Below are 72,089 nucleotides of genomic sequence, written 5' to 3'. Positions count from 1 at the left end.
GCCCCTTACTCTAATAATTGTTCCCAAATTTGGGGAGGTTAACTCTCCAAATTAGTAACCTATCGTTGGTTGTTAGGTTGAATTAGTGTCCCCAACAAAGATATGTTGAAGTCCTAACTCCCAGTATTTGCAAACGCAGTCTCACTTAGAAATAGGGTCTGTGCAGACGTAATCAGTTTACAATGAGGGGGGTCCTAATCCAATCTGACTTGTACCCTTATAAGGAAAGGGCAATTTGGACACAGACACGAACGGACGAAGGAAAGATAATGTGAAGAGACACGGGGGGATGGCCATCTATAAGCCAAGGGCTGCCTGAGGCGACCAGAAGCTAGGACATAGGCTAGGGCCGGATCTTTCTCAAGAGCCTTCAGAGGGAGGATGGACATGCTGACATCTTAATTTTGGACTTCTGGCTTCTGGCACCAGGAGAAAATACTTCCTGATGTGCAGAACCACCCAGTCTATAGTATTCTGCTATGGTCACCCTAGGAAACTCATATCCCAGAAAACAACAAACATGTATGATCTCACAATTTCAGGGGCACAGGAATCCAGGCATGACTTAGCTGGGTCCTCTGGCTCAGGGTCTGTCACAGACAGCCACCAAAATATCAGCCAGAGTCCTGGTCTCCTCTCAAAGTTGAGATGGGGAAGGATCCACTTCCAGGTCAACTCAGTAGAGGGGGCAGGATTTGCTCCTCATAAGCTATGGCCCTGAGGGCCTCGGCTCCTCACTGGCTCTTGGCTGGAGGTCTCTGTCAGTTCATTGCCACCTGTGATGGTCTTTAGTGTGGCTCACATGTGACAGCTGTTTCACCAGAGCAAGCATCAAGGAAACAAGAGATTGCAACGAGACAGAAGCCAGGCTTCTACAACAAAAACGAAAGGGATATCCTCTCACTTTTGCCTCATTCTCTTCTTCAGAAACAAGCCATTAAGTCCAGCCAGACTCAAGGGTAGGGGATCACAAAAATACTTGAACACACGAACGTAGGGGTCAATGGGGCCATCTCTGAGGCTGCTGACCATACCCTTCCAGACCGTGCCAAGGGACAAGCAGGGGTACAGGCCTCTCACACTCTTTCTCATCCAGGTGAGACTCAATTTACTCCTACTCCCTGAGATCCCAGAGCTTGACCTATTTCCTGTCCTCTCCCAACCCAGTCCTTCAGCTGGTCACTTGTCAGCTACTCTCTGTATTTCAAAATTGAAGAGTCTATTTTGTTTCTTGCTTTCCATCAAACTCTGATAAAGGGTAGGACAAATTTGTCTACTTAGAAAAGTAATAATTTATAAAGCTTGATGCCAAGTATTATAAAGCAAATGCCCACCTGCTCAAAAAGATGGACGGAGGGATGGACGGACAGATGGATGGATGGATGGATGGATGGATGGATGGACTGATGATTAAAATCTCTGTGCGACATGCTCACCAGTCCTACTCTTTTTCATCTACCCAAGAACTTTTGAAATCAAGGTCATGATAACATCAAGCTTTCTATTTCAACAATATTTCTTGGTTTTTCTCTATTTAAAGGGGAGTAGCAAAAACAGTGGATGTGTATTTGTGAGAGCATGTGTGTGTGTCCGCTTTCACATTTATTGGCTTTCTTAGGTATATGAAATTAACCGGGCCTGCTAAGGGACATTAGTAAATATTTGGTCATAAAGTATCTTCTGCAAACCATTTTCTGAGTTAACCACACCTGATAAAATCCCCTTGCATCACTGAAAGTCTTGTCTAGCTGTCAGGCAATGAGATCGTTTTATTGAAAAGACTCATGATGTAGTGAACAAAAGCTTAGGAAATAAACTCTAATCCCCAAAGGAACAGTCGATACAACTCTACTCACACTAAAATATTCAATTTATGGCCTATATTGAATCCTATGTCTATAATTTACTGCCCTAACGACAAAAGAGTTCTTTTAATACAAACCAATTTCAATGTATTTTACTATTTTCCTTGCCTCTGTTAAAGCAGAAATAACAAATTTTGCTGAAAGATTAGGAGACAAATGCAGTAAAGATTCCTAGGGATGCATTTTACAATTCTCCAGTTTTCATCAGACTCTCACTGGGTACCTAAGATTGTGTTTGGGCATCCTTATTTGTAATTGGCTTCCCAGGAAGTTCTCCAAGGACAACAGCTCTTAGGAAACAATGTGTTTGTTTAGTAACTATGGAGAGAGTACCTACTATGTGCAGGAGTCATTCTGGGTTCTGGGGACACAACAGACAACAAAGTCCCTGTCTTTGAGGAGACATCGTTCTAGAAGGGAAAGAGAAAATAAAAAAGTAAAATATACACTATGGGGAATGTTTGGTAGTCAGGAATGTCCTCACTAAGAAGGTGATAGTTGGGCAAAGATCCAAAGGAAGTGAAAAAAAGGGAGTAGCTCATAGATCTGGAGGAAGAATAACCATGAGGCATTTGGAGCAGAGGAACTAGCCACCCATGTCATATTTTTAAAGAATCCTTCTGGCTACTGTATTTGGAATTGATGATAGGAGTTCCACGGAAAAGGGGATATTAAGTAGATGGTAATTGCAGCCAACCTAGTGAGAGGTCATTGGGATGGACCAGTGCGGTAACTGAGGACATGGGAAGACATGATTGGATTTTTTAATACATTTTCAAGTTTCAACAATGAGTTGCTCTTCCATTTGACTTGGGTTGTGAAATTAAGACGGGCTTTAAGGCTGTCTTCAAGGTTTTACCATGAAGGGACAAGAATCATGGCACTGTTGTTTTCTGAAATAGAAGACAGAGGGAAAATTAGATTTGCAGAAGGAAGGTTAAGAGTTCAGCTCTTGACATGGCACATTCAAGATGCTGTATTAATCTGTTTCCATATAATCAATTTCCCCAAAACTTTATATCTTAAAACAGCAAATATTTATTATCTTGTTGATTCTGTGAGTCAGGAACTTGGGAGCAGCATAAGTGGATGGTTCTGGCTCAGGGTCTCTCATAAGGTGGCCATCAGGATATCAGCTGGGGCTGCAGTCTTATGTGAAGGCTTGCTTGGGCTGGAAGGCCCGCTTTCCAAGATGGCACCCTCACATTACTGATGGTCAGAGGCCTCAATTCCTCCCCATGTGGCTCTCCCCAGAGGACTCATTGAGTGTCCTCCATCATGACATCTGACTTTCCCCACAGTGAGAGATCCAAAAGAGTAAGGCAGAAGTCACAATGCCTTTTATGACTTAGTCTTGGAAATCACACAGTGTCATCCCCATAATATTCTATTAGAAGCAAGTCATTAATTCAATTTACACTCAAGGGGAGGAAAATTAATCTTCCATCTTTGGACGATGTTGTGTCAAAGAATCTGTGAACCTTTCTTTAAACCCTTGCACATGTCTATAAGACATTCAAGTGAAGTTATTACATATCGATTGAATATACAAATTTGGAGCTCAATGGAGCTCAATGGAGAGTCTGGAAGGGAGACAGAGATCGTGGGGCAGTCTGGGGGAGTCCACAAAACCATGCTCAGAAGAACATCAAAAAGCACATAAAATCCAGAGGATCACAAGCAAAATCACTGATTTTGAAATAAAGTTTCTGATACTTTTACAAAAGCCAATTTGAGATATTGTAACACAGGTGCTTCTTGATGAACGAATGAGTAGCAAGACCCAGAGTGGAGTTTAAAAACTCCCTTAACTCCAGGGTCACAATGAGCAAATGGTATTCCCGGAGAGCCACAGCCACTACGACGGAAGAGGAAGGTATCCGTGGCCCCTGTTTGTGGCAGAGTTGTGTTGCTCTACTAGAAGTAAACTTGATGAAAGTCAATGTTTGTGACTTTTTCCTAGGAGAGTTCTCATACCTGCTATGTTTAACAGGGAAACTGCTTCTCCCCCACCCCACACCGCCTGTCTCTCTGCCTGCTTGTGATCTCTGTCTGTCAAATAAATAAATAAAATATTTTTTTAAAAAAGAGAGAGAGAGAGTCTGAGCTATGCAGGCTCCCCATATCTGAACACTGTTAATGAAATATTTCAGATTTATAAAAAGGTAGTGATGAGTAACAAAGCCAACACCTGTGTTCCTACTACCCCATTAAAAAAAAAAAAAAAAAAGGAAAAACTTTAGTTAACAAACCTTGAAGAGCGATTTCATTCTTTTAACCATGGGTGTGCATGGTTGTGATAAACACAGAAAAAATGAAAGCAAGGGATTAAAAACTAAAACTAACTGCAGACAGAGCAATAGAGGGATATTTAACAATAAAATTACGATGGCAATATCTCATGTGCTCATAACAGACTACGGTTTTGAGGACCTTTTTTCTTTAATGAGTAAATAAATGCATCCAACATATTCTTACAGAAGAGCCCTGTGAGCCCTCCCCTCTCTGATCATATTTTGTTCCTTCTTTCCTGGGAGAACCACTATCCTGAATTTGATGTCATTCATTCCCATGCATATATTTATGTTTTTTTATATTGTTATTCCTATATGATATATAGTGTTGTTTTGTGGGTTTTTTTATACTTGCTACCAGCAGTATCACTCTGCATTTATCTCTGTGCAACTTGCCTTCCACTCAACATTAATTTTCGAGCTGTGTCTGTGCTGCAAAGCCCAGCCCCAGCTTCCTGGGACAGCATGTTCTACAGGCACAAGAAGACTGAGTTACTCAGTCCTCCCGGTGTGGGACCTTTTGTTAGTTATACTGTTTGGCAACACAGACAGTCTTGCAGTTGACTTATGTCCAGGCGTGTGAGTTTTTCTAGGTATCTGCCTGGGTGAGAAATTGCAGTCATGCCCCTGAGACTCACCTTTACCCCCAGCCTTACCAAGTCTTGCTAAAAAAAAAATTGAAATTTTTGCCTGAGTTTTGTTTCACCCTTGGAACAAAAGTCTCCTCAGATTTTCGAGCAAGAGAAGCCCAAGCCCCAAAGTCTCCCCATTCTCTGCTCCAGTCAGTAATGCTATCCCTTTCTGGGCACCACTGACATGCTGCTCCTTCTAGAAAATTCTGGCATCCATATTTCTCCTCAGTCTTCCTCTCTTTTGATTTCTCTGCAATGTTTGACCCTGTTGACTGGGGTCCAGTAGAGATAAAAACTCAACAATTGAAGACCCTTTTTCTTACTCTTGGGCAGCCAACACTCTAACCGGCATTATCCAAAAGAAATATAATGTGAGCCACATACATAGATTCAAATTGCTAGTAGCCACATTCAAAGAAACAAGAACAAGGTTTTAATAATATACATATTGTTTTATTCAATGTATCCAAAATATAATTTCAACCTATATTATAAACATAAAATGCAGTCTACAAGGTCTTTTTAAATAAAGCTTAAAGTCCAGTGTGCATTTTGTGCTTACAGGACATCTCAGTTTGGATTAGCCAAGTTTCAAATGCTCGACAGCCTTATGTGGCAAGTGATTGTCACAGGGACACATAGCCACCCTGACTTTATTTCTCAAAGTGTGGTTTTGAAACAACAGCATCAGCATTGCCTAGAAACTTACCAGAAATCCAGAATCTCAGGCCCTCTCGGAGCCATTGAATCTGAATCTGCATTTTAAGGAGTTCCCAGCCGATTTGTATGCACATCCGAGTCTAAAAAGTGGGTCTGGTAATCCTTGGAGACCTAAAGAGGCATGACCCCCCACCACCCCTGGCAATTCCTCTTCACTCTCATTCATTCACCAGTAGTTAGTTGACCCCCAACTCTGCCAAACACCAGGCTGGGTCACGTGGATGAATTGGAGAAGGGGCCATAGATGGCTCATGCCCTCAAGGACATCTTATCTGTTGAAGGTCATACCCTCCCCCCAAAAAGCAAAATAAACTGGTTCAAGTCAAAATGCAAATTATTGGGTTCTGATTAAGATCCTGGGGTCTAGGGATGCCTGGGTGGCTCAGTGGTTAAGCAGCTGCCTTCGGCTCAGGTCATGATCCCAGCGTCCTGGGATCGATTCCCACATCGGACTCCTTGCTCAGCAGGGAGCCTGCTTCTCCCTCTGCCTCTGCCTGCCATTCTGTCTGCCTGTGCTCGCTCTCTCCCCCTCTCTCTCTCTGATAAATAAATAAAATCTTTAAAAAAAAAAAAAAAAAAAGATCCTGGGGTCTGGAATCACTTGGCTATTTTGGGGCAAGTTTTTGCATCTCTCTGCTCCCTGGGCTCTAAAAGGGAGAGAGTTGTTGTGTTAGGCACTGTGGGTTATCTACCCAGAACCCATGCTCCTTTCTTCCCCAGGAACTACTTTGTTTCAGTGTTCATTTCTCTCCTTGATGGACTAGCTGACCCAGGAAAGACCTGGGGACCAATCCCAGCTGTTCAGTGTGTGTGATTTCCCTGGCCATTGTTTCCATTGTGTCACATGCTTATCTCCAAACCAGAAGGCCAGAGGGATAGAAGGTTCCAACCTCCAAGCCCAGAGTTCCAGACCCATTCCCAGATTCAGAGGTAGAGTGGATTCTACCAAAAGCCCATGGAGATAGACTGAGGGAAGCATTCAGAAGAAAATAATTGAGAGATTATTCCCGAAAAGAAACATGATAGCCTGACAATCAAAACACACGTTCTAATGCACAACACTTCCTTCTTGGCAAGGAACAGAAAGACCCTGCAGAGGGACTAGATTTTCCTCAGAACCTGTTGTGTGCCGGGCCCCATGCTTTACCACTTACATTATCACAAGGTATCCCCCTGTCATGCAGGACGAACAAATTTTATCTTCATATCACAGAAAACTGAGGCAGGAGAAGTGAAGTCACCCCCTTGAAGTCATGTCTGTAGGAAGGACACCCCCCGAGGGACAAGGCCACCAAGCCTGTGACCGCTGTTGAGCGAAATGCCATTTCCTTCTCTCCCCTCCCCCAGCGCCCATCCCTCCGCCCTGCTCTCCTGGGCTCCACATGGAGGAGAAGCCATGAAGGGAAGGGGCCAGCTCAGACACGGGGGTAGCCTCTGTTTTCATGGGTCATTCTCTTGCAGAATGAACACCAGCAGGGGCCTGATCTCACTGACGGCTAGAGCCTTGTCTCTCGCACATCACTGTCCGATCACCCACACTAGCTGTATCAACTTCAATCCAGAAAATTCTATCAGCTGCGGGGAGGAACATGAGTCATGGGCCTAAGAGATTCAGTGCCCAGCTCCGCCCGATTACCAGAGGAGGGATCTCAGGACAGTGACTCGACCGCTCACTGCCTCAGTTTCCCCATCTGCCAAATGGATGAAATCACTGGGCCTTTCTCATAGGGCTGGGTAAAATGAGGGCACGGGTCACTTGGCAGATTCAGTGAGGTTGGTCATTCTGGCTGTGATCTGTTTAAGATTATTCTACTGAAGGATGAGATTGAACCTTAAATATCTGAGCCTCTCCAGGGAGGGTCTGAAGGAGGGAAGAGCAGCTTTGATTGACAAGACTGACATAGTCAGCGTCTGTCCCTCTACAGAGGCTACACTGTAACACTTTGGACACAATAATACAAACTGTTGACAATAATTGGAAGCTTAGTATATTCCAGACATTGCAACAGTACCTTCCATGCAACCTGATGGAAGAACCATTATAGCTTTAAGGGGTGCACTTACAGGGCCCATTTAACGAGAGGCGCTGGGTAGCCTGGGTGGCTCAGTCGGTTGAGTGTCTGCCTTCAGCTCAGGTCATGATCTCAGGGTCCCGGGATCGAGTCCCACATGGGGGGGGGGTCCCTGCTCAGCGGGGAGTCTGCTTCTCGCGCTCCCTCTGTGCGCTTCACACACCCTCCCTCAAATGAACAAATAAAATCTTCCCCCAAAAGTGAAAATACACAAAATTTTAAAAACATATATAGAGAATGAGGCTATTTACATTTTGAAAAACTTCCCACATCTGCGTAATGCATGGGGAGCATCACGAAAGCTTCACACCACACTGGCCGAAGGGTTCTCTCTAAGGAGGGGAATGGATGGAGGGGGGCGGAGGAAAGAAGCCCCCCCCCCTTCCTGCGTTATCTGAACAACTTCCACGACCCTGCTCATGTTTTCTTGGGAAAATTTCGTAAGCCGTGAGATGAGAGGCGGCTCAGTATAAAGGAAGACCCCCGTGCAGGGGTGAGTCTTAATCTTCCTGACAGCCCATCTCCCTGGGAAAAAAATGCACATTTTGCACATCCACACCAAACACATTCAGGGCGCTCCCAGATTCACAGAAGCTGTCCGTGAGACCCGATGACCCCTGGTTTAAAACACTTGCAAGAGAGAGGCGCCTGGATGGCCTAGCCCGTTGAGCATCTGACTCTCAGTTTTGGCTCAGGTCATGATCTCATGAGCTGCTGGATGGAGCCCCGGGTCCAGCTCGTTGCTCTGCAGGGGGTCTGCCTGAGATTCCCTCCCTCGGTTCCACACATCACTTGCTCTCTCGCTCTCAAAATAAATAAATAAATCTTTAAAATAGGTAAATAAAACACTTGCAAGAGAGAGAAGGAGAGTAGTAGATGAACAGTGCCACCAACTCTTTGTCCGTTGTCCCGCGGAGCTGGAGGCTCTGATTCTATTCCCCCTGAATCCGGGAGACTGTAATGATTTGCTTGGCCCAGGAGAATGCAGCAAGAAGGGCTGTTCTGGGACTTTCTGGGCTAGGCATAAGAGACCCGGCCTGCAGCTCTACCCCAGCCCCTTGGGACCCTCCTCTGGGGAAATCCAGCCTCCACATAAGGACTCTGACTCCCTGATGTCACCCTACTGCAGAGACCACATGTACTAGACAGTCCCCGCTGAGTCCCGCCGAGCAGCCATCCTTGCCAAGGAACCAGACCTTGAGTGAAGCCACACTGTTCCTCCCAGACCAGCCCATCCACCAGCCTTCAATGGATCTCGGTCAACACCTTGAGAAGCAGGAAAACTGCCCAGGGGTCCTCTGCCTAAACTCCTCACCCATAGCAAACATGATTGTTTTATGACAATAATAATAAAATCCTTTGCATCAATTGACTTTATTTGGATGAACTCTTTTCATTCCCTAAGATGGGTCTCACTGTTATTTCCATGCATCAAACAAAGAAACTAAAGCCCGAGAACGTTGTGAGAAGCATCCGAAATCATGGGAATAAGAAGCAAGAGAGTCCAAAGTTGAACCCAAGCTGTCTGGTTCCAAAGCCACCAGAGAGGTCAGGGGGAAAACCAAATTGTGGGGACTACTCAGGTCCAGATCAAGGTGTGTTGCCCGAAGACTGAAACGGTAGAGATAGGACGAAGTGACCGGGTTTGAGATGGATGAGGAAAGTCAACTGGGCAGGGCTGGCTGATGGCTGCCTCGGGGGTAAGAGAAGACAGATGTCAAATATGGAGTGAGACCTGCTGGGAAAATCAAGGGTTTGGAGTGGGTCGTGTTCATCTGGAACGTGGCTACATTCTGGTGGCCTGTAGGGAAGGACCCTGCTTGTTCAAAGGATAAGAGTTCACTTTTTACAAATATTGTGCTCAAATTCATAGAGACAGAAGGTAAAACAGTGGTTTCCAGGGGTTGGGGGGAAGGGCTGGAGGGAGTTGGTCTAATGACCGCAGAGTTTCAATTTGGGAAAGTAGACGTTCTAGAGAGGGAGGCCGGTGAAGGGTGAACAGTGTGCACGGACTTCATGGCCTGGAATTTAAATGGCTAAAAGGGTCAATTTTAGATTATGTATATTTAATCACAAAAAAAAACACGTAAGCTGGAGTTTGGGATTCTCTTGAGAAGCTAGAGGGGCACCTGGGTGGCTCAATCGGTTAAGCTGTCCGACTCTTGATTTCAGCTCAGATCATGATCTCAGGGTCATGATCTCAAGGTCATGAGATCAAGCGCTCTGTGGGGCTCCACGCTGAGCTCAGAGTCTGCTCAAGATTTTCTCTCCCTCTGTCTCTGCCTCTTCCCTCTCTCTCTCTCAAAACAAATGTTTTCAAAAAAAAGGAAACAGAAAAAGTTGGAAGATCTGGCACGTTCTCCAGGCCCCACGCCCCCACTCAGGTGTTCAGCTCCCCAGAAGTCCTCGTCCGGCTTCGCAGAGAACATTCCTCTCCCTGAAATTCCCTCTGCTCCCTCCAGAGCCCAGGAAAGGTTGGAGCTGCATCAGGTCCTGCCGGCTGAGAAGGACTAGGGCTGGGACCTCACCCCGCTAGCCCAGCACTAATTACGATGATTGGTGTTGCCCAGTGATTAGCCGGCTCAGCTGCCAGCATTAAACAGTCATTTATCAAAGCCCGAAACTCCTTCTTCGATGGAAAAGCACGGCCCTCACCCTGCACTTGGGCAGACGGAGGCCACTCACGGCGCCCTTGTCAGCATGGAGGCCAGGGTTCGGGCCTGCTCCGCCGCCACGTGCAGAGAGGGGTGAGGGCGAGGCCACGGTCACGACCAGGGGACAAGTCAGCATAGTGCAGACGTGTGTGTGTATATTTGCGAGTGTGTTTGCATGTGTTTATGTGTGTGTGCGTGTGCATTTGTGCACACATGTGTGCAAGCAAATCTGCATTAAAGAGGCTTAGAGCTCAGAGACCCCGCATGTTCCTCTCAAAAACAGACCCAGCGGCCCCGGTCTCCCTCCGAAGACTAAGGGAAGAAATAGCAGCTTTGTTTCTCCTTCTTTTTATTCTTACTTATTTATTTGTTTGAGACTCTCTCTGTCCGAGCATCCTAGGGCTGCGGCAACAAATTACCACAAACTAAGTGGCTCAAAACAGCAAACCCGTCCTCTCCCAGCGCTGGAGGCTGCCATTCCGAAAGGCAGGCCTCCTCCAGGCCGAGCTCCCTCCTGGGGCTTCCGAGGAGGACTCTGGCTGCCTCTCCCAGCTCCCGGCCCCTTGGCACCCCTTGGCTCATGGCCTTGACCCTCCAGTGTTGGCCTCCGTGTGCACGCGGCTTTCACCCTGTGTCTGGTGTGTGTCATCTTTCCTTCTCCCTGGCCTCTGGGGTCCACCCTGGTCTCAGATGACCTCATCTTGGGGTCCTTACCTGAATCCCATCAGCAAAGGCTCTTATTCCAGAAAAGGTCATATGTTGGGGTTCCAGATGGACACATCTTTTCAGGGGACACAATTCAACCCGTACCTCCTCTAACCTCAGACCTTGACCCTGCAGGCCACTGGTCCCCTGGAATTTTTCACCCGAGCCCCCTGGGATCTCCAGCTTCTCTCAGGGTTTGCACGGTCTGGGGTCCGAGACTCAGGTGTGGGGTGACGGCGGAGCAGCTGGTCCTCAGTCCTCAGTCAACCCAGAAAATGGCCCTTGTCTCTCTGGGGCCCCCGGAGTCACCGTGCCAGAGGGCGCCGTGCTTCCTGCACCCCCAAGTCATACGCCGTCAGGGGCACCTACCCCCTGCTCAGGGGCTGCCTCTGAGGACAGGTAGCTTGGGTTCAAGTCCTCACATACACGCTTTCTTGCTGTACCACTTTGTGTACTTCCTTAACCTCTCTGCACACAGTTTCCTCACCTGAAAATAGGAATAATAGTAGTAGCAACTTCACAAAAGCTTCTTAAGCGCTGAGTGCACGGCTGTGTGCCAGGCCCAGAGCAGGTGCCCGTGTGTGCGTCAGTCACCATCATCTCCATCATTAGCCGAGCTGTGTAGACCAGAGCACATCAGTCGGAAGCTTGCAAAGGTGTTTCATCTATCCCGCATACCTCTTTCAAATTTCGAACCAATATTTTTTAAAGATTTTATTATTTATTTGTTAGAGAGAGAGAAAGCACAAGCAGGGGGAGCAGCAGGCAGAGGGAGAAGCAGGCTCACCGTGAACAAGGAGCCCGATGTGGGACTCGATCCCAGGACCCCGAGATCATGACCTGAGCCAAAGGCAGACGCTTAACTGGCTGAGCCAACCAGCTACCCCTTGAACCAATATTTTTAAGAAGGCGAGTTCACATAAAAATCCAGATTTCTGGCCATTCTAAGAAAAAAAAAAAATGTGAAGAGATGGGAACATCGGACCTGCACTCCCACCATGGGACCTGTGCTCCTTTGAAATGGGTGGAGGTCCCCAGGCCCCCTTCCCAGCACATAGGCACACATGACCACTCACACTCCTGAGTCTCCCTGAGGCCGTGATGGCTTTGGAGCTTGCCACGCTGCTCCAGCCCCATCCCCACAGGTCCCCAAGGAGAAGCTGACGCCCACAGAGCTTCTGCAGCAAACCGGGGCCATCCAGGAAATTGCTGCCGTGGGACTGGAACTGGACCCCAGGCTTCCAGGCCGCCAGCTGCCAGGACGACCACGCTCATGGCTTTCAGATGATTGAAATAGAAAAGTTGTTGCTTTCTCTTCCTGCCTCACGTGCAGCCTGGGTGTTTCCAAACGATGGCAGCTGGCCGGAAGGAGGGGCTTGGGAACTTTTTTGTGCCCAAGACCCCTGGGGTAGTCTGGGGGAGTCCACAAAACCATGCTCAGAAGAACATCAAAAAGCACATAAAATCCAGAGGATCACAAGCAAAATCACTGATTTTGAGATAAAGTCTCTGACATTTTACAAAACCCAATTTGACATATTGTAACACAGGTGCTTCTTGATGAACGAATGAGTAGCAAGACCCAGAGTGGAGCTTAAGAACTCCCTTAAGTCCAGGGTCACGATGAGCAAATAGTATTCCCGGAGAGCCACAGCCACTACGACGGAAGAGGAAGGTATCCGTGGCCCCTGTTTGTGGCCGAGTTGTGTTGCTCTACTAGAAGTAAACTTGGTGAAAGTAAATGTTTGTGACTTTTTCCTAGGCGAGTTCTCAGACCTGCTAATTCCTGTCCCCGCAACGCCCGGACGGAGCGTCCTGCAGGAGATCGAGGAGATGATGGTTCGGGTGACGAAGGGCTGCGGGCCCACGAGCGGTACGCAGGACGGAGCTACCCTGCCTTCAAAATGGGTCTGCACATTTGTGATGCTCTGTCCGCTCGTCGAGGGGCAGAAGCTGACAGCCAATGGCAGGAAGGGAGAAGAGGAAATACAAGCCGAGAAAAGCAATGCCCTTCCCCAAAACTCTCAGACGGGATATACAGCAGACCTTGCACCAGACGGAGACTGGGGTGCCCACCCCCACACACAGTTGAAACCCACATAGAACTTTTCAATCCCTCAGACCTTAACTAAGAACAGCCTACTGGCGGCTGGGAGCCTCATTGATAGCATAGAGTCGATTAAAACATATTTTGTATGTTATGTGAATTCTATACTAGGTCCTTGCAACAGAGGAAGCTAGAGAAAATAAAATGTTATCAAGAAATTTGTAAGGGAGAGAAAATGCTTTCACAATGCTGTATTGTATTTACTGAGAAATATCTATGTGCAGGACCTGTGTAGCTCAGTCGTGTTGTTCAAGGACCAACAATCGTTAACTCAGAGAGGAAAAATACATGATCAAAACCTAGAAGGATAGGGGCACCTGGGTGGCTCAAGCATTAAGCATCTGCCTTTGGCTCAGGTCATGATCTTAGGGGTCCTGGGATTGAGCCCCACATGGGGTTCCCTACTCAGCAGTGATCCTGCTTCTCCCTCTCCCACTGTCCCTCGCGGTGCTTGTGTCCTCTCTCTCTCTCTCGCTCTCAAATAAATAAAAACTTAAAAAAAAAATAGAAGGACCATCTGGAAAAGCAAGAGTCAATCTCTAATGCTTTTCCACCTTAACAAATAACAAAATAATTTACATAAGAGTTTGCTTTTATTGAGTGCTTACTGTGTGCCAGCCCTCTTTCAACTGTAATTCATGAACCCATGAAATCCTCCCAGCAGGGCAGCCGTTCTCCCGGAGGACGACCACCTTCGTGGGCAGCCACCCCCTGGCAGGGCTGGCCCAGGATCTCTGAAAGGCTCGCCCTGGAACACAACGGGGCCCTCTGGGGCCCAGCAGCCTTCCAGGGGCCCCTCCGGCTTCCTCCCCTTTGACTCGGCTTACCATTTCAACTTCTGCTAGCACATCTCTGGGATGCCTCAAATTGTTCTCTGATGTTAAAACCTCTCTGTAGATGAGTGTTTGGAGTATGGGTGTTAGCTGTCTTCCAGAGATGCCCATTCTGTCTTTGGAGTGTGGGATATTTCCAAGTTGAACCGCCTTCTCTTTAAGGAAGAAAACTCCTCCCTCTCCAGCGGGAAAAGTTTGGCCAGCCCAGCCAGACTCAGAGCTCAGCTGTTTGCAGAGCTAACTAGCAGTCCGGTGACCTCCAGACGTCTCCCTGCCCATGTTGATGGGTCTGAAAGCCTTTGATTTAGATGAAGGAGGGGACAGCATTTGGGGGAGGGGGATCTGTTTGTGCGTGTGCACGTGGGTGTGTGTTCAATGCGTTTGCTTTGGAGGAAGGATGGCCCGGGGCATGAGCTGGAAGGGAGGGGGACAGTCTAGGATGGCGTAGCTGTCACCCTCCGGACTGCTTTGAGGGAGGTGACACGAACAAAAGGCTTTGACTGGTGAGAAGCTTCTAAGAGACTCTGAGCATTAGCAGGGTTGCTGGGACAGAGCTGAGGCTGGAAAGAAATAGGTGAAGCATCCACGTCGAGAACAAAATGCAAAAGGTCCCCAAAAACCTCAGTCATCAAGGTGAATGATGTTTTGATGCATTTTTTTAAAAAATCAAAACTAATGCCCCCTCCCCCTAAAAAACCATGAAGAGCAAATACCAACATTTTGAATAAAGACAGGATGAGAAGCCTGGAGACAGCATGTATCAATGATCCGGGGAGAGAAACCTTCCTGAAGCTTCTGCAGGGAATCTGCATCGCTCTGGTCCCTCAGCACGGGCAACCATAGGAATCTGGCAAAGCAGAGTCTGCCCACAGATGGCAGCATCTTCACGGGCACCTGCTGCTACAGGCAGGGGTCAGGTGCTGAGATGAGGGGGACATGTCCGCTTTGCCCCTGAGCCCCACGGAGAACCAGCAAGAAAGTAAAGGCTAAAGGTGTTTCTTTCTTCCTTCAATGGAGACGGGCTGCCCAGCATGTCCAGGCACCCAGGACACAGGTTGCTGACCGCTGCCCTCGCCCGGTGCCCAGGCTCAAGGCGGAGGCAGGGTAAGGAGCAAACCCACTGTCATGTGAATTGCCGACCGTGCCGTGTGTCTCGGTGGAGGGACAGAGAAAGGATGTAGGTCAAGACCAGAGGCTTAAAGACAAGTCAGCTCCGGAGACCTCCTGTCCACCTGGTGGTCACAGTGAACCATACTGTGTTAAGTGCTTGAAAGTTGCCAAGAGAGTGGATCTTCAATGTTCTCACCAAAAAAGAAAGGGCAATTATGTGACATGATGGAAAGGCACAGCTGGTGCCGTCATCAGCATCAGTCTGCACTATGTAAGTGTATCAAACCACCACCGTTGTACACCTTGAACTTACACAATGTTATAGGTCAATTATATCTCAAGCTGGAAATTTAGTAAAGGAAGTTAAATGGGAAGGGGGGGGTCGTCTGCTGGGCTCGGAGGAGTTAGGCAAGCTCGTTGCTCCCCCTCCCCCTCTCTCCTGAACGCTTTCACCCACCCCGAGCTTCATCTGCTACCTCCCCCTCCTCTGACCTCTGCGGCCAGGTCCGCACACTCCCAGCCCTGCTCAGCCCCCCGGGGAGAACTCATCACGAAAGTGTATCTGATGGGAACGGGAGGAAACAAAGACTTGGCATTGTCTATTCAGAATGATCTGGATTATGTAAAAAGCATGTTCATTTAAAAAATAATAGCCAAAAAATAATAATAATAATAATAGTAATAATAACCGTCTAGAAGACAAGGGCAAGAATCCATTATGGACTGTGTGCATGGCCCCCCTCGAGCTCTTATGTGGAAACCCTCCTCCCCAACACGATTTTTTGGAGGGTGGTAATTAAATCAGGAGAGTAAAGCCTACATGATGTGACTAGTTCCCTTGTAAGAGACACTGGAGCTTCTGTCCTGTCTCTGTTCTCTGCCAGGCAAGGACACGGCAAGAAAATGGCCGTCTGCAAGCCAGGAAGCCAGTTCTCAGCAAATGCTGGATCTGCCAGCACCTTGACCTTGGACTTCCAGCCTCCAGCACTGTGAGAAAGCCATCCGTGGGTTGAGTCTCCGAACTGGGGAATATTTGTTACAGCAACCAGAGCTGACTAAGACGATCTCTGGCTTGGAATGGTGGGACCTCAAGAAAAAAAGCCCCTTTCTCTCTACATACAGATTATTTACCCCCAAAATAAAATATAATTTTTAAAGACATTATGATTAGACAGGCTGCAGAAATGACCAAGTAGAAAGAAATACTTTTCTTGTCTCATAAGAACATTAACAAATGATGTCTCTGTGTATATTAGATTAAGTCATAGGGCCTTTTATTATGCCATTTTAAAGTTTACGTTCTGCTTCATTTCACAAAAGACTTAAAACAGAAATTTGGACATATTTTCTGGAAATGACTAACAGAGACTCTGCTTTGTTACTACACTATTCAAAAAGTTTCTTTGAGAATTGTATTTTCAGGGGAACATATCAACATTCTTAAGAGATCCTAGATCAGGGATCAGCCAACCTTTTCTCTGAAGGGCCAGACGGTAAACATTTTGGGCTCTGTGGGTTATACAACCCACATTAACACCATCTCACTCTGCTCTTGTGACACGAGAGCAGCCACAGGAAGTACCACATAACATCCTGCGGAGCTACAACTCTGGGTTTTAGTGTGGGGTTCACTGACCATGGGACCATTGATGCTTAGGTCCAGAAACTTCTTTGCTGTAGGCTGTCCTCTGTCCTGTAGGATGTTTAGCAGTCTCCCAGGCAGCCACCCACTTGCAAGGTTCTTCCCCCCAGTGATGACCACCCAGAGTCTCGAGACAGTACCTGCCCACATTCGAGAACCACTGCTCTACAGTCTAGAGAATGTGAGCAACTTTTTTTTTAGTGGAAAGTGTAAAAGCCATCTTTTAACTGGACTTCAGCAAAGCCAGTCGTAGGATACTATCTAAAAACAATTGGTACTTTGCCCACAGTGTAAGCCATACAACAAGTATGGCTATTTCTACCCGGCCTCTGTTACATCAAAATGTGTGTTCCTTGGGCACATGTTCTGAGAAGTTTTTAAATATTCTAGCCTTTGCCCCCTTAAGCCCACTTCTGAAAACTCTAACCGTAAAGAAATCTGAAATGTGAAAAAAAACCAAATGCACAAAGATGTCCAATGCAGTATTTTCTAGAAACAGTGAACTGGAAACTTGAAGTGCTGCGGTCTCTGTCTTTGTGTGATGGAAGTAGGAGGGGGGACTTTGGGGGGCCACTAGGTCCAGAGGGTGAAGACTTTCTGAGTAAGACCATGCCTCCTAAGAAAGACTCCACTGACTTCTGCACCTGCCACCATGTGAGGACATCATAAGAAATCTGTCCCCCCGAAGAGGGACGACCATACTACCATGATGACTGTGCCTGGTCTCAGACTTCCAGTCTCCAGAACTGTGAGACATAAATTTCTTTTGTTTCGAAGCCACCCAGCCTGTGGCTCTGTGTTACGGACTAAGACAGCTAACTACACAATAGTAGGGTCCAAATATGTTTGGACCTCACAAAGTATGGCTCCGGAGAATAATAATAACTGGAGAAAATGCTTTATCATGGGAGCCTAGGGGGATGCAAATTTGGTTATAGAGTTCAACCTTCAAATCCTCCCCCCATTTTTTTGGTAACAAAGAGAACCATGCTTACACCTTAGCTGCCTTGAAACTGAAGGATGTTGAGTGATTTCCTTCCTTGATGGCCAGCTGGGGTGGTGGCTGCTTCTAAATTATCAGGAAACCCACAGCTTTTCTTTCTAAAGGAACCTGGATCAACCTGCAAGCAAAAGCCATGGTGCCTGATGGTTAGTTGGGGGGCTCTGCTGTTGCCACGGGCTGCCTTCAGATCTCAGCGCCGAAGTCCCCCCAGCTGTCTGCAGGCCACAGAAACTCCGTGAGCGAGGGCTGGTTTCCAAATGCGAAGGATACAAAGTTTTATCTCAAAGGGGAGCTCCAAGAATTAAATGAGACAGTGAGGGCTGGGGGGGAGCAGGCCTACTGCATTGGCTCAGGGAAGGTGAACTCTTCCCTGTGTGGTGGAAGTGCACAGTGCCTGCAGGGAAATTCAAACAAGTTCCTTGTCCTTTACTATCTTGATTTCCTTAAGAAATTTCTCTCCAACCAAAAGGATTAACACGTTTAGAATAATGCCTCCCAAGGCGGATCTTTGTTCGAGTCTTAATGAAGTTTTTACTGATTTGTTTTTCATGAGGCTTTTTTTTTCTTGTCAATTTAAAGGACTGTCCTTCTTTAGGTCTTCAGTTATATTTTTCCAACGGCCTTGCCTATAAAGTGACGGCAATCGTACATGCCAACTGTATTTTTTTAATACCCTTCACTGGCAAGATCCAAACCTGATATCCATCCCTATGACGACACCAGTTTTTTCAGTGTTATTGGTTAATGAATTCCAAAAATCTCAGGACTTCTGCCCCTCACCAAAACGGAAGGTCTCTTGCTTGCATCTGCTTTCGAAATAAGTGCGTCATGCAATTGCCTGCCCTCTCGGGGAAGCAGGCTGAGAACATTCTTCGGCGGCTCGGTGGTGCCCTCTCCTTGGGGTGGTCATCAGTCTGCAGCCGCAGAATCCTGGGGAGTAAACCCCGGCTCCCACGTGGGCTGGGTACATCTGTCCAGCAGCCGAAGGAAGTGTCCTTCCTCTCAAACAGGTATGAGCCCTTGCTGTGATTTTCTGAGCTAATGCCTGATCTGTTTTATATTTGTTTACCCAGAGTTCTACAATTTGCTGATGAATTTCCTGAAGTTGGCCTAGAAATGCCGCAGCCAGCTCTCCTGTTGGGGAGTCCGGCCTTTGTTTCCAAGGCACAACAATTGCTAGTCTTAGCTAAGACTGCCCCCGTGTGGCCAGAAGCTGCATTACCATGGCTTGGGGGAAACTTCTCTGGCGCACCACACCCCCCCCCCCACCGCCAGTTTAAGGAGGTTCCTCTAATGGGCTTTTTTTTTTTTAATAAAACTAACGTGGGGTCTCCACCTGCGAGTGGGTTCTGAGTGTTCCAGAATCTTCCAGACAGAGAATGTAATCCAATTAAATAGAGACGGCTCTAGGAAGTGGGTGTGAATCCAGACTTTGCTTCTGAGGCCTACTCCCTCAGGCCTCAGTCTCCTAATCAATAAAATGGAACAGTGGGCCCCACATCTAATTTGTGAGATTGAGATAGATTAAAAACAAAATACGACCTGTGTTCCTTGGTATGAATAAGAGCTCCCTTGGCATTCAGTATAACGTGGCTCTCACTGAGACTCGATTAATTATATGCCTAGAACATATGTTATATATATGACAGTTTTTCAAATGTCGTCATTAATAAGGTACAAATTCATTGACTGACACGAAAAAGGTTTTGGTGGTCGTTGTCATTAAGGGTTGACCTTACACTTATTTAGGGCCTCCTGTTTTTTAGTCACCGTTTCAAACATTAGCAAAGCAATCCTAAGAAAGTGCAATTAGTATCATTTAGATTAAAAAACTGGAGGCGGGGGGCGCCTGGGTGGCTCAGTGGGTTAAGCCGCTGCCTTCGGCTCAGGTCATGATCCCAGGGTCCTGGGATCGAGCCCCGCATCGGGCTCCCTGCTCGGCAGGGAGTCTGCTACTCCCCCTGCTTGTGTTCCCTCTCTCACTCTCTCTCTCTCTCAGTCAAATAAATAAATTTAAAATAATAATAATAATAATAAAATAAAGGAAAAGCAAATGTGTGGGATATGGACATGACCCATAAGTCATGGGATATGACCCATAGGACCAAAAAATTTCATACACAAAAGAACTGAAAACGAGGATTCAAACAAAGACGTGTGCGTCATGGTCATAGCGGCATTGGTCCTAAGAGCCAAAAGGTGGAAACAACCCAAATGTCTGTCTGTGAAGGATAAACAAAGGGTGGTCCTTCCAGATGAGGAACAGGGTCCAGCCATCGAAAGGAATGAAGTATTAATACTCGGCGGTACATGGACAGACCTTGAAAACCGGATGGCAAATAAAAGAAGCCAGACACAAAAGAGCACATACTATATGATTCTGTTGTTATGAGATATCCAAAACAGGTAAATCAGTAGAAAGAAAAGGCAGGCTCGTGGTTGCCAGGAGTTTCCCGGAGGGGGAGAATGGGGAGTCACAGCCAAATGGATACAGACTTCTTGGGGTGGTGGAAATGTGTTGAGACTTGTTAGAAGTTGTAGTTGTGGGTGCCTGGGTGGCTCAATGGGTTAAGCCTCTGCCTTTGGCTCGGGTCGTGATCTCAGGGTCCTGGGATCGAGCCCCGCATCAGGATCTCTGCTCATCAGGGGCCCTGCTTCCTCCTCTCTCTCTGCCTTCCTCTCTGCCTACTTGTGACCTCTCTCTGTCAAATAAATGGGTAAAATCCTCCAAAAAAAAAAAGACTTAAAAAAAAGAAGTTGTGGGGCGCCTGGGTGGCTCAGTGGTTTGGGCTGCTGCCTTCGGCTCGGGTCATGATCTCAGGGTCCTGGGATCGAGCCCTGCATCGGGCTCTCTGCTCCGCGGGAAGCCTGCTTCCCTCTCTCTCTCTGCCTGCCTCTCTGCCTACTTGTGATCTCTGTCTGTCAAATAAATAAATAAAATCTTTAAAAAAAAAAAAAAAAAGAAGTTGTAGTTGTGCAACACTCCTAATATACTAAAAGCTCCTGAACTTACAGTTTAAAATGCTTAATTTTACATTTTGTAAATTTTACCTCCATATAATAAGTAGATGATAGACAGACAGACAGATGTTTTTCCAAAACAGTTTTCCACATGTGTGACAGAAGGGTTGGTTCCCGCACGAGCTCGGTGATCTGACAGCCTCAGACCCTCCCCAAGCCTCAGTTTCTTCATCTGACAAATACAGGAATATTTGGTTTCTTCGTCATGAGTCAGTCCTAGAGATTAAACAAGATAATGCTGATATCACCACACAGTACCAGGCTCACAGCCAGGTTTTAGTAAGTCTTAGCAAAAAAAAATGTGTTTGTTTTTACTGTTTTGTTATTAATTTTGTTATTTGGAATCACTGGCACCAAAAGGAAAAAACAAGAAACAGGGACCCCTGGGTGGCTCAGTGGGTTAAAGCCTCTGCCTTTGTCTCAGGTCATGATCCTAGGGCCCTGCATCAGGCTCTCTGCTCAGCAGGGAGCCTGCTTCCCCCTCTGTCTCTGCCTGCCTCTCTGCCTACTTGTGATCTCTCTCTGTCAAATAAATAAATGAAATCTTTTTTTTTTTTTTTTTTTTTTTTAAAAAAAAGCACACAAAACAAGAGGACCCCTGGCTGGCTCTGTTGGTTAAGCGTCCGACTCCTGATTTCAGCTCAGGTCTTGGTCTCAGGGTTGTGAGTTCAAGCTCCTCATTGGACTCTGTGCTGGGGATGGAGCCTACTAAAAAGGTAAAAAAATTAAAAATTAATAAAAATCACAAAACAAGGATATGGAGTTAGAGTCACGTTCGAATCTTGGCTCTGCTGTCCGCACGCTGGATCACGTCACGTCGGCAACGGTGTGGAGACTCTGGGATTCTCAGTTTCCCATTCCTTAAAGATAGGGCCACGCCTCACCTTCCTTACGAAGCCCGCAACACTTGGGGCAGAGCGATGCCTGGAATCATAGCTGCCTCATGTGTCTTAGGGCTTGTGACAATCAAAGAGATATAACGACATAAAAATACACGTGTAATCTTGATCACTTGTAACGGGTCGTGTCTGCTTCTGGATGTCATTATACAGCTGATAATATGTGATGGGCGATGCGGGCGCCCTTCACCTCTGTCGTGTACGTCCCCCAAACCCATAGGCCCAGGCTAAGCAGACAAGCCCAGATTGGGGGACATTCCAGAAAACATTGACCGTTGACTTCTTAACACTGTCAAAGTCTAGGGCACCTGGAACCTCACTGGGTTAAGCGTCTGCCTTCAGCTCAAGTCATGATCCCAGGGTGCTGGGATCGAGCCCTGCATGGGGCTCCCTGCTCAGCGGGGAGTCTGTTTCCCCCTCTCCCTGCAGCTCTCCCTACTTGTGCTCTCTCTGTCAAATACATAAATAAAATCTTAAAAAAAAAAAAAAGAATGAAACAGAGATACTTCAACAGCTTTAATAGCAAAGCACAAATTTGTGACTGATTATGAACTGTGATTGTCTGAATATTAACTAACCAAAGCTTGAGGTGCTGAGAAACTGCTGGAAAAACCCTAAAAATGGAGTAACGTTGGTACAATTGAAATCTAAGCAAACTAAAACATTTCCGTCTGAAGCACGACTGTTTTTAACCAAAACCCCAGCTTTCTCTGCACGATAGACTTGCTTGGGCTCTCCCTGGTCTGTCGCATTCTCTTGAGTGATATCTTTTACTTTTTTTTTTTTTTTAATGTAAAGTTTAGCTCTCTCTTGCCAATTTCACCAATAGCATATCAGCCTAATTCTTCCAAAAATGAATGTTTTTAACTCAAGTGTAATCTACATAATTTTATTTCTTCCATTTTTTTTCTCCAGCCCTTCCTACACTGGGGGCAGGAGGCCGTGCCCTGGGCTCAGAGTTATTGATTAAACCAAGCAAACTCCCTTCTTGCTCTCCAGGAGCTTCTGATCCACTGGGGGCTGTGAAGGGCCAAATCGATGGTCAGAGCCATGAGGGCTCTGAAGAGGCCCCCCGCGGAACCGGCAACGAAAGGAAGTGTTGCAGGGGCACCTGGGTGGCTCAGTGGGTTAAAGCCTCTGCCTTTGGCTCAGGTCATGATCCCAGGATCCTGGGATGGAGCCCCGCATCAGGCTCTCTGCTCAGCAGGGAGCCTGCTTCCTCCTCTCTCTCTGCCTGCCTCTCTGCCTACTTGTGATCTCTGTCTGTCAAATAAATAAATAAAATCTTTAAAAAAAAAGAAAAAGAAAGAAAGAAAGAAAAAGGAAGGGAGTGTTGCGGAAGAAGGTAGGCATCTTGGGGAACATCTCAGAGACAGAAGGGGACACCGGCAGAGCCTCAGAGGTCAGCGAGGTCCCAGGAAGAGGCGAGACTAGGTTGGGGAGCAGGGCTGGCCCCTCAGCTCTCCCTCCCCACATTCGCGGGGACTGCATGTCACCCGGGAGGAGGGACATGATGGGTGGGAGGTGCTGGGACTCGTGAGGCCAGGCTTCTTCCTGGGAAGACTTCCTGCTTCATCCTGCTTGCTCCGTTTTCATCCTTCCCTTGGGCACAGATGGTCCATGCCAGGTCCGTGAGCCTTTGGGGCCCATAGAATGTTTTCATTTTCTTTTTTTTTTTTTAATTTTTAATTTTTACTTAAACTCCATTAATTAACGTCTAGTGTATTCTTAGTTTCAGGGGGAGCGTCCAGTGATTCACCCGCCGCTCACTCCATCACGCGGCCTCTTCAATGCCCATCCCCCACCCACGTCCCCTCCAGCAACCCTGTGTGTTTTCTAGAGTCAAGAGTCAGAGAGGGAGACAAACCATTTTAATTTCTATTAAAATCAGAAAAGAAAGACAAACATAATAATAAACAAACGACCAGGAACCCAGCCTGGATTCTGTTCATCTCTACAGCCATGCAGGGGTGAACTAGTTCTCCTTCCTTCCTCCCTCCGTTCCTCTCTTCCTTCCCTACACCTGGGTACGCCTCCCTCCCAGAGGAAGGGTCCCACCAAAATTGCCACGTGCCCTGAGCCTCCTCACCTCCAACCAAGCCTACCTCTACCTTCCTTCCCAGATCTTCCGAACGTCAGGCCAGGCATGGGGACCCGCAGATACCGGGATAAGCAAAGGCATACCCGAATGCTAAAATCTGGAAGTTGTAGCAAACAAGCCAGCAGCAACGATTGTGGTCGGCCTTTGGCTGGTTGCATAAACAGCACGTCCGTCGCTACACCTCAGTAGACTTTCCAGCACTTAGAATCAGCCTAGGTAAGTGTGGACAACATCGTGATGGTTCCAGAACCCAAAATGAATGTCACAAGTCTTGAAACAGAAGAAGCCACAAGGACAGAAACTGAGAAGTGAAAGTAGAGATGTGCAAGATGCGGGCCATAACCCTCCTTGGACAATGCGGGGAGGCAGGAAGTACTGAGTCACCACCACGTAGAGTCACGAGGCCAGCTGGGCCATCGCTGCCAAAGGCAAGGAGCTCCCCGCCCGCCCAAAGGGCTTTGAGGGACCATCTTCTTCGCAGAACCAGCAGACCCTCCAACTGGGGGATTGGGGTGGAGGCAGGACCGCCAGGCTCCATCTGGCCATGGCTGGACAGTCCCAACCATGAATTGTCGGGTCCCCCAATGCCGACAGTGCCTCCTCTGGGAAGCACCACAATGGGTGAACTAAAAATATCACCACAGGGGATTGGAGCAGATTCCAGAGGCAAGCGCAGCTGTATCCTGGCGGAACCAGCTAGAAGCTCTTCCAGATGGAGGTGTTGCCTCTGGAGCAGGACCGGGGCAGACGGCGGCGTGCGCAAGGCTCTTGTTCTCCATTGTATTTACTATCTGACTGTTTTAACTCCTTGCATACATGATTTCGTTCCTTTTTATTTAGAGGGCAACTTCGAGAGTATGGAGAGGACCCTGACCTAAAAGCACACGATCACTATTCAGTTATGGGATCAGCTACTTCTTTTATTTGAGTTTTTTTGAAATGTTTTCTTTTTGCCAAATGGGCTTCGGTTTCCAGGAACTAGAGAGCAGCTGCAGGTTCTTCAGGGAGAGAAAACCCCAAACCCTGACATGCTCCGACGCTGCCTAATTCCAGCTTAATCCCAGCCAAGGAGGCCCCACATGCCCGTTGACCTGATGAGGGGGCGCCACCTTGTGGCAAAGACGTGTCCGCCATCTCCGGCTCCCGACGGCTGACGTAAGGCTCCCGGGGAATTTCTAATTTCTTGGGGTTCACATTCCTGCACGGTTGGTGTCAACCGTGGAGCTCCATCTGCCGGGCGTCTGATTCACAATTTCAGATTTGCATGATTCAGACCTGCAGAAAATAGGACCTCGCGGCGCCAGCCAGGGTCCCTGCGTCAGGCTGATGCTACTTCGGAAAATTCCTCGAGCGTTTTAACCGTACCTGTCGTTTCTACATGCAGACGTAAGGAGGCCACCGAGCCGGCCGTGGTCTGTGATGATTTGTTTTATATTCAGGATCAACAAAAAGCCATAAAGGCAGTCATTAGAGGATTCCACTTTCCAATTGGCTGCCCTGGCCTGCTCACCTTCAAAATCTAATCAATAATAATGAGGGAGACTTAATACACGTTCAACCAAAAGTTCGAGTCTTGCCGTTGATTTTTGACGTCGCCTTTCCGCCTCCGGTCGATAAAACCGTGGGTCCGGCTCTGCAGTGTCGCGCCCCACGTTGCCTTTCCGTTGGCCACGAGATGACATGAACCTCCCCCGCCAGCTAACCGGCAGCTCTTCTGCCTCTTCAAATCCATCCCTGGCAGAAAACTCTGTTCAGGTGCTTCCCACCTGCTCATGATCCCCGAAGTGGGTCGTGCTGCCTTCCGCCTCCCAGAGGGGAAGTTCAGAGGGAGCAGCAAGTGCAAACCTTCCCAGCGCTCTACACAGATCTCAGATTAGATGACGTTTCCACCAGGAAGTCCTCCAGACCCTCCCCACGGGGGTCAGAGGCAGCAACAGATGGAGTCTTCCAGAAATGGAAGTCAAGTTCAACATAGTGTGTTGCTCAGCCTGTCAAGCATCTCCGCTGCGTGAACATTCAACCCTATTTGGAGATACCCTCAGTGATTCAATGACCGTGTCCCATCGTGGTCAGATGCTGGGCTGGTTGCTGGGAATACAACTGTGACTAAGTCCAATCGTGTTAATCATCTGCTCAAACCTGCTCCCATGGAGTGGCTCCCATTCACACTTGGAGCAAGAACCAAAAGCCTTCCAACAGGCCAAAAAGACTATATCCCTTTTCCTCTCCTCGGCCTCCTGCACCTTCTCATTGTCCTTGAGTCGTGCAGGACCTTTGCACATGCTGTCTCCTTTGCCTGCAATATTTCTCTCCCAATAACCACATGGCACACACCCTCTGGTCCAAATCTCATCTCCTGGGTGAGGACTTCTCCACCATCATATGTGAAGTTGCACTCTCTCCCTCAGCCGGAGTTCTGATCCCTCCTTACCAGTTATTTTCTACTCGTTCTTATAAGCGCTGACGTACTATATAATATACTTATTTATTACTCCATGAGACCGACCAGCTTTGGTTTTTCAGATGATGGGCCCTCAAAAAATAAATGAAGAGTGCATGAAGGAGCCTGACCTGCCTTCATGGACCTCACAGTCTTGCCCGAGAGTCAGCCTGTGGCCCACGTTCCAGAAGGCTGGCTCAGCTTGCGACACTAGCGATCAGCGAACAACGGGGAGGAGGAGCTGGCAGACCCGGAGGCATCCAAGGCTCTGCAGGCAGCCACATTTGAGTCCGAATCCCTACCTGCACCCAGAGACCCAGTGCCTAACCGTCCGAGCCTCAGCTTTCTTGATCAGAGAATGACATTAGACGGTGCCGACCATAAAAGGCACATTGTAAGCCAAAGTCTTCCTATGTTCCTGGGTTTCATATTCTGGTCTTCCCAAATGCCTCACTGTACTATTTTTTCATTTTTCTAATTGAAGGATAACATACATATAAAAGTGCCCAAATCATACAACGAATGTTCACAAAACAAACCAGCACAAAAACGAAGAAGAGAAGTATTTCCAGCATCCCAGAAGCCCCCGTGAGCCCCCACCAGCACCACACCACCCAGCATCCTGACTTCTAACAACATAGATTAGTGTTGCCGTTTTTTGTCCTTGACGTGAATGAAATAGTAGAGAATATTCTCTGTTGTGCCTGGCATTTCCCCCCCAAAATTAAGTTTATGAGGTTTATTCCTGTTACTCTGTGTCATCGTAGATCATTTGTTTTTGCTACTGTATAGTATTCGACCGTAAGAATACACCACGATTCGCTCATGCTCTCTGTTCTTGGTAGGTGTCTATCTGCACGATGACTTGGGAGTTTGAGATAGCACAGGTGCAGATAGACACCTACCAAGAACAGAGAGCATGAGCGAATCCTGGTATATTCTTACCGTCGGCACCAAGTCCTTGGTATTATTGATCGTGCAATACCAGTATCTCTGTACTTTGAAAAATCTGAAATCAGAATTATTTGCAGCACAAGGCACAGCCAAGAGAATATTTGTCACATTCAACTTGTCTCTGACCAGAAATTCAAAAACTCTTAGGATCACTGTGATCTGTGGCTTTAATTCCTGTTTGGGGGAGCCTGGTGAGTTTGAGCATTTATCCACCTTCGTTTTCCTGAGGTCTGCAACCCACACGAAGCCTGATCCACTTCCGAAGTTCCTAATGGTGTCACCTTATAATGGGGGGGTGGAGGGACAAGAAGCGGGGAGATGGATGAGGAAGGTGAGGGGAGCCATCGAGAAAGAGGAAGAGGCAGGAAGACCACAGCATCAAGCTGCCCTTACTTCCCCCAGGACTAGATTTCCTTCTCTTTCAGGACTTCACCCCTTGTCAGGATAATTGGTTTAACATGCACCTATCTGCCTTATAACCTCCCAGCAAAGCAGAAGCCCGAGACCCCTCCCTCCTGTCCGGGGTTCCCCTTGAGAAGCCCCTGAGGACACAGTACAGAGGACAATGAAAACCAGAGTTCCTTTCTTTAAAAAAAAGGGGGGGGCACCTGGGTGGCTCAGTGGGTTAAAGCCTCTGCCTTCGGTTGAGGTCATGATCCCAGGGTCCTGGGATCGAGCCCCGCATCGGGCTCTCGGCTCAGCAGGGAGCCTGCTTTCCCCTCTCTCTCTGCCTGCCTCTCTGCCTACTTGTGATTTCTCTCTCTGTCAAATAAATAAATAAAATCTTTTTTAAAAATGTAAACTGAGTTGGGAGCATTCCTGGAAATGAACACCAAAATAAGAGTGTTTTGCTTCAGTGTTATAATCACTAAGTACAAGGACTAAACTGGGTAATGAACATAAAGGCTAGCTCGTGGAATGCCGAGCTATAAACATTTTAGATATTTACATAAAACCACATTAATAGGGGCTCATATTTCGTGCAGGATGTAAAATAACCCAAATAATCTGTCTTTGAAAAATCGTCCCAAATAGTTGAATGTCAAGGCTGGTGCACCCAGTGAATGAAATTTGTTTGCAACAGCGGCACCTGGTGGTGAGGTTAATTGAACAGGTTCACTTTGAGATAAAATGTCTCAGGTCCTTAAGCCGATGGGTTGGTTCTATGGGAAAAATAGTCTTGAATCATTCAAAGCGTCCCACTGTTGACTGTCTTTAAGGATGCACTTCTCCCACGCAATTTGGCAGAAGGATATTCTGCTCACCACCTTCATCCTAATCGGAAACCAGTTGGATTCCAAATTTAATCAAATCCAAGCTACTGCCTTGGCGAGGCACAGAAACACCCACCTTTTACAAAACTCATGTATAACTAGCCAGCTGCTTATCTACGTGTTAAAAGCACAGACATAGCTCAACCTCTTTATCAGCCACAGGCAACCTAACTTTCTTGGGGCTCAGTTTCCTTATCTGTTAAATGGTGGGGATAAATCATCACCTTAGATAATGCGCATAAAATCTTAGTACTGCCTCTGGCACATAGTAAGTGATCCATTCTCCTCTGTTGAATCGAGGGAGGAGGGAAGGAGCAATTTTCAAAAGGCTATAGAATAATCCCATACACATACAGAAAAATCAGAAGACACAGATTCTGAATTATTAAAGGTATTTCTCTTTGGAGGAGGGAGTTGCACTCTCTTTGCTATAGATTTACCTGAGGTAAATTGTGACGAATTGTGCTTAAAATTTTTAAATTAACAGGGGTTTTTTGGTATTGTGGTAAAATAGGCATAACATAAAATTTACCATCGTCACCATTTTTGAGTGTACAGTTCAGTGGTGGTAAGGACCTTCACACTGTTCCGCTGCCAGTACCACCATCCACCTCCAGCACTTTGTTATCTTCCCAAACTGAAATTCTGTCCCCATGAAACCCTCCACCTCCCCCTGCCCCATCTCAGGCAACAGCCATTCTGCTTTCGGGCTCTGTGGTTTGGACTGTTCTGGGAACCTCACACAGATGGAATCATATACCATCTATCCTTTTGTGCAAAATTTGGGGTTTTAGTGGAGGAAAATAGAGGTGCTAGAGCACCCCTCTGCCCCGTGTAAAGCCCTCGCTCACCATACTATACCAGAAGCTCTGACAGAAGGGTCCAGGGACCTCTGAGGGTCCCAAGCCCCCTTAGGGGGTGCACAGGGTCAAAAAGACGAATACCAAATAAAGTCACCTGCTTCCCGTGGGCCACAGGATGTGTAATGTCACACAAAACTGAAGGAACGGCACAGATGACCGTCCCACTGTCTTTTATGAAGACACAAAAGACAGTTGACAAAAATGTGAAACATTGCCAGTCTTCTCATAACATTTCTTTTGCTTTGGGAATCTTGTTACTTACAAGGAAAAAATAAACGTTCTTCATATTAACATGCAGTGGGCTTATCATTCTTACTCTCAAATTAATAAGCGTTTTCATGGTTTTAAACTCTACTCTGATAAATACTGATAAGCATGACCCACACAAGCAAACACTTTTGAGGACCCTGAATAATTTCTAAGAGGGTGAAACAGTTCCGAGGCCACGAGTTTTAAGAACCACCACTTGATGGTAACCTTTTCTCTGGCGAAGGGTGGGCCACAGGCAGTGCATCTCCATGTGTCAGTGACTCAAAGGTAACACTGTCTCCAGGCTTCCAGCCGCCTGTAATCCGATTACCCACTCGACCCACCTTCACACACGCCCAGGAAACCATTCCAAGACTCCAGACCTAAACTCTCTAGATCCTAATTGCCTTTTCTTCTTCTAAGATACCCGCCCACGCACACATCCACCCGTACAACTGTATTAGTTGGTGTGAGGATAAATAAGCGATAAAAATGAACAAGAGCCGAGTGTGCGGTACCTTTATTGCCACAGGTCGATGGATACGCTTACGTGCAGTGACTCCGTAGATAATCTCATAGGCAAGAGGTTATTGAGAACATTCTAAGAGACCATCTCTCTGTCATTCAATAATTGTTGGCTGGAATAAACCATGGGTATCCATCCATCCTACCAACAGGGCTACGCCCACGGGAAACATTGGGAAACATCGATAACATAAATTTCTTCCCCTGGGGAGCCCACCTTCAAGTGGGCAAGACCAGCAAAGAAGTCCGGCAGACTAACAGACCAGCAAACCATAATGGCAGGGGAATCTGAGCTTGAGGGAAAGTAAGGCCAGCTACAGCGTGAGGAGACTGGAAAGGCTTCCCGGCAAGTGACCTGCGAGCACTCACGGTGAAGTTGGGGTGGGGGGGAGGCACGGGCTAACCTGGGATAAAGTGTTACCAGGCCTTGAAACAGCAAGGGTGCCACTGCAGAAAAAGCAAGATGCCCAGAAGTTTCTAGAACGAGAAGCAAGGCCCCTGTGGCTGCCACAAAAAGTTAGGGAGCAAAGGATATGTGAGGCCAGGGGTCAGGCCTTGAAAGCAAGCCGGAGAGAGGATTTGGGGGTTTATGCTATGCACGGGTGTTGGTGGCAGCACAGCTGGGCTCAGGGGCAGGGCTGGGGGCAGTCCTGACGTGGGACAAAGCGTACCCCATCTCCGAGCCCCAGGGCTCTGACGTGTCAGAGGTGTGGAAGGAAAGGATCCGTCTGTTCCTCAAATCCCTACCAGGGGTTGCTGGGGGATTAAAGGGAAAATGCCCCGGGGGCGGAGGGTGGCAATCAGTCGGTTGACGAAGGAGAGGGTGGGGTGCCTGGGGGGCACTTAGCTCAAGGACATTTTCACTATCATTGCAAGGAGATCACAGTTGCCGGTCTGAAGCTATTTGAGGTCACTCAGAATTCCAAATGGAAAATCTAGGGAAGTTTAAGGTAATTTCTTATACTGGAGTAAACAAGAATTTCTAATAGTGCCCATTGCGGACGCAGGCTCTGGGCCTTCCTCCAGACCCCCTGGGCAGAATCCAGGACGGGATTGGGGGGGGGGGGGGGCGGTGTTCAGCCACGTGATTCTGAGGTTCAGGCCTTTGATGTGTGTGCAAAAGTGATGATGGACTCTCACTGGGTGAGTAAGGCTAAAGGGCAATTTTTAAAAGTGACTTTTTTTTTCTTCTTTGATACGACTTTTTACAAACTCACGGGTTGAAAATACTCCCGGGCCTCTCGGGCCTATTTTACCCATCGTTATCCACAGCATAAATCTGATACCACCGTCTGCCCCAACAGCTTAAGACAGGAGCCCCCCAATCCTTGAGTCGTAATACGTGGGACTCTGGCCCGAACTCCCAGATTTGTTCCAGGAGCCGTGGCTCTCCCCTGGGGACATTTTGCGCCCTGGGGGCATTTGGGATCGCCCGAAGACGTCCGTGGTTATTCCCCAGGGTGGGGGAGCGAGTGCTCCCCGCATCCAGTGGGCCGAGGCCAGAGAAGCTGACCGCGCGGGGCTGCACGGAATCGCCCCGCCACAAAGACGGATCTGGTCCCCAAACGTCGACACCCACGAGATGCAGAGCTCTGCTCTGTAACGGAGCGGGTCTCCACGCAAGTCCTTAACCACAGCGAGCTCTTCCTGACTCGGAGCCTTCGTTCCCGCGGGCGCTTGACCGATGGAAGACTCCAGGCGCTTTTGTGCGTGAACGACTCGCATCCTCGCGCACGTTAGGAAAGGCCGCGGCCTTCATCCTGTATCGGGGCTACGCAGCTCGTTCTGTTCACGCTCCTCTGTCTCCTGCTTTCCTTCCACGAGCGTGCCTCCTCACTGGGGCTGTGTACCAGTTCTCAGCCCACCTTCTGCACCCTCGCGGAATAGGTGGGCTCCACGCTCAACTCTGGCTCAGGGGGCACAGGTCCCCGCGCCCCGCATCCCGCTCGCCATCCACAAAGATGTGCTGAGTGACTAAAAACAGGCAGCGAGGCCACCAACTTTCACCTCTCCGAGTTTGTTCTTTGAATCCTTTGGTTTTCAGAAAAGTGCGCTCTTAAGAAAAGGAGTAAAACCACTCAAGTCGGCATGCTTTAGTATTCCGTGCTCCTTTTTAGAAAAGGGCATACAAATACACCTATCTTTGCAAAGGGAGAAACAAAGGAAAGATCAATTTAAAACTTATTTTTTTAGGGGCACCTGGGTGGCTCAGTGGGTTAAAACCTCTGCCTTTGGCTCAGGTCATGATCCCAGGGTCCTGGGATCAAGCCCCACATTGGGCTCTCTGCTCAGTGGGGAGCCTGCTTCCTCCTCTCTCTCTGCCTGCCTCTCTGCCTGCTTGTGATCTCTGTCAAATAAATAAAAATCTTTAAAAAAATTAATAAAACCTATTTTTTTAAAACATTAGAGACAGGAGGGAATAGTGTGAAAGGTGAGAAACTAGTCTTCTCTGAACATACCCGGTTTTAGAGTTTTAACTAAGAAACTGTTTTATTTAACAAAATTATATTAAAAAGAGAAAAAAAAAAAAAAGGCAAGGCAGTATCCAAAGATGGAAAACAATGAAACTAACAGTATATGAAGTTGTTGTCAAATCTACAGCTAAGTTAAAAAAAAAAAAAAAAAAAAAAAAAAAGACCTACAGATAAGTAACTTCAGGCTCTCTAACCCAGGTTCCTTGAGTGGAATTTACTCAGTAGAGTCTCCAGTAGAGACTTCTAGATGCACCTCCCCAACCCCGTCCACCACCCTGTGTGGTTTCTGACTCAGCAACTATAAGGTGAACCTGATGGCTTGCATTTCTAGCAATTTCCCAATGATGATGATTTTGCTAGTCTGGAACCACAAGTTGAAAACCAGTTATAAACAAGTGGAACTATTAAAAAATTTGAAATCTCCACCTAGAATGGTGCTAATATTGGCATCACGACTTAATTGCTATGCGTTAAGTAGGACAAAGGTTGTTGTGTTATCAGGAACCCCCCATTTTCAGAGAATCAAGTACAAAATCAAAAAAAATAAAGACCATATTTTTAAATTTGACTTAGAAACAGCAATATAGGGGCACCTGGCTGGCTCCGTCAGTAAAGCACGTGACTCTTGATCTTGGGGTTGTGAGTTCGAGCCCAAGTTGGGCACAGAGATTACTTAAAAATAGAAAGTTAAAAAACAAAACACACTAATGTGATTCATTCAAGTATTTTTTTTTTCCCCTCAAAAAACATGTGTCTTTGTTCTCTAGGTTAAGAAGCCCTGGGGGTTGAAGCAAGCCAGGAGTAATGGGCATCCTTCTCCCCAAGTCACCACTTGTAATGACCATTTCCTGTAAAAGGAACCCAGGATCCTCGGAGAAGTTAACTCTCCAAGTCTTCATCAGGAAATGGTCAAGATGAGCTCAGGACATCTTATTATGGCAAAAAGCTAAGAAGCCTTCAGACTATTGTTTAAAACACACGGAGTCAACTTGAAGGAGCCCCTGACGGTCAAAGACAGGAGACAGGAGACTGTAATCATCAAAATGATGCCTACAATTGCTTAAAACTCATCAAATGTATAGAGTTCCTCACAAAAAACTCTCAAGTTCACTCACCAGCCATGTCTAGGACCAGACAGGATGCTGGGCACCAGACTTTATTTCAAAGCTGGTTAATCAAGGGGGGAGAATCAAGTTTTATTTATCCTTTCTTATTCAAGCTGTATTTCAAGACAATCAAATAATCACGAGTGAGGTCTTCTGTCCAATAATAAATGCAGAGGGAAGGACAGCACTTCAAAAAAATCACCTTTTGCAATATTCCTAATGCTCATCAATGGCTGCTAAAACCCAAAGGGGAGAGCCTGGTGGAGAACTTCATTATGGCTGGACAGTCTTGACAGCTCAACCCACTGATCAAACACGAGTACAGGTTGGAAAACCAAGTGTTGGACGTGTCCAGAGATGATACAGTTGGGAGCGCAGAGACCCTTCCCCCGACACCTCAGCTCCAATCTACTTCAAACCTCTGATCTAAATTCACCAATCCATAGGACATACAGAGACTGGAGAAAACGGGTTAAATGAAACCACAAATATGCAACAAGCCCAAAGAAGAATGTGCAAACTTCTACAGGACGAATGACCCAGCCTCTTCAAATAAATTAAATGTTGTGTGCATGGAGGGGGAGGTAGAATACAATCGACTTTAAAAAACTAATCTTCTAGGGGTGCCTTGGTGCCCAAGTTAGCTAGGCGTCTGACTCTTGGCTTCAGCTCAGGTCCTGATCAGGGTCATGGGATCGAGCCTCGCATTGGGTTGTGCGCTTAGTGTGGAGTCTGCTTGAAATTCTCTCTCCCTCTGTCCCGCCTCCACTGCACTCATCTCTAAGGTTTTAAGATTTTAAGTGAATCTTAAAAAAACAAAAACACCATCTTCTAAACCAATTAGGTAGATCTTGTTTGGGTCCTGATTGCAACTTACCGTGAGAAGCCACTTGTAATACAACATAATGGGGTCGTGGAGGCTGGTTACGAGGAATCATTGTCCATTTAGCCGCACGTGATCATGAAAGCCCTGCCCCGTTAGGGACTCAGGGATAAAACTAAATCACGTCCGAGATTTGCTTTCAAACGCCAGGGCCGAAGAGGGAGGAGATGCAAAATATTGCCGGCGAGCATAGGGTCTGCAACACTGACCGCTCTACTGCCCTAGAGGCTTAAGATTGTACTTATAAAAAATTAAAGAAAAACAGAAACCAGTGACACAATAAAGACCAAAACGCAAGACTGCAAAACACCAAATCTATATTTACATCCACATATAATAACATAACTTTAAGCTGAAATATATCATAAATAAAACAAGTAATGTCTACTGTTTGACAAGTATCAACAATTAAAATAAATCAAACTGGAATGAAATAAATACATAAACAAAAATCCAACGGATTGTACCTCTATTATATGTACTGTTGTTGCAAAGGAAAAAAAAAATACAAAACCAGTAGTATCCCAATAGTTAATACTGATAGACCAAAAACAAAAACAAACAAAAAATTTTAGAGTATAAGGGCTGTGGAAAAAAGGACATTTTACGCATTTAGAAATTCAGAAATGTAGTTAAGAAAGGAGAAATATGAAAGCCCCCAAAATTTCAGCATGGCATGAATTGACTTGTTTTCAAATAGATTTGGTGATTTTTTTTTTTTTTTTTTAAAGTACAGGTTTAAATTTCAGCCCTCTCTCGTATCCCCTTTTAAGATTTACATTTATAGTCACAGCAAGCCCTCTGCAACACTCATCGGATTAGGCAAAGATCAAGTCAATCATCTTGCAAAATGTGTTAATCTTCAAAAATAGACTATAAAAGTGCAAAACTATGAAAACAAAAATCTAGATTATGTACATATGGCTCAGCTTGTGAACAGGAAAAAAGGTAAATAGTGTACACTTTCCTGATACAAAGCACTTCATTGCAATGCCAGCAGACTGATCTCTAATCAGGTCTCCCTTCAACGCGGGAGTTAAGACTTCTCTGTGTGCTTCGTGGTGCATAATGAAAACAAAACAAAACAAACAAACAAAAAAAATCAGCATTCTTTTAGGACTTTACTCTCGCTCTAACGCGTAAGGGCAGGGCAAGAAAATTTAACAGTGCAAATTTATTTTTGAAACAGTTTTCTTAATAAACTATTTTGCAGTTGCTAAACCAATGTACTGCTGAAAAAGCTCAGCCACGGACAGAGTATTAAGGGAACCAAAGTTTAAAACACCTAGCAAGCCAGCTGGTGGCTATCCTGTCTTTAAAAAACCCAAACTGCAGATGCATGGAGGAAAAACGTTGCTGCTCAAAACAACCAAAAATGGGAAGACAACTGAGGTCGGGCAAAGATCACATCTTCCCCATGACCAGAAGGCTCAGCCAGCAGTTCCTTATTCAGAATCAACGTGTCTGTAATTGACTCGAATACGTCCACAGGTCACCCCAACGCCAGGCACAGCAAGACATCCAGATACAAACCTAAAATTTGCCCCCAAACGTTCATGTCCTTTAAAACTGCTTCCAATGTGTCATTCGCACGTATCATTCAGCACTTCTGTTCTTTTACATACTAATTTAACTGAAAGCCAAACAACCTGAATTTTCCAACAGAAATGATTAATAAGATAGAAAATGGAAGTAACTCCACATACAAATCTGGTGTGTTTACTGGCTATGTGGCCACTCTGCAGAGGACACGCTTCTCTGTAAACACATACACTTCAAACCCCCACAAACCACACCAATTTTTTCAGGAAAGGCTCGTGGCTCTGGACTCTCCCTCAGCTGACAAAATGAAATTCGCCATCAAAGGGCACCGGTTTCAGAATGGCCGACCTCAGGACAAGCAGCACACAGTCACAGAGGGTCAATACTTCCGATAACAATTTTGTGAAGACGAGAGACTGAGGCGGATTTAACATAATACAAATCATTGGAGACATTTTTTTTTCTTTAAAAACATACATTTTAAACGAAAAGAGCACAAGTAGCAGAACCGCTCAAAGTGACGAGCTACGTGAGAGGAAAGTCACACACAGTATCCCAACAAGCAGGTCTAGAACTTACAATATGTACAGTTACCTGAGGTGCGAACATCATAGACTTTCTCCCCGCCCCACCCCCCAACCCAGACGGTTTCTTTCCAGCAGCGCTCAAGTAGGCCAGACACTCCTCTTCTTATTTGGTCGGTTCTAAAAAAAAATATGATTCAGGGGCAAAATAGAGATTTCCAGTCTCCATTTGTGTACAACCCAACTGTTCCAACTATAGTTTTTATTGCTATTTGGTACAAAAGTGAACAGGACAACTTTACACAACCGTAGTGTTCCTGGTATGTTATATGCATGGCACGGTCAAGCTTATTTCACGGCTTCCACCGCCGGCTCTCCCAAAGGATGGACGAACTCGATTCCCAGACAGTCCGCACGCACGGCCATCGCGAGCTACGGAAACAAAGGGTCAACACGGTTAGAACAGCTGAGAAAATCCACAACAAACGAGCGCCACCAACAGAACAACAGGCAGTGGGAGGGGATCGAGGCCCACAGAGAGTTCCCACTTGAGCTCAAATGTCGCCACAAAGGGGCGCCCAACCTGGCTTCATGGGCAGAGCACGTGACTCCTGATCTCGGGCGTGTAAGTTCAAGTCCCGAGGTGGGTGTAGAGGAGACTTAAGAATAAAATCTTTATTTAAAAAAAAAAATAAGTGGCAGTGAAAATACCAGGACACCAGGACTCTACACGATGCTGTACCGTCTCAGAGACACCCGCTCCATACGGGACAGTGACCTAATGAAGATGATTTTACGAGACTCGGAATTCCTAGCAGTTATGGAGTCTGGCAGAGGCCAACGGTCACTGAAGAGAAACCGAAAGTTTCTAACATCGTCTGTTCAACATGTCTGTTCCGCGAACATCTAACAAGTTTTATCAGGGATGGCCCCAGCAGGGGGTGAGGCAATAAACACCGGAGTCTCCTCTCAAGCTTGGCAGGCAGTGAAGCCGACACGCAAGCGAGGGAAACCTGGCCAACAGGACGGCTGGAGTGTGCTGCTGCCGAGGGACTGTGCCGTCAAGTGCAGGAAACGGGTGACAAAGGACCGGTCCCTTGTAATCCAGACATCATTCGTTTGTTTTAATGGAGAACGGGCTTAACCCCCTTCCTGTGCCAACACTTGACTCTCGTTCTACTTTCACTGTCTGAGGGGAAAGAAGTGAGTAGAGACGCATGTGAGGCTGATGGGCCCCACGAGTTCCCCCCTGAAAACCGGAGGGAGAAATCCTGCCCTGGCCCGGGAGGCTAGATGGCAGTCACGTGACAGGACAAGGGTTTCTGCGAGAGAGAACTCAGATCTATCCATGAGCCCCAATCTCTTCAATCTACATAGAGGTAAAGGCGGCCTCGAGTAGGTCTTGTGAAACTCGGGCCACACTCCGAACGGACTAGACGACCCCGCGCACGGCTGTGACGCTGCTGCTCCAGTTTTCCGTGTCTCTACAGTTACAGACGTCTGCCGCGGGAAGTGAGAACGCAACTACTCCTGGCCTCCTCCCCTCCCCACGGAGGCGGCGGCACAGAGGTTCTGAACGAGCTCTTCAACAGGAGGGCTGGGGGAGAGGGACCCAGGCACTGGCTCAGCAGACCCAGGACAGAACCAAACAGCATAGGCACCGCTCAAGTTACACCTCCAAGCCTTGGTACCCTCATCTATAAAGCGCACGCAGGGCCTCCTAGCCCAACGGTCAGCAAACATCTTCTGTAAAGGGCCAGAGCGTCATTATTTTCAGCTTTACAAGCCCTGAGTTCCTTGTCACACCTACCCAGCTCTGCTAATGCGGCACCAAAGCCGCCAACAGTACAGGAACGGATGCAGCAGTGTACCAGTAAGGCTTCCTAGACAGAACGGGGTGCTAATGCCTGGCCTGGTGTCCCCTGCTGTGGGAAGGCCTGAGTGAGGTCAGAATTATAAACCCCTTCAAGGCAGAGCATAAAATAAATGCTTAGTAAATCCCAGTTGCTACTGATATTATTGCTCCTATCATCATCACAGATACCCACAGACCCTGAGCCACTCCAAGTCTGGAAACACTTTAAAATTAAAATTAGGGGCACCTGAGTGACACAGTCCATTAAGCATCCTGACTCTTGGTTTCAGATCAAGTTGCATCTCAGAGTCACGAGACCGAGCCCCACGTTGGGCTCCGCTGAGATTCTCTCCCCCCCCCCTTCCTCCCCTCCCCACTGTGCTCTCCTGTTCTAAGATAAATAAATCTTGTTAAGTATATAAATAAAAGTAATTTCACTTTACATTCTACATGATAAACTAGGTGGTTTATTTCAATTAAGTAAAATCAACACATCATATAGGCTCACCTTTCTTACCCAAAATAGGAAATCAGGTTTTTTTGTCATTTGGTCGATAATGTGCATTCCCAATAAAATTCTCATAGTTTCTCTTTTGTAGCATGCTGCTAGACAAGTGTTGGTATGACACAGGCCTTTTTCCTGTTTGGAAAAAAAAATGTGAAAAAGTGTTTAGAATAAAGTTCAGTAACTGAGAAGGTGTTTGTGGATTCTCAGACGTCAGTCAACTCTGACAATTCCGGACTGGTAATGGGACCAGATCACACCAGTTGTGTGCATGTTGCAAATTACCACTGAAACATTTTTAAGTGCCCTGAGGATATTTGCTAATATAAAATTTCAAGTCACTAAAGCTAAAATAGGGCTAAGTCCTATGCCGTGGTTAGTAAGAACTAAAAAGTCAAGACCTAGGGTTTAGGCACAGAAAAAGAAAAAATGGTAGCATAAAGTATTTTAAACTTATGTGCATCAGAAACCAAAACTGTGGGGAAAAGGAGAAAAAAATGCTGATTTTAAAAAAGGGTTTTTCCAGGTCACCTGGCTGGCTCAGTCGGTGGAGTGTGCAACTCTCAACCTCGGGGCTATGAATCTGAGATTAAGAATACTTAAAAATATTCTCTAAAAATATAAAAAAAATTAAAATAAATAAATAAAAAAGAATTTTGATTTCAACACAGAGCCCAGACTCTTCAAGTTAAGGCTAAGTTTTGACTCCTAAACATTTTAAGATCTGGTAAGAAGAAAAATAGTTTTAATAAAAAAACTGCAAAAATTAGTATTCTATCACAATTTTTATGAAATTCACTGGTGTGTGTGAAATCAATTGTTTTTTAATTTGCTGTCCCTGCCAGATCAAATGGCATCAAGCTATCCTTGATAAGAGTATTGTCACCCACAGAACCCTCAATTGGAAATTAATACAAACTGAGAGGTTTCAAACAGATTTCTCTTTGGAGCTGCACACACCAGCAGGACTTACATCCGACAAAGGAAGTGGTTTCTTCAAGTCTGCCAAGTGGGAAAGGTCCTGGGACACCCTGATCTACCTCTTTTTTTTTTTTTTTTTTAAGATTTTATTTATTTATTTGAGAGAGAGACAGTGAGAGAGAACATGAGTGAGGAGAAGGTCAGAGAGAGAAGCAGACTCCCCATGGAGCTGGGAGACCGATGCGGGACTCGATCCCGGGACTCCGGGATCATGACCTGAGCCGAAGGCAGTCGTCCAACCAACTGAGCCACCCAGGCGCCCCCTGATCTACCTCTTTACATGCCCAGGTCTGCACCACCCATCCTGGAGGGAGTGCAGCCAGGAGGAAGCAGGGGCTCTGAGAACATTTCCACGCGGAGAACTCCAAAGTAAATCTACTTTAACAATTTATCCATTTCAGGGATAGGGTGTCCCTCTTCAAATGCACTTAATGTTTAACAAAGGCTAAAAATAAGGCAGCGTGAGTCTAGAACATCCAAACTGGTCAAAAGACTGTTCACTGGGGTTCCTACACTTTCTGTTCCTGGTGGGTGGAGGGCCCATGCTCCCTGGGAAGAGGGGGACAGGAGGGTCACTGCGAGGTGCCACCTGTTAGCACGGACACTGGCAGCCGCATACACAGCCAAGGGCCAAGGAGCCGAGGTCCGGCTCCGAAGGACCTCAGCGTGGGGAGCAGAGACCTCACCCCAGCTCCGACCCCAGAATAGACCACCCCAGACCGGACGGGCCCGGGACGGTCAGTGAGGCCGGGGGCTCGTGGGGGGCTTGGAAAGCCAGTCCCCAGGCCGGGGTGGGCCCATCCCTCCGGGCCAGGGCTCACCTTCGGCGGCGGGCCCGCAGGCGAAGAGCGGCGCGGGCGAGGCGCGGGGCTTGGGCGGCAGCGCGGCGGGCGGCGGGCACACGCACTCGCCGGGCAGCAGCGACTGCAGGCCGCGCACCACGTGGTACTTGGGCAGCTCGAAGGCCCGGCGGAAGGCGGGCGCCGGCGGCTCGGCGTCGGGTCGCGGCCGCTTGGGCAGCGGCTCTCCGGGCTCGGCGGCGGGGCGTCCGCTCTGGGGGTCGCGGCCCCGCGGTGCCCAGGGGCGCTCCGCACAGCCGTTGGCGGCGCCGGGGCCCGACGGGGCGGAGGCGCCGGGCGCCCGGGGCTTGGCCTCGGGCCTCCTGCCCCTCTCCGGGAGGGCTGGCTCGGCCTGCCGGGCGGCCCCCTGCGCCCCGCCCGGCTGCGGGTGCAGGTGCTGGTGCGGCGGCCGGGGCGCCTTCAGGTTGCTGGGCGCTAAAGTGCTGGGGTCGAGCCCCGGGGGCGGCGGGGGCCTGGCGGGCGCGGCGGGGCCCGGCTTCCCGCGGTCGCGGTCGGCGGGTGCGGCCTTGGCAGGCGGCGCGGGCGCGGGCCGGGCCCGGGGCTTGGGGAAGTGCGCCAGCGGGGCCACGTCCTTCCCCAGCAGCGCGGGCGGGCAGCCCGTGCGCCGGCTGCGCAGCAGGGACTTGCTCCGGCAGTTTTTGTGGATGTCGGGATTGTATTTGTGCTCCAGCCTCTGGTGCATCATCAAAACCTCGGGATAAAAGGTCTTGAAGGTACAAAACGGGCAGGTGATCCCTGGGATTAAACTCTTGCTCAGAGAAATGGCCGGGCAGCCGTGAAGCGCTCCGAGGGACAGGTTCAGAGGTTTCTCCTGACAGTCCCCGCCGGGCTTGTGCTTGCCGTCGGCCACCGTCCCCGCCGGCTTCTCCCTGGGGCTGCCGCCAGCACCGTGGGCCGCACTGCCGTCCACGCGCGCAGGGACCCCCGCCTCCTCCCGACACGCCGGCTCCGGGGGCTGAGGGTCACCTGGCGCCCTCTTCTGCAACACGTCCAAGTACGAGGGGGCAGGCGCTTTGCCCATTTTCTCAGTACTGTCATCAGTTGCATTTTTATTGAAATCCTGAGTATCTCGGTGTACTGGTGAGAGGACAGCGTTGCCCAGAACATTCTGAAAGGTAGAGGCCATCCCCTTAAGTTGCTTTGAAGGTGGGCTGCCTTTAACATCTTTGGCACCATCAAAAAATCTTTTCAAATTTTTGGTTTGCGCACCGTCAGCGGCTAGTAGTGCATCTTCGGTCTCCTGGTTTTTCCCATCGGTCTTGACTTCGGCGGCAATATCGATCTGCTTGTCCTTGTGATGTCTCTCCAAGTGATACCGCAGAGACGTCTTCTGCGCTGCAGCATAGTCACAGAATTCACATTTGTATGGTTTTTCACCTGAAACAAGAAATGCCGCTGTGTCACACACGGGGTCATGAAAAACATCAAAATCCATCTTTGGAAACTAAAATTAACTGCCAGGAGGGAATATAATATAGGGTCTTAACTTTTCCCTTCTCTCTCTACAAATCTGCGTATCCAGGATTTTTCTCAAGTTGCTCACTTAATCACCCTTACTCTACTGAATACTTGAAAATGCAAATACATGTCTTCGACTTTTTTAAACATAGCACATTTTAAACTTATTTAACCTTCATCATAGCCCTACGGCACAGGATATCATTATCCTTTTACAGCTAGGAAGACTGGGCACAGAAGGGCTGCACAGCCAGTGAGTGGAAGACAGACCGTTCAAGTCTGCCCAGCCTCCGGTACCGTAACTATGTTACAGCCGCTTCTAAACCTAAAGAAAATACTGAATACATTCTCATTGCCTTCTAAATCATAACAGTTAATATAGAAGCAGCTGTGGCATTAAAAAACATTGAAGAGGTTTTAATAAGATAAGAGGATAGATACAGTAGTCAGAAACTAAGTAAGAAACTAACTTCAAAACAGAAATAGTTCAAGTTACACGGACACTAACAGACTTAAAATGAGAGCTGCCATCAACATACTACACACTTACTATTAAACTATTGCAGAGGCCTAACAGAATATTTGAACAATATAAAAAGAAGCCAAGACACAAAGCTACATCGTAATTCTTTGAGCTAGTAAGAATTAAGAAAATCTAGGAAGTTCCTTACCTGTATGCGTTCTGAGATGAATATTGAGGTAATAATTTGAACGGAAAAACTTCCCACAATAACTACATTCTCTTGAGGATGTAAGATGCTTTATTTTTCCTCCATCATCATTTTTATCTTAAAGCAGAAACAAAAAATATTTCTGTAAGAAGACAGCTCAAGTACACAAGTAAGACAAGGTGACATCAAGTGTTCTTGATTTTTTCAAACTTTTTTTTGGAAAGCAGAAAATAATTTTTGTATCAGTGCTGGGGTACATCAGAAAGGACAGAACACACCACATGCTATTTTGAGACTGACTGAAGTTTTGGAAGCTTTTTATAACACGTGTGTCCTGTTTCTAGGTTTTGTTTTTGTTTTCTGAGTACGGCAGAATTTGGTGTCCCGGGTTCAGTTTTTCCTTTGCCTCAATCACAGGAAAGATCGTAACAGACTGACATGCAAGGGCAACTTTCTGTTCTCCCAGCATGTCTGCAACAAGCAGGAACCGGCAGACTAAAGCTGGACCTACAGACACTGGCTGGGATAACCCAGTGCTTCGGGATAACTGATTTAGAAAACTCAGCCAATTGAAATTGCCAATTTCCCCAACCACCAGGGAAAAGAAGTCTGTCTTAAGATTGGGCCAGCTACCACTAGAGGGTAGCAAGCACAACTTAATCTTTAAAGAAAATAAAAGGTCTGGGCTCTAGGTCAAATGCCTAAGAAAGTTTGTCAAAATTTAGCACGCTTTGGAAAGCAAAGTGTATCATTCACAAGCACTCACATGGCCAAAAATAAATGTGAGATCAATCAAAATCTGTGCCCAAATGACAAGGGCCTAAACCATATACTTCAATCTCTGCAACAACCGGGCCGGTGTATCTGGGCTGCAACACAGTGAAGGCCCGCGGGGGACACTAATGACAGGAGGATTACACCCGCCACTACCCACCACCAGCCTCGGAAAGACCGTGACATCTGCTACAGTGAAGATACCCGCTCCCATAAAAATGACTTGTTAAGAGTTCTAGATAAACCTCCTCTTACCGAAGACTATTACATGCACCACAACGAGGACCAGGAAGTGGAGTCATCTCTTAAAATTGAGCAAAACCAAACTGGCTCTTTTGCCTTGAAAACTGTTAATTCCAACTAAAAAGGCCTCTTTTCCCTGTTCCTTCCCCCATTTTGCATTTTAGACTATGTAGATCTAGTTTATAAATTTTAAAACGCAGCTTAGCAGCCAACCATGGGCAGCCTCCAATACAACAGACAGGACTGCATGATCCCCTCCCTGAACTCCCCCCCACAGGAGGCAACCACCACTAAACACCTCTAAACACCGTAAACAGGCAGAGACAACCACTGATGGTGAAGACTTAAAAAACAATCACATGAACAACCACTATTAAACCTACTATGAAGTTGAACAAATAAATAACAATTTATATTGTTATAAATATACAATAAGTATACAACAATAAAAACAATTGTCTTTTGATCCTATAAAGTCAATCTCAAGAAAGCCAGGTTGATAGTAAATAAAAGGAAGATAAATCTAAACCACCACATTGTAATATAAACTTAGGAAAATCAATTCTCTAAATACAGAAGGCCCAGCTTTGTCTTACAATCACACCCATCGAGCTGAATTTGAACCTACTGCAATTTCCTACTCCCTAGTATGTGTCAGGATTTATGGTATGTTGCATCATATCCAGAAAGTTATGACATGCATCTGTTTGAACATAAAGGACATGAAATGTCCACATATACCTGGTCCCTGCTCTTTGGGCTTTGCCTCTGATTTTATAGTTCCTACGAGGACTGCAAACTTTTTATCAAGAGGCTGCTGAAATTATCCTTGGGAGGTGGAATACGAGGGTCGATGAACCAATTTTGCGAACAGAGAGAAGAAATCAGGGCAAAGAAAGGTTAAGCAACATGTAATCAGCCACAGAACAATGCAGTGGCAGAACCAGACTAAGGGCAAGTCGTGGCGCTCCCAGCTACGGGCATTCTATCCGCCTGACGACCAAGATTGCCACCTGATTCTTCTGCCCACACCACCTACTGGCAGAAGGAAACCAGCCATCTCCTTTCTTTCAGGGCAACAGGGCAGCTCACAGACCCAACCATCTCCCCATTACGGCATGTCCCTGAACGGGAATGACACTACTAGGAACCACGGTGAAGACAACAGGCCTGTGTTCAAGGCCTTTGTTCTATGAGGTCATGAAGACCCTATAATAGGGTTTTCTAGATTTCTGAAGACTGCAGTATCCTAAGTGCTAAGGTTTCCTGTGTTCCCTGAAACTCAAGACATCCTAAAATCCTCATCAGGAACATCATCCTTTGTGTGATGGCAAAAAGGACCTGACACTGTTTGGAGCATGAAGAGTCCAGGGTACGACGTGGTCAAATTCACCTTGAGTCTCACACCCGAGTTCGCACAAGCCAGCCGCATACCATCAAGCTACAGTCAAAGAAGGCAGCGGCGTCTGCTTCAACCAAAGACCACTTTTGTGAATGGTGACATCCCTCTTAGACTGAGTCACGTTCCCACCATTCAGTTGGGTGGCCTCAACTGATGCAAGGAATTCTTTTAACTGCCTTCAAGGAGCCAAGCCTTTATTCAAACAAAATATTATTTAACAGACAGAAGCACCTCTGGTTCAAGTGCAGATAGGCAAGACCTAAAACACAGCAGGGGGATCCTCTGCCTTGGATAAGTCCCCAGGTCTCAAGAGATGAGAGGTCCCAGGGCACCTGGGTGGCTCAGTCCTTAAGCAGCTGCCTTCAGCTCAAGTCATAATCCCAGGGCCCTGGGATGGAGCCCCACATCAGGCTCCCTGCTCAGCAGGCAGCCTACTTCTCCCTCTCCCACTCCCCCTGCTTGTGTTCCCTCTCTCGCTGTCTCTGTCAAATAAATAAATAAAACCTTAAAAAAAAAAAAAAGAAAAGAAAAGAAAAAGAAAGTTCCTGAGCTTCCAGCCATTATGTCCTCTAAAAGCCATTCATACAAGACAAATCTGACTGAGCACTTGAGATGCCTTTAAACCATCTTTGCTGCGTTCAGTCCTTTTATTTTACACACAAATGCTCTTAGTTCCCGAGCTGTTAACAAACACTAGCCTGGCAGACATAAAGAGGACAGGGTACCAGGTAGCATCAGTTTCTCTAAAGATACCCTTGCTCTGGCTGAGAATCATTCCCGGTTCCTTCTGTGGCCACGAGAGCACCGTGCGGAGGAGGAAGCGCAGGAGAGCTGGGTCTGGGAGCACAGGGTCGTGGGTCTGCGGGTCGCATGTAAGGACAAACCCTGAAGCCAAGACCACCGGCACCGGGGCCACACACTCGCGGGCTGGGGGCCGCCCGGCCGCGGTCGGAGGTTCGGCATCCCTGGTACCCCCTCCCCCCGGGTGTCAGCCGCACACACACTAACACGACCGGGACACCCAAAATTCTTCTAGACACCGCCAGATTCCACTGGGGGCAAAACCGCCCCAGGTCGGAACCACGGCCCCGGACCGATGCGCGAGGGAGGCCGCTGTGAGGCTGGCGTGGCCGCCGGGACCAAAGACAGCGCAACAGCAGGTTCAGAGCGGGAAGAAACCCGGGGAAGAAACCCGGGGAAGAATCACGGCCCTGAGAGCTGCGGGGCTCGCGACGGGCGGGCGACCCTGGGCGACCCCAGCGGCCCGGGCGTCCCCCCCCACCCCCGGCCGGCCCGGCCCGGCCCGGCCCGGCCCGGCCCGGCCCGCGATCTCTGCGACGGGCGCAGGGGCTTACCCAGATGGAGCCCCTCGGGAAGGCCGTCCTCGGAGCCGTCTTCGGAGCCGCCCTCCCGCTCGACGGCTCCGCTCTCGTCCAGGCCGGCGGGCAGGTCGGGGGAGCAGGTCCTGGGCTGCCGGCCGTCGGCGGCCATGGGGGGCGACTCGGCGTCGGCCCGGCGCTCCTTCTTGTGCACGCGCGAGTGCAGCACCAGCTGGTGGTAGGTCCGGAAGGCTTTGCCGCACTCGGCGCAGTGCGTCGGCTTCTCCTTGCTGCCCGACAGCTTCGGCTCGGCCTCCGCCGAAGGCACTTCGCCGCCGCCGGCTCTGGGCTTCTCCTTGTCCTGCGCGAGGCCGGCGCAGCCGCCGCGGCCCGCCCGGGCCCTCCCCGCGCCGTCGGCCTGGCTCTTGCCGGCGCCCCAGATCTCCAGCAGCTCCTCCTTCTCCGAGCACGAGTCGTCGTTGTCGGTGCTGCCGTCCTGGCCCGGCTGCTCCTTCACCTCGCGGCACACGGCCACCTTCCCTTTGGTCGCCAGCTGCCAGGCCTGGTAGGTGGTGAACGGGTCGAGCTGAGGTATCCATTTCGGGGGCCTGCGGCCGCTCTCGGGGTGCGAGGCGGGCCTCAGCCTCAGGAACTGCAGGAGCTCGTCCCCCGGGGGCGCCGTCCCCCCCGGCGGGGCGTCCGCGCGGGGCCCGGCGGCGGCCCCAGAAGCCGGCTCTTTGGTGTGCATTTTCCTGTGCTCGAGGAGGCTCTCCTTATCCGGAAAGAGGAAGCCACAAACCATGCAGATTTTGTAAGGAGAGGCGAGGCTCTCGGCCGCGGGCTCCTGCACCACCTCGTTGATGGTGGCCGGGCTCTCGGCGCCCTGCTGCACGCGGCTCTTGGCGCCCGCCTTGCCCGTGTGCGTCCGCATGTGGTTTTTCAGGAACCAGGGCTCCTTGAACCTTCTCCCGCACACGCTGCACCCGTACGTGAAAGAGTCCTTGTGTTTCTTCATGTGGATCTCGACGTCGAAAGCCACTCTGAAGGTCTGCCCGCACACTTCACAGCTAAATTCTTCATTTTCTTTACAATTCTTGTCCTTGGGAGGCTCTGCTCTCACTTGACTTTTATCGAGGGGACTGAGATACTCCGCTTCCACGCGCAGGACCGCGGGCTCACAGAGGATCGGCCGATGTTGCATTAAGACGTGTTTGTTAAGGTCTTCTGAGTGTGTGAAGGTCTGATTGCAAAACATGCAGTCCAAGGGCATATATCCTTCTATTTGGATTATGTTTTTCTCCTGCGTCGCTCTGAAAGGAACGGTGCTGGTCCCTTTTATCGACACGGCATCATCCAGCTCCGTCTGGGTGCCAAGGGGACTGCCGATCACTTCTGGTCCATCCATATACACCAACAGGGACTGAGTTGGCATGTTTCCTGGCACTTTAGGATTGTATATAAAATTAGAATCCGGTGGAGGAATTTCTGGAATTGGGATAAGGCCACTTGTTAAGACTTGTCACTCACACCCCCAGCAGCCCTGCACTTAGCACTAGAACAAATATTTGTTATAAAAGTTCAAACGAAAGTATATATTCCTGCAGCTTCTTATCTTCAGAAGTCATAGGAAGCTCGGTGACAGAGCCTCTCACTGGTTCTTTCCACACACAAGGCAGACAGACTCCCCAACGCTTTGATTCAAATATGAGTCAGCACAAAGCATTAATTCTCTTTGTCTCCACTGAGTGAGTGATTCAATTGAGCAAGAAGTCAATTCAAGTCCCCAGCAACCTGGAGACAAGGGATTTCCAAAACCTAGAGGGGGAAAAAAAAGCACAGAAATGGTTAGCTGCAGCCAGGGGAAAGAGAAGCCTGGTGTGGACGAGTCACAGCTGGTCTGCTCGGAGCAGTTAGAAGGCACCCAGGTCATCTGCAGCTCTGTTAACCAATACAGTGCGTGTCCCACACGCTAGTTAATTAAATCATTAGCATTTTATCCAATCAGTACACTTAGCAAATCGCTAGATTTTCATCCAGTTAAGAAACTTAACACGTGGTCCTTGGAAGATTTCAATCTATAATGTAAAGATTCAGAGCAGAAACTGTTAAATTCAACAGAATACATAGTAAATGCCAACACTACCAGTCACATGTGTATCCTTATAAACAGACACCGACTGCGAAAAATGACAATTACAGCACTTGAAGTAAAACTTTAAAAGCCAGAACTTCCAACTGTCTTACTTACAGTCAAGAAACACGAATGCCAAAATGCACCTTTGAAGCTTACGCATGCGCCTGCCAACCACACACACACACACACACACACAACACAGGAACCTTCCCCAAAATCCATGTTCAATGACTACAGAACACCTCGGGATAATGCTCATCTTGGCCAAGAGCAACCTTCCTCATTTTGGCTCACAGATATTCTAACCCTCAACCAACCGGCTGCCCAAATTCCCAGTTTGCTTGTAACAACTTTCTGCCTTCAACAAACCTCAGGGTTGGGCTTCCCTGTCCACACAATAAATAAGAAAATACATACACAAAGCTACTTTGTGAATATACACTTTAAATAAAATCCTCCACACCACCAGCTCAACAAGGCTCAGTCTTCAATCAGAAAACGGGTCCTCCCGTTTTTTTTACCCACCTTTCCCAGTACGCACTGGCCCGCTGAAAAATGGACTATGACTCTATTTAGCTCTGCAGACTAAGATTTAGAAGCTAATTTTCATTCTTGAAGAAGAATTAACCTCCAAAAATCCAATACCACTCCCCCAACACACCTTTCTGGCAAGCACAGAATTGGTTTTTAAAATTTCTCAACTACTTTAACTGAGGTCTGTTCATTCTCCCCAGCAAAACAAAAAGACTTGCAAACTACTCCCACCACCTTCAGCTTTACTTTCTTCTCTCCACTTCCTCAGAGCAAGGGCCTCTAGGCTCAGAGAAGACAAGGAAACATTTCTTCCCCTTCTTTACACTCATAATACAAGAAAATTCTCATGCCCCTTGCTATCTTTAGTTTTGAATAAACCCGATCTTTAACATTAAGCTTTTCTAAATAAGACTGCAGATCAAAGATTAGGGCAAAGAAAGAACATACTGAAATGTTTTATCTTAACTTCTGGGTCTTTTGTTGTAATCACAATGGAGGATAAAACACTGGGGCTGGCTACCAGCTTGGTGGGAAATAACAGAACACTCCAGAGACCTGAGTTCTAGTTCTGGCTAAGTCACAGCCTTCAAGCTGTCACCACCATATAGCCCATCTTGATCTACTTGATGGAGATGATTAAATGACAAGATCATCCTCGAGGGTTCCAAATCTCTGTGGTTCTGGGGGGTAGGTCTACATTATAGACAGACCTAATTTAGGATTCTATGCAGTCATTTATTCATTATACAAATATTTACCCAGCATACCAGGTAATACTTTACCTGAAGAAATTAACAGTACATATTCTAGAAAAGCCAGCTCTCAAACTAGACAACATTGTTTTCACCGGCTGACAGCTATATGAAAAACAGAAACAGCTCAACAAGTTCTCCACCAAGTACACATATAAATTTCAATTTGAATAAAGGCTGTCCTCCATTTGAGGTGCTTTCTATTTTTTGGTTGCAAAATAGCTCTTTAAAAAATGAAACAATGGCAATAGGGAGCAGTCAAGTTTTTGTTTTTTGGGTTTTTTTACTACCTTAATTTGCCAAAATCCAAGTCAGTCCTCAGTATAATCTTTTTCTTTTCTTTTAAGAAATTCTACTACTCTGTGATATTTTAAATTTGGGGGAACTCCAGTTTTCTACAGATAATCTTTCCCAAAAAGACACCGATCCTAAACTCAGTCTCTGAATGAGAAACATGATGTGGGTACCTCCCTATTATGTATTTCCCACCCAGGGTAATGCCATGTAACTGGAAATGCCTGACTTCGACAAACAGTTCAGTTTCCATTTTTATCTCTGAAATGCTCCAATATCTAAGTAAAAAGGAAGTCATCATCAGCTTCTAGCACAAGACCTGAAAGATTAGTAAAGGAGGCACAGTGAGGGGGGAAAAAAAAAATCACAGAAAGAAGAGCTTCAGTTTGCCCTTCATTGTGTGGGTGAAGGACGGGTGAAGGCCCGGAGAGGAGGGGAGGAGACCCTGCGCCAGGCACCACAGGCACCACGGAAGCACTTCTCCCTCAAGGGAAGCTTCTGGCACAGATTCTGATGGTCATTAAGTGTGCACACAACTGTCCTGGGCACTAGACTGCATTGGGTCAAAGCCATCTTGACTGCTCGCTCAAAACAGGAAAACCCTGGGCCAGTCCTTTGGAGTAAGAGCCCAGGAGGAGAGACCCTGTGGACCATGTTCGCTGCTAGCCCCTCCCACCTAGAAGGGGTCTCTGGCACGGGGTCAGGCCCTCAAGAAGCCCCTAGTGACTAAATGAACAAACAGTGTACGTGGTCAGCACAGGGGTAGAGTCAATATTGCCCATCTCCGGCCACAGTCACCAGCCATAACTCGGCTGATATTAACATTAACTCGAGGGTACATCAGACCTTCTACCACCTGGCTCTCGCTATTGGTGCCATCTAATAGGCCGTTCTCTGCGGTTTCAAGGGTATAATAAAAAATAATCGTATTTAATCACACCACGAAGTTGACCCGCACAAGCAACACCGTATCATTCGGATTTAAAACTGCTTTCCTCCCTGACCCACCGGAACAGAGATGCAGGACAAGCCGGGGAAATCTCTGAGAGCAAACGCCTTCAACTCTTAACTTTAGAAACTGAATGCAGACTAAACACTTCCTTAACCTATAAACCAATTCTCTACATCACTTAAAACCAATCTGCTAACAAAATCTAAAAATCTTTTAGACTGATTGCAATAACAAAGACTTTAATACTAACAAAACTTACCAAAAAATAGACATTCTAACCTAATTACAGTTAATAACAACCATGCCAGGCGAGTCAAGTGAGCACCCACACAGCCGTCGGCGGCGTCTCCAGGGGGAGCCCACAGAAGCCAACCACACAGCAAGACGCGGCTGGCGGGGAAGTTGTCTTCGCGGAAGAACAGGAGGAGGGAGCAGGGCGAGATCAGAATCCAACCCCTACAATCTAAATGCGTTTAGTGTGCAGAAAAGTCAGCGTGCGGAACACACTAGGCTAACTGAAAGGCAGCTGGCGGGAATGTTTTTCAATGTTTAAAAAAATGCTCTTAAACCTTTACTCAGGTAAATGATAGCACTTAACCTTCAGGCATAAGCTCCAGGCACCAGAGGCAATAACCAGTATAACCTCATATTCTGAAAGAATACGAGGGCTTACTTGATATTGTGATCACTTCAAAAGAGACTTTTTAAAGAAAAATTGACAACCACATAATCTTTGAAAAAAGGTAGGAACCAGATTATCAGTGCCTGAAACAGAGGTCTAATGCTCTCTAGGCCATGTCTCCTAGTGGTGGTGGTTTTTGTTTTGTTTTGTTTTGTTTTTTAAGGCAGATACTCGTTTTTAAGTAAAAGCTCCTGTGAATTCTGCACCACCTCTAGATTCTGAAATTAGGAAATAGTATACATTATACAATGCTTAATGAAAAACACACACTTTGTGCTGGAGCACAACAAATGAGAAGTCAATGCCACCTTGCTGACGACTGCTGTGACTTGGGAACAGTTCTTTCCGTCCACATGTACTCACGCTGTTAACCTTCAGAGACTGCACAGGCTCTACTTAGCTGAACAGGTCATCTCACATCTTTCTGATATGGCATATTTATTACCCTATTATAGCACCATAGGAATTCAAAGGCCTCAAAAACTGACCAAAAGACGTAAAAATTCCATTTATAATCAAGTCATTTTGCTGCATTCCTGCAAATCCACATTCTCCCTCTGAGTTACTTAAGTGTCCAAATAAATGATCATTAAAATATTTAACCCAAACGAACTGCTGGTCTCTGGCCAATTCATTTGTACCCTTTAAGCAGCAAAATTATCTCCAAGATCTGGTCAGGAAACTTAGTTTTTCTATAAATGTTCCTTCTGAAGGTCACACATACCCTTTTTTGTCTTAATCCAACAAGTGGAGAGAACTGCACATAAAGCCACAGCGCAATCCAAACCTGTAACTTTAAATCCTTCAACCCTATTTCAAGGAAATCACCAAGGTCACACCCATGAACTAAATGGTCAACCCAACTTTCCTAATATAGCTGTGGAAAGATGCTGAAAAGTTCAGTGAGAGAAAAAGATTAAAATATTCAGAAGTTTACATTCAACATCACAATCTCAACTACCCAAAAGCAAATGACTGTTCAAAGGCAAAGCTTGGGGGCAGATCCTACCGAACAGACTCATTTTCTTGAAACTTAGAAAGAGCTCAGTCCTAAAAACGATTAGAGACCAAAGTACTGTAAAAAAATGTAATCACATTTGTATATTTGATTGTCCTCATTAAAAACGCTGCCTGATTCATTCCAAATCAATTAAGGTCAGTTAAATGATCTTAATGTGAACTTGAAGCACCACATATTAGTTTTAGTTTCGGTATTATCAATACTAACAGATATTGTGGTCTGTAAACTGGCTTTTCAAAATTCCATCCTGACCGGAAAAAGAGAAGTCTAAGGGAAATGAATAAAAAAAGACTTTTCATTAAGCAAGATGAAGCCAGGCTCTCTCTGAGGTTCCACTACTGCTCCTTAACCAGGACTACCTTTAAAGCTTTGAAAAGATTTCAGACAGGACAACTGCACCAAAAAGAGGGATTTCACAAACTGAAACAGTAAACTCTTCTTTCTTTACCTGTATTCTTTCGCCCTCCACAAGGAGGGAGCTCACACACGCGGATAACTGTACATACAGATAAACACTTTTAAGCAGCTTGCTACACCACCACCCTACATACCTACAGCTCCTTCTCCACAGGGCCCAATGGTGAGTGTTCTTAATTATACCCCATTTAACTAACCAGATTAAATATAAACATGGGCACTGCCTTTTTCGGCAGGAGCTCTTTCTTTAGCAACATTTAAATATTGCCCTCCCTATCTCTGTTGAGTAAATAACTCTAGTTGTAGGTCTGGCTGGTTTAAGCCACCTGTTTGCTTTCAAAATTAAGGGGGAAAACTCTCCTTTCAATTCATCCATATAATCACCGTTAAGGAGACTTATATACTCAACTGAAAACAGAGCTTATCTGCAGATTTAAAAAAAAAAAAAAAAAAAACCCAAAACACTTCTTCTGGTGTAACTGACCTGTTCTGAGGTTATCCTGATTGGACACAGGTAGGAGAAAGAAAAACACGTAGTTCTCCTAATGCTGATACAAGAACAAAAGAGATCCAGACTCCCAACCTCCAGTCCAACCAGAACTGCATTTTAAGTCCATGAGGCTTCCTGACACGCAAGAAACTAATGAACAAACAATACACAAACCCCTAACGAAGCCATTACAGAACTGGCACCCAACTCCAGGGTCCTGGGGCTCCTCTGCACCGAGTGAAGGAATGTGGTAAAAACTTAGGTAAAGCCTGAAGAACAAAAGCTGAGGAATTTAAACTGATTCTGTCAATTTAACTTACCCAGCTGTCTCTTCGGGTTTAGTAATTTTATTTCTCAACTTTATCATAAAATTACCAAACTGGCCCCTAATTTCCAGTAACTCAGTTATGTAGTTACCCTGGGCAGGAAGTAAAGGGGATGTTAAGAACCAGTCAGTCAACAAATGTTCAAATGTAAAGTTGTTAATGAGCATTCCAATGTTAAGCATAAAAGGGCAGTTTGTGGCGGCAGCTGGCTGCCAGGGGCTGCCCCACTGTTTATCTGGAAGATAACTTTATACAAGAATTGAGCTCGCTCCTCATGAAGGGCAGATTTTGGGAAAAGATGGTCCCTGTCCCACTTCCTCAGAATCCGGACTTCTCTCTGCCCTCACGGTCTCAATTCAAAATCCCATGCCCCACAGGCCACTCTAAATTTGCCTAACTCTGCTGCCGGCTGGAGAAAAACACTCCAGATCACCTTTTTCCTAAAAGCCAACACTTGAGAAGTAGACTACACTGCCCCCCAAAAAGGAGGCCTTTTGGTTATAATGATCAAGTTTCCCTCTCCCGAATTTCAGAAATTTCCTGCTGTCTTTGTTCCACGTGCATTTAAACTGGTTAACACCCCTCCCCCGCCCACCCCCCTCCCATGCATCAGGAGATGGGGTGTACAAATCGAGACTCCCCCACAGCCTCAAGTTTAGTTTACATGCTGTAACTAAATCCTTCCCTATTTAGAGCGTTTAATGTGACTGGGATTTCTTTCCTTTCAGCTCAGTAGCTGTTCTGTAAACACCTTCCAGGTTTTTATTTATAACACCTCAGCAACCTGAAAACGGTTCTGTATGTTCCAAAGGTAGTCGTTTCAATTCAAATCTCATTACACTGATTTTATTCTAGTGGAATACACCTCAGCTTATCCAACGGTCTCAGATGTCCCGTTCCTACTGTACAACTCTGAAGCTTGAAAATATATAGCCATTGTTCAGGACTTTGGCTTCCACTTTCCAATTCATTTGCTAAGCATACGGCTACGGGGTTACACTCAAATAGGAAATTAGCAATGAACCATTTAAAAATAAGTCATCCCCAGCAACCTCAAAAACCCTGACATGCAGGCCAGACTTAGCATACGTTGAGATGGAACATTCTCAACTGAACTTGTCTTTGAGCAAATGGAAACAAAGCTTCACTTGGAACATAAAAAAGGCCCAATCATTTACAGTCCTCAGAGAGTCCGATAAACGTATCTCTTCTTTTCAAGTAGTAGACAGTACACAGTCAAGAGTCATTAGTACTACTCCAAAGTTCTTATGCACCAATATCATGTTTGTGACAACTGTGAGAAAAGCATGTAATTTTATAAAGTGGGAAAACAGCCCATCTTTTGGGACCCCCAAGGCTCTAATCAAGAGTCTCAGAATTAAGAGTGCTCCAGGGTTGGGAAAAGGCAGCCCTGCTGTGGCAAAAACATGCCATTTCATCATAAACGTTGTTAAAAGAGAGAAAAGTGATTATCTGAAATGAGGAGAGAGGGACTCCGTCACTGCCAGGCCATTACACCCCTGAATTATTTCATCAGTTTGTAAGTGACTTGATGATTAAGTCTTATTTTCTGATTTCCTCTTTAAAGGTCCACTGGAAGGGAACCAGGGGCTGCTATTCCTCCCAGAAGTTCCTCTGCCAAAAATGGAGGCTTACAAAGAGAATGCAAATCTACCTCCACCTTCAAAGTAAAGGCAAAGTCAAACCCTCCTGGCTTCCCGCCTCCCTCCTCTTCCCTCCACTACCCGGTGGGGGCGGGGCGGGGGAGGGGGACAAGCTGTTATCTCAACAGATTTTTCAGGGTGAAGGGGGCAAAGTATTTTCTACAAATTTTATCGAAGTGGTGTATTAGTTCCTTTTTTTGATTAGGAAGTGAAAGGGAATAATATGAACCCAAGACAACTGCTAAACTTCACTCTTACAAGTTATTAAAAACAGCAAAGGTCAAACTGCAAAGTGTTAGAAGGTGCTGTGAAGATAAAAAAGGACTGAATGAAGCTGTACACTAAAGAAAAGTCTGTGTCCTTCAACTGGAAAAGTCATAATCCTCCCCCACTTCCTCCTCCAGCACGCAAACCAAGGTAGGGTCTGAAGCAGCAGCCTTCCTCCTCACACCAAATAATTAAAATTCCAAACAATCAGATTATTAACCCTATTCCAACAAACAAGCCAAATAAACTGTAAATTTGTGTCATGCCTACTGACAACAGGATTTTTAAATAAATCACTCTGCCTCTTTGAACTTAATACTTATATAACTGATTGGGGGGGGGGGGTGGCAGCAATTTGGGGTGGGAGGGGTTTGACCTCACTGAAACACCAGGATTAAAAACACACACTACTAGAGTCTTTGGGACACTGAACAAAAACAGTATCTAAAATAAACATGACTTCTCAGAAAAAGTCATCTACCATTAAGGACACACCTTAAAAGTTCTTAGCACACATTAACTAAGCAAGCACAAACTAGTGGTTTGACTGCTGTATTTTTCAGACAAAAAGCAATTAGATTATTACTCTGCACTTGTCACTGCAAACACTGAAGGCTTTTTAGAAACTCTAGATTATTCATTCTCAAAGTATTATAGAATTTAGCATTTCAACTCTTATTTGATATCAATCAAGGCATCCATCCTGGGGGAGGAGGGGAGTACAGTAAAAGAACATTTTTAAATGTACTTCTTTAACACATACAAAAGAGAAGGTGCGAGGCCTCCCAAGACCCCTACCTAGTTGCCAGGCCTGGCAGGCAGCTGTTGTTACCCTGCCTTTTCTTTTGTTGAGCTTAATCTCATGTCAACTCATTCAACCAACTCAAAAGCGATGAAGACATAATTGAATCAACCTGAACTAAATCAGACCTAGGCTTCTTAAAACATACAGCTTAATGGTTTCAAACGATCTAGAAAGCTAGGAAACCAGCTAATATGTAGCATGTAGTGGTCAGTACTACACGACCCCAAACTGGCCCAAGGACCACCGCAACAGACTTGCATCTAATATAGGTTTAGGAATGTTCCTGCCGATGCCTCAAGCCCTATAGGCTGATTCAGAAAGATAAATTGGGACTCAAGGAATTTCAAAGAAGAACACACCAAAGACTTAAACTTTTAAGTGACTACTCTTTTCTTGGGGGGGGGGGGGAGAAAATAAAGTTTCTACTCCAAGTGTAAGCAAGCCACTGGGGGTCCCAGAAGTGGCCACTGGTGGCTCTTTCCTGTTCCTGTAACTAAACCTTTAGGAAAAGTCCCCGCCTGCCCACCCCACCCTACCCCACCCCCATCCCACCCGCCCAAGAATGCGGCTTCCCGTCCTCGGTGGCCCTTCCCTGAATCCCCAAAAATGTGGGTTCCAACCCAGACCTGAACGTCTGTCCGGATCATAGGCGCAGGTACCTGCCTGCACACCCCACAGGCCAGGTCTAGCCCCCACCCGTGCAGGAGAGCCCAGGCCGCCCCAAATCCGGCCTCCAGGGCCCCCAGCAGCGCGTCCTTCTCTCCCCTCCCCATCCCGTGCCGCTCGCATTTTGGGGCCAAAGCAAGAGCGAAGAGGGCTCTACATCTGAAACTGCGCCGTTTCGCCACTCAGCGCCTCCTGGCAGAAACTTCCCTTTTAAAAAAAAAGAAAAAGAAAGAAAGAAACAAACACTTAGAGGCGAACATTTCAATCCTTCCTGCCCTTTAGTTACTAGTTCTGCTTCCAGTTGGCTTCGGGACTCCCAACTAGAAGCGAGAGTTACACAGATACTCTTTAAGCGTTTAAGGGCTATTTAAAAAGTTTCAAAAAATCTTTTAAATTAAAGGGGGGGGGGAATACACCTTATCACACACATCCAGGAAACGCAGCCCGTGCACCGCCAGCTCAGGGATGGGCAGGAGACAGGACTCCCGGGGACGGATTTTGGGGGCGCCGGGGGGTTTGCTGGGGTGCGCTTTGGGGTCCGCGGCGACGCCAAGCCCCTCCCTCGGTCCCTGTAGACGCGCCCTCCGCCCGGCCCGTGTGGACGGTCCCGGCCATTGTTTGCGGGGGACGCCTGTTAGGACGCATTGTTTTGGCTGTTCCCAAGTTGCCCCGGCCCCTCCCGGGCCATCGCGGGGGACCCCGCACCGGCCCCCTCCTCTCCGCCCGCCCCCCACGGCCCAGCCGGCAAACCCGGAGAGCCGCCCGGCGGAGCCACCCAACTTTTCCGGAACAGCCCCCCACCCACCCACGCACGCACGCAGCCCCCGGCTCCCTCCGGCCAGCCCCTCGGTCCCGGCCGGAGAAGGGGGACTCCCCGCCCCCAAGCCATCCTGACTATCCCCAAGAGTGAGTGTGATGGTCAAACACTGTACACACCGGGGGCTCGCCCGGCACCTCCTCGCCGCTGGAATCGCTCCGAAGCCGGGTGGGGAGGGGGCGCCCTAGAGGAGCGGAACAGAGCTGGAGCGGGGGCCGGGCGGGGCGGGGGTCCTCCGGGGAGGGGGGCGAGCTAACGAGCACGGGAGACTCGAGGGCGGCTCGGGGGGACTCCGGAGGGCGAGGCGAGGCGCCCCTGGGCCCGGCGCGGGCGGGGGGCGCGCCCCCTTTACCTGCGGCTCCGGCTCCTCGGCCATTTCCTCGCTCGGCGGCGGCCGGGACTGAACTGACACCACACGAGCGAGCCGAGGTTTGAATGAGGAGGGAGCAGGCGAGGAGGGGAGGGGGCGGGGAAGGCAGGAGGGAGGGGAGGCGACGGGGAGTTTCTCTCGGCCTTTTGTGCGGACACCTCCCGGGTTCCGCGCCCGCACCGGCCCCCCAAAAGAGACGGGGGGCCACTGGCCGCGGGGCGAATCATCTCCCAGGGCGCCTCGGGACCCCGCGCCTTGAAGCCCCCCCCCCGAGGGAGCGCCCCCCCCGCCCCCACCCCACCCCCGCCCGGGGGATTTGGGGGCCGGGCTCACCTCGGGCGCGGGGCTAAGGTGAGCGGGGCGGGGGTGCGCACAGGGGGCAAAGGCGCGGGCGCCCCCTACTCGTCCGCGCGGGGACAGTGCAGGCGCGGGGGGTCCCTAGAGCCGCCGGGGCGCGGCGCGTCCGGCGCCGGGGGACTGTTGGGTCAGAAAGTGCTCAGGGAGCAGCTGTTGCGCCCTCCCTCGGCCCCGCCGCTCGGAGACGCCCCGCCTCCTGCCTTCACCGGCCACGCGGCCCCGCCCCCCAGGCCCCGCCCCCGGGGCACGTGGTCCGCGCAGGCGCGCCCCTGCCCCGCCCACCGCCGCGGACTCCGCCTCCGGCATGCGAGCGAGCGGCGAGCGCGCGCCCTCCCGTTCTCGCCCGCGATTCCCGCGCACGCGCGCGCCTTTCACCGCCCCCACATCCCCCGCCTCCCGCCATCCGGCTAAACGTGGCCCGCGCGCGCTCCGGCGGTTCCAGTGACAGGTACGCGGGGAGGGGGCCGCGGGGGCAGCGCGCAGGCGCAGATGTACGCCTCGGCCTTACCGCCTCCCCCTCCCTTGCAAGGTGTGCCCAGGAGAGGGAGGGGCCGGCAGCCGAACTCCCGGGTCACCCCGAATTACCAGCAAAAAGCCTCCACACCCATTTGAGTGGGTTAGAAGGCGGCGGTGCGCAGTTTTTGAGAGTCTCGTCCAGCGTGAGCGCGGTCGGAGAAGACACGATTAAAATGGTTTAAGGAGTCTGCATGAAGCTGTCCTGTAATAATGGTTGTTTTTCCACAAGAGCCCGACTTGCGCCGCTTTATAACTCGAGATTTCTAAACTTGGCCTCGGTTCCAAGAATCCACTTGGCTTTGATAGAAATCCACGTGGATGAAACTGAACTAAAAACTGGGGGGGGGGGGCGGGGAGAATCCAGCTAGCCTCGCCCCCTCCCCTTCCCACCACCAACGCAGCTAGCGCCTTTCCTCCTCCGGCCTGCTCACAAAAAGAAAGGGGGCTTGGTTCCGAAGGCCTGCGTTCCCTCATTTTAGGTAGGCCCCGGGAGGGCCCTAGAAGCTACAATCACAACCACCAAGTTTTCTGCCCCAAAATGCAAACGAATGCAAATGTACACAGAGCTAAGCAACTCCCCACAAACAAAACAAGTGTTTTGTTTTGTTTTAATGGGATATGGGTGTATCCAAAATGGAAAAACCTTAAAACATACAAGAAAGGCACTTAAAGTATATATTTAATGAAAGGGGGCGGGGGTGGGGCTATTTAAAATGCTCTCCTGGTGAGCAGCGCAGTTCTTAATAGAAAATGGAATTTGAGAGACAGCTTCTTAGCAGAGGTGAAGAATTTGCCAAGTGTGATGTTTTGCTGTCATTTTATATAGAACTACTAACCCCACATATGGTCTGGTTAGTCTTTTTTATAAAAAGGAAGTGAACCAATTACTTACAATTAATTAGCAGTGCCAGAAGTAAATTCTTTGGCCAGAACTTGTTTTTTCCCCCACTCAAATACACTGATGTTGATCATTTTTATTTCTAGTATTAGGGTTCCTTTTCTCAGGGAAGAGACTATCTTTCTTTAAAATATATTTTTTTAAACCCTTATAGTCACATCCCAAAACACAATCCGAAGACATTCTTCATAAACAAGAAACTTGATTTAATTTATCAAAACAAATGACTTAGGGCATTGCTACAAAACATACTATGAGGGAATGGGACCAGGCTGAGTTTGTAACATTAAGAGTAGCCTGACTCTACATGTTAATGGATAACCTTTGAACTCTGAAACCTTGAAAGCTGTAAACACAATAGCACTGATAGTTAAAAATTCTAGTGTCAAAATTGGGCAAAAAGAAAAGTCCAAAGTTTTCCGTAGGGATAGGGAAACAATCAAATGTTTTGACAAATAATCGTTTCACTAAGAACAATGAGGCTTCTGGCTCTCAGACCTTGTTGCTACTGAATTATTTTCTGAGCAAAAAAAAAAAAAACGGTTGTGCTTTTCTCCCTAAGAGCATCGTATGGTTAGCTACCATTTCTCTCTCCTCCACCCCCCAAAAAAACCTTATTATGTTGTAGCTTTTAAAATTGAAAGATAATTGTATTAACTGATCTGGCTGCTGAGAGTTTTATACATGATCCTTAGGTTTGAGCAAAGAATTACAAAGAACCTTATTCCTGGAGGCATGCCAATAAAACTGGGAAGTCGGTTGCAAAAATTCTGCCAGTGACTGAGTGCTGGGTTGCAAACACATACTGTGTTTTTAAATGGACATACAGTGATCTGAATTTGCTGTTCAGGGCATCCCTGAGACACACACTCTCCCCTTTGTATGTGACGACTCCTACTTAAGATTTATTTGGGAAGCCATGCACAGTTAAAACAATTAAACAGGGAAACTCCGAAAGTAAGGGAGAACACGAGGAACATGTAGTTTTGTAGTAAAAGCTCAGAACTCATGATTATTCTATGAAATGAAAATTGAAAACAAAGCATTATAGTCTATATCTACTTAGCTCCACCCATGAATAATCCTGTTTTGCCATTCCCAATCCCCCCCGCCCCCCCAGCTAGACTGTCTCTAAAGGAGTCAGGTGCTGCAGAGACACTGGCAACAAAGAAAGAATAGAACCAGAGATGTCCCTTCAAATGGAAACCGATGCTCTGTACATGTTACTCAGAGAAAGGGCGGAAAAAGCCCCACTTCACCTCTCCTCCATGCGACAAACATCAGCTACAGCTCGTTTTTCACTATTATCCAAACAGACCGGCCCTCCTTAAGATATATTTCCCAGTGTATGCTTAGAAAATCGCACCATTATCTCTGATTCAATCCTCGTGATTCAATCCTCTCCGTTTGCTAACTTCTGGTTTTCTCTCCAGATGCTGCCTGTCACAGCCTTCTCAGATCATTATAACAAAACAAAACAAAACAAAACAAAAAACCTTCCTAATTTGCTACATTTAACATGTATTGGAATCATCTTTGGAGACTTAGCCTTAATTAGAAGAACAATGTGATAGGATCTTCCTATTTCACAAGTATTTATTTTACTGTGGAACTATTACAGAGAAACAATTTGGAAACTGCACGGAAATAAACCCCTGGAGCGGAAATGGAGCCAACATAGATACTCGACTTAAAAGAATCCAGTGTTCAGAGCAGAGCAGGAAAACCCGAAAAACTGTAGTGAGGAGTCAGCAGGAAAAGAAAATGAGAAAGTTAGGCAAACCTGCCAGCTCTTGCTAACTACAAAGGACATTTGAGAAGGAAACCGGGACAGCCCTTTTAACACGACTGAATGCACTAAATTAAGTAGGGATCACCAACAACTCCAGGGAACGCTCCACTCCTCTCTTTTCTATTAAGTTTCTTGATCCCCACTCGAGTCATCTCGAAATTTTAAGCCCTCTATAAAACATCATCCTACTGCATGATAAAAATAAATTGCAGAAGTCACCTTTTAGAAGCGGAGGCAGGGTCTGGAGCCTGGAGAGTCTCCCTCAGTTTGCCAGTCCACCTTGCTCAGAACAATACTGTAAGAGACGAGATTGCTGGTTTTTACAAGCAAACTGAAAAGGGAGGGGCCAAGCAGAAGGCTCAATTTAAATCGAGGTTTTGATACAATCACGACTTGATTAAATTAATCGACCTCGCTAATGCGCAAAGAGGGTAGTTCCTTTTTAACTGTATAGGTCCCATCGGCAAGTCCGACTTTTGTGGCCGAGTGTCCTCCCCCTCTTCGAGGGCAACTTTTGTCTTCTGCCAATATTCTGGCTGGTTTTCCACGGTTGGCTTCACTCACGTTGCAAATGTAAACTTTCTTTCAAAATCACATGTGTCACAGAACTTTTGGAGCACCTCTGGAAAGCTTTTGGCACACACCCCATATCCCAGATGGGGAGCTCTGGGAGAAGGGGGGGGGCAGTAGAAAGGAAAGGCAACTCATGTTTATTGAAGTCTGACTCCTGTTCTCCTCTCAATAAGTGGACCCATCGACCATCCACCCACTCACTCAAGCCACAACCCAGAAGTCAAATGGTATTTCATCCCCATCACCCCACCTGCACCTTTAATCCATCAAGTCCTACAATTTCTAGCTTAATGTATTTCAACTTTGTCCACTTACCTCCATCTCTAACACAGCACCATGACCTCTCATTCTCTCCTCCAAATATATGGACTAAGTTCTCTTCCAGGTTCTTCCTTTCTAGGTTTGCCTTAATACAAGCTCCACCCGAAGTCCAAGAGATCTTTTTACAGAGTAAATCAGATCCTGTCACCGCCCAGCTTAATGGCTTCCTATGGCCCCAGGGGGAAAAAAGAACAAACTCCAGAGCTTGCCTCCCCAGTTCTGTAGACCTGGCCCCTGCCTCTGCAGCCTCAAGTTTTGGCAAGCCCTTCCCTGGGATTCTGAGCTTCAGCCTTTAGGCCTTCCCTCTGACCTAGAGCTTTCAGACCTGTGGCTCCCTTTGCTAGGCTCCCCCTTCCCGTTCTTTCAAGATATCAGCTTCTGTCCCTCCTGAAATTGGTTTAAATTTCACAAGTATCTGCCTCGGAAAGGAGAGAGAGAGTGGGTCCCCACTGAAAATGTGTAGTCATGTCTTCTCTCCAACTGCCCTGCCTCAAATACTCCAGTTCCATCTTCTGAAAGCTGCCTTAGCCTTAGAATATTACTTAATCTCTCTGGGTTTCAGTTTTCTCATCCACAAAATGGGGTGATAATAAAGAAGAGAGGAGGAGGAAGACCTTAAAACTTCTCATCACAGGGAAAAAAAACTGTAACTATAAGGGGTGATGGATGCCAACTAAACTTATCATCATCATTTTACAACACAGACATATCAAATCATTATGTTGCACGCCTTACACTTATACAGTGTCCTACGTCAACTGTATCTCAATAAAACTAGGAAAAGTAGTATCTATAATTATTATCTATGTAAATAATATTTTGTCTGTAAGACTGGAGAATTATTATTTTTTAAAGATTTTATTTATTGGACAGACAGAGATGACAAGTAGGCAGAGAGGCAGGCAGAGAGAGAGGGGGAAGCAGGCTCCCCACTGAGCAGAGAGCCCGATGTGGGGCTCGATCCCAGGACCCTGGGATCATGACCTGAGCTGAAGGCAGAGGCTTAACCCACTGAGCCACCCGGGCACCCCAAGACTGGAAGAATTAAATGAGGCACACTGCGGAGCTGTAAACCCAGAGTTTTGCGGTGAGATATGGAGAGCCTGGCACTGTTCTAGGCATTGGAGACAAAGCTTGCCATAAGCAAAATAAAGTCTTTACCCCTTTAGAGGAAGACAAACAACACATAGAGAGTATATTTGCAACATAAGGGTCCCTGGAGAGGGGAAGAAGTGTGCGGTTGTAAATCAGGTCTCCCTGAGGAGCAGAGAAGCCCAGGACATTATGTGGCAAAGCATACTAATACGGGGGGGGGGGGGGGGGTGCAGAAGGGGAGAGGCTCAGGGCAGGAGAAAGGCTGGCTTGGGGAGAGAACTGCCAAGGAGGCCGGCGTGTCCAGCGAGTGAAAGGAGAGTCAGGAAATAAGGCAGGACCTCGTAAAGACAGTGGCAAGGGCTGGTGTTGAGTCCAGTCTCGACAACATGTCATACGGCCAGTTCCATGTCCCCGTGTCACTCACTGCACCTGCCGCACTTCGTAGAAGGGACCCCTTCCTCATCTGGAAATGTTGTTTTCCTTGCTTTGGACCCCACGTTCTACCGATTTCCACCTCCCCACCCCCATCCTCACCGGACGCTGCTTCTCAGTCCATATCCTGGGTTTTTCTCCTCTCCCTGTCCTCCAGACTTTGAAGCACCCAAGGCCCAGGGATGTCGCCTTGTCTTCTCTTTCCTGTTCATTCCCTAGATGATTTCATCAAGTCCGATGGCTCAGTAGGCCATCTAGATGTTTAGGACTCCCAAACATCTATCTTCCACCCAGACCTCTCCCCTGAACTCTTAAAACATATTTCCCACTGCTTAGGCCATCTCCTCTCAGATGGCCGGCCACAGCCATGACCAGTAGCTGTGCTCACAGCAGATGCATATAGAAGTGAACAGTGAAACACAAAGCTCAGCCACAGAGAGGTCCAGTGGGAAGGGAACTGAGGTTTGGGTCTTGAGGCCAGGCACTGGGCTCTTGACTCAGTTTGCTTATCTGTAAAATAGGGATTATAATCTCTGCTTGGCCGCCTCATTAGATGGTCAGGTTGTCCATGTCAAAGCACAGGGGAGCCCGGTGTCATTCAAAACCAAAGGGTGGTTTTTATGATGACTCTTGTAGATACAGAGCAGCAACTCCCCAAAGGGCTCTACTTCTACGTGCGACTGTCTTGGAAGTCCACCTGGTAACTCTAGCCTCAGTTTCCCGACACATTTTACACGGGTCCGAAACCTGAGGTTCGTCATTTTTCTGGGAGGAGCCCGCAGAGTCTCTGGCCTCCCGTCCGTCCTTTTCCTCCCATCTCTCCCCACTGGATGAGAGGAAGGGTCCAGTGAGTTGTCTGTGTAGTAGTTGGTTTAAAAAAAAAATGTCATTTTCTTTTATTTATTTATTTATTTCTGGTCTGAATCAAACTGTTCATTCCATGAAAAGCAGGGACTTGTCCAAACCCACACCCAGCAATGCCTCCCGCATTTCTCTGCCGGGGATGGGTCACGTGGACTAGAACACGATCGTTCCGGAAGATCCCATGCCCAGAGCAGGCGCAGCACGCCAAGAGGCTATCTGGTAAGCGCTAACATTGGCTGAGTTCTCAATGTGTGCTTTTCACTTTATAGCTCACTGAATCTCCCTAATGACCTTGGGAGGTAGGAATTATATTCTCCCATTTGTTAGAGGAAGAACCTAGGCAAAGAGGAATTAAATAGCTCCCAAGGTCCACAAGCAATAAGCCGCAGCCTCCTCTACTGTGCAGACCTGGCTAACCCCCACCCCTACACCTCACCAGTGCACCCCAGGACCTTGAACCATGCCTGTCATATAGTAGATGCTCATTAAAGACTGAATGAGAAATGCGTAAATAGATACTGTGTGCCAGGCACTTTACATCCATTATCTCATTATATCCTCCCAGCAACACAATGGCTATTTTTAGTCTTGCTTTAAATATGGAGAGCCCAACTATGCATCCAACCAATAGCGTGTGCCTGGCTTTGTTTGCCACAGGCCTGGGACCCAACTGGATGGAGAGGGGACTCTGTTTACAGAGCTACCATTCCAGCAGAAACATAGGCAGTTCCATCTCTGTCACATCGATCTTCTCAAAAGTCACACTGATCTTTTCAAAAGTCAAATCTGATTACATCAGGGCCCTGCCTACGACTCCCCATGTCTCTTAGAATAAAAACAAAAATCCCTGATAATGTGGCAGGCAGGATTTGGGGGTTGAGGGGGGACTCCTGACGACTTTGGATTTTTTTTTTTTTTATGCTATGGGGACCCTGGGATGCCACTGTGAAGAAATGCAAGCGAAACCGACTCACTGAACTTCGAGTAAGTATTTCTTCCTTGAGAGATTATCTCCCGCAAGATCTCATCCCGGTTAAACAAAGGAGACACGGCAAATCGGAGGCCACTGCTGTCCTCTACTTACTCTCCCTTGTGGAGGGCACGATCAGAGAGAGTTGTCACTGATAAGCCCATCTGGCACGGGACTCGCCATAACCTTACCCGTCTTCACCCCTTTACTTTGTACTGCCTTTTCTCTAAAAAGAGGAAACTGAGGCTCAGGATGGTTAAGTAGCCCACCCAAGGTCACACAGCTAACCCCGTTTCCCTACCTTCCAGACTGCACTGAGGCCAGTGGGCTGCTTGAAGCCCCATGTCAAAGCCCAGCTCCGTCACCCATGTAAATTTCCTCCCTTCCAAAAAGCTCCGCTGATGCACATTTCTCGACATCCTATTTCCTGAATGTCTACCAGCCAGCCCTGGGAGTCTCTGGGGCAGGGTTGAACACCCTCACCCAGCATTCTCCTTTTCCCCGCCCCCCATTCTGGAACAACAATATTTCACTTGGTTGCCCTGGGGCTAGTCCCTTCCACCTCAGTCACTCCCGGGCATTCTTGATGTACCTGCTTACTCGTCCTCCATCATCCCTCATCATCCCCATCCAAACCTCCTTCCAAGGTGGGGAAGAGAGGCCCTGCAAATTTATGTCCCAACAGCAATTAACAGAGAGTTTTTTCTTTCTGTTTTTGTTTTGCACAGAGCTGGGAGGTAATAAACATTTGTGAGATGAATATGTCTTGAACTGGGTCTCCACTGTCCATGCTTTTTACACAGCCCCTCACAGCTGATCAGACAATCTTACAGATCTATCACCTGGCAGCTCTCAAACGCACACCCTCTCCTTTGGATTCCTACCATCCTGCCTCTCGTTCCCTTCTGATCTTTGGAATAACCTCATAACCAGGCCCCAGTGCCTGTCCCAGCCTAAAAGCCTTTCTCCTAAACCCGACAAATAATCGTCCTGCTACTCCTGCCCTGTACAAAAATCTTCAATTTACCGAAATAAATCATAGCTCCCCCCTCTGAGGATGCAAAGCCACACGTGGGCCCCAGCCAACCTTTCAGCCGGCTTCATTCCATACATATTTACTGACCACTCCTTTGTCTCGGGCCCTGGCTAGGTAGTAATTAAAGAGTGAGGTACAAAACAAATTGGGATTCCTGCCCTCGTGGAGTTTATGTTTTCGTAGGAGAAACAGACATTAAACAAATTAAAACATTAGAAAACATAGATAAGCATATAATTATAGTAACCACCTTAAAGAATCACTCAGGGGCTCAAAGAAGCCTACACAAGGATATTCATGGTAGCATTGTTTATAGGAGTGAAAAATAAGCCCAACCTGCATGTTCATCAGGAGGAAAATGGCCACCTAAGCTACGATATCAAAATGTCAAAATAGTGTCGCAAGCTCGTGTGGCTAGAACACCAGGACATTGTGGAGTAAATATGTAAATAAAGCCACAAAAGATGTGCCATTTTTGTTTAGACACACATATACGATAACACACTTTCTAAAAGAATTATATGTATATGGACATAATCTACACATATGCATATGTAATACACACACATGTTTAAGCTACACACATACCTTAAGAAAGACAGAGGCCGTTCATCTCACAATATATCCAAATATTGAATGATTATATTGTGCTACTGATACTAATATGATACAAAATACGTATGCAAATGCATGAGTAAAAGTTGGTTAATACTCCAATATGGGGAAGGATCCAGGACCCTTTACTGGTAGCTCTAAATATTTTAATCTTTTAACTTGTAAAACATAAGCATATTCAGCCTGTATTACTAAAAATTAGCTGCCTATTAACATAGAATTCCAAACTATATTAAATACCCTGAGAAATTTTTTAAATGGGGAGTAAAATGCTTAGCATTTCCATATACTGCTTTTTAATGAACTCTTCTCTACTTACCCATCTCCTTGCTCTGTGCCCACTGCCTGTCCCACCTTCATTTTGAACCTCCCCAAACCCACATGCCACATCTGTCCAACAATCAATCTGCAGCCATCCTGCCCATCCCCCACAGTCCACTCAAATGCCACCATGCTCTTTGTTCAGTCACTCTCTCTGTTCGACGCCTCCTTTATGACATTTGCTGGGTTATGCCTAGCCCTGCCTGGCTGTGTGTGTGTGTCCGAATGGCCAGCAGGCTCCTCACGGAAAGGTTAGGCCAGTTTCCTCCACGTCACCCAACAGTGGCTGGCACCCAGGAAAAGTATCCCATTATTTAGCTGCTCTATTGAATTAAGTAAATGTGCTCCCTGGGTTCCTCCATTCACTCATTCAGTTACTCTCTCACGCAACAAGTATTTATTAAGCAACTACTGTATACCAGGCACTGTTCTAGGTCCTGGAAATACCACAGGAAAGCAAGCCATCAAAATGCCCATCCATGTGGAGTTCACACTTAATGCTGTCGTCTATTAAATGGTAATTGCCACGGGACACCTGGCTGGCTCAGTAGGTAGAGCTTGTGACTCTTGGTCTCAGGGTTGTAGGTTTGATCCCCACAGTGGGTGTACAGATTACTTAAAAATAAATTCTTTTTTTTTTTTTTTCAAATTAAATGTTGGGGCACCTGGGTGGCTCAGATGATTAAAAGCCTGCCTTCAGCTCAAGTCATGATCTCAGGGTCCTGGGCTTAAGGCCTGCATCAGGCTCTCTGCTTGGCGGGGAGTCTGCTTCTCTCTCTCCCTCTGTCTCTCCCCCTGCTTGTGCTCTTTCTGTTTCTCTCTCTCCCAAATGAATAAATAAAATCTTAAAAAAAAAAAATGTTAAGTGCTATGGAGAAAAAATGAGGGGTGGGGCAAGGGGCCAGGGATTAGAGGGAGTTGCCAGCAGTGATGTTCAACAGGCTAGGTACGGAGAATCCCAGGTGGACACATCCTGGTAAAGATCTGAAGAGGTGACAGTGGGAGCCATGTGGTATTCTGGGGAGAGAGCATTCCCGGCTAAGGGATTGGCACAGAAAGACCTTGAAGCCATGTGCCCCATGGTTCGAGGAACAGTGAGGAAGCCAGAGCAGTGTTGTGGCTGGCATGGAGTAAGAAGAGGACGCAAGTCAGAAAATTAGGGTGGAGGAGGTACACACAATTTGGGGGCATTGTAAAGACTGGCTATTACCCTGAATGAACCTGAGAGCTGGTGAAGTACGAGCAGAGGAAAAACAACCTGTCCGAGGCATTAAGAGTCTTGATAACAAACCGATAAATTGATAAAACCAAGAGTCCCCCTAAAATAATCACCCAGATAGTCTCCCTTGCTGAAATCACTCAGACATTTAAGTGTGTCTATATTTTTAGCACAACAACCACCACCACAATGATAATAGTTACAGTAAGAAGAGAAGAAAAAGAGGAACAAAAAGAGAAAAAGAAAACAATTTATTGAGCCCCTGTTATGTGCCATAGTCTTAATTCCACACCTGACTTATCAAATCGTGGTGCTATCTTGTTGTCCTAATAAGCTGTATACTTAAATTCATCTGGCAGATGAGGACACCGTAGCCATCAGAGGGTAACTCATTCTCTGACTTACTAACTTCTTTAACTTACTTGAGATTCTACAATAAGAATGAAGCAGAACTCTAGCCCGGACGAATTCCAAGGCCCATGCTGACTCATGCCATTCTTTTTTTTGAAGTAAGTGGTTGACTTTGGCCTCAGGAGAATAGAAAATAATAGTAGTAATCATTGATTAAGTATTTATGATGGGCCGAGTACATTGTTTGCACCCTTTCTGGATACCAGGCAGAGTTGGTACCCCCACTCCTCCCCCACCCCACCCCCATCCCTGTCGTCCAGATTAGAAACTGCATCTCCGAGTGAGAACATGGGTCCTGAGTAAAGGACTGAGCCCTTGAGACTGGATTCCAGGTTCAAACCAAGACCCTGGGCTACATAGCTCTTGCCTTTGCCACCTACTGGAGCTCTCTTGCCCGCGGCCCCCTTTTACAGAGGGAGGTACGAGTACTCACTGACAGGTGTATTCGGAGGAATAAATTAGTCCTCACTAGTAAAATGCTGTGGGGAGAATGTGGCACATAGTAAACACCAAATCAGGGCACACCAGTCTCAGAAAGACCACCGCCCGCGGCCGCAGAAGCTTGCCAGCGCTCAGAATCAGGTCTGTGTGCTGTGCTCAACCCCTGCGGGGCCTTGCCAGGGTACGCATTCTGGGTTAGAGAAGAAAACAAGAATGTGTACGTGAAGGGAGAGGGCCCGGCGGAGCTGGACCCAAGACTGTCCTCTCCAGAACCAGAGCTGCATCCTCAGCAAGACCGCCCAACGTGGACAAAGCGAGGGGAAATCCTGGAAGAAAGATACCTCAATCCGAGCGCCCGTCACAGCAGCTGGGAGATACCTGCCCTTCGAAGTTCCTTGGGCATCTTCTCCAGACCTGGAAGTCAAGCGAGGCACCTGAAGGAGAGAGTCAGAGGTGAGTGGCCACTGGGAAGGATGTGAGGGAGCTGAGCTCCGGTCTTCCTGACTCTAGGGGTACCCTCGCCAGCCACAGCCTCCCACAGGATGCTGGGGTTTGGGGAAAATGCTGGACAGGACCCGGAAGGTCACTCTCCTGAGAGGTGTAGAGTGACCAAGAAATCCTGAGTCTCAACTGAAGGTCAGACACTGCCCTGGTGCCCAGTGGTACAGCGGATGGAGAGCCGGGTACCTCCCCGCGGACTTTGAGCAGGTGGGCTGCGGCTCGGCGGCCGCCAAAACCAACGCGCACGTTTTCTGAGAAAACCCGACCGAAGCCGAGCATGGTCTTTACGACCTGCGTGGACCCAGACCCCAGCTCCATGACTCAGCCGGTGGGAAACCTCAGCCTCGGGACTTGACCCGCCTGCCTCACCTGTACAACCGGGGTAACAGTGCCACCCAACCGCATCGGGCGATTCGGAGGGTCACAGGAGCTAATCACAACCAAACCTCAAAACGGTGCCTGGCACACACAGCGATCGCCCAGTAAACACCAGCCAAAATGACCTGAGTCATTATTCTCTCCGAAAGTCCCTTGCTCTAAAACAGCCCTTCAGCTTAACTAATCCCTTTGGCTTCTTTGACAACTTTAAAAAAAAAAAAAAAAAGTGGTTAGCACATTTTGTTGACATATTTTTACAAATACCAAGCCTGCATGTCCTCTTAAAAATATTTTAAGAGATTTTATTTTGTTCCCAGTCACTTTGAGGAACTACTTCTGCACCACTGAGTGGGATGAAAACAGTGAGAAGCCAACTAGGATAATAAAACCTTTTTCCTGAACTTTAAAAAAAAACAAAAAACAAAAGAAAGAAAGAGAGAAAGAAAGACTTAAAGATTCAGACTCTGGGCTTTTAAGGACCATCTTGCTAAGTGTTTTCTTATCAAGTTTCCTTCTTGTTTTATTCTCCCCTCCCATAAACAGGACAGTAATGAAATAGTTTTTCTTTCTCCCTGTCTCAAAAAAAGAAAAAGAAAAA

The 72,089-nt window shown here is 47.4% G+C and overlaps 1 protein-coding gene across 1 annotated transcript; it reads right to left on the bottom strand.

Annotated features, from left to right (window-relative positions):
• Window positions 1-34,726: 34,726 nt before the first annotated feature.
• On the bottom strand, window positions 34,727-48,079 carry ZNF217 (zinc finger protein 217; the record flags this gene model as incomplete). Its single annotated transcript, XM_013060117.2, has 5 exons — window positions 34,727-36,924; window positions 38,856-38,987; window positions 40,655-42,070; window positions 42,823-42,939; window positions 46,597-48,079. Coding segments are annotated over 4 exons (3,126 nt in total), but the record flags the coding sequence as incomplete, so codon positions are not given.
• Window positions 48,080-72,089: the final 24,010 nt, after the last annotated feature.

This window comes from Mustela putorius, unplaced genomic scaffold (genome assembly GCF_011764305.1).
Source record: "Mustela putorius furo isolate JIRA1106 unplaced genomic scaffold, ASM1176430v1.1 tig00000592_pilon_pilon_pilon, whole genome shotgun sequence".
Lineage (NCBI taxonomy): Eukaryota > Metazoa > Chordata > Mammalia > Carnivora > Mustelidae > Mustela > Mustela putorius.
Note: the sequence above shows the minus strand (reverse complement) of the source record. Positions and strands in the feature narration are given on the sequence as shown.